The 72,089-nt window shown below is 38.3% G+C and overlaps 5 protein-coding genes across 5 annotated transcripts; all 5 read right to left on the bottom strand.

Annotated features, from left to right (window-relative positions):
* Window positions 1–3,384: 3,384 nt before the first annotated feature.
* LOC148113841 (vomeronasal type-2 receptor 1-like) lies at window positions 3,385–4,329 on the bottom strand. The gene has a single exon (XM_087893449.1). The coding sequence runs from the start codon at window positions 4,258–4,260 to the stop codon at window positions 3,385–3,387; it is 876 nt and encodes a 291-aa protein (XP_087749575.1). The 5' UTR covers window positions 4,261–4,329.
* A 5,942-nt stretch (window positions 4,330–10,271) lies between these two features.
* On the bottom strand, window positions 10,272–25,797 carry LOC117673026 (vomeronasal type-2 receptor 26-like). Its single transcript, XM_034430161.2, has 6 exons — window positions 25,715–25,797; window positions 23,672–23,963; window positions 21,479–22,336; window positions 20,360–20,587; window positions 12,383–12,509; window positions 10,272–11,177 (listed from the first exon to the last, which is right to left on the bottom strand). The coding sequence occupies exons 1-6, from the start codon at window positions 25,795–25,797 to the stop codon at window positions 10,282–10,284; spliced, it is 2,484 nt and encodes an 827-aa protein (XP_034286052.2). The 3' UTR covers window positions 10,272–10,281.
* Window positions 25,798–29,500: 3,703 nt separating this feature from the next.
* Window positions 29,501–47,847, bottom strand: LOC117673027 (vomeronasal type-2 receptor 26-like). The gene is made up of 4 exons (XM_087893447.1): window positions 47,767–47,847; window positions 46,557–47,417; window positions 36,919–37,045; window positions 29,501–30,719 (listed from the first exon to the last, which is right to left on the bottom strand). Exons 1-4 carry the CDS (start codon window positions 47,845–47,847, stop codon window positions 29,824–29,826), a joined length of 1,965 nt encoding a protein of 654 aa, XP_087749573.1. The 3' UTR covers window positions 29,501–29,823.
* A 12,223-nt stretch (window positions 47,848–60,070) lies between these two features.
* LOC148113840 (vomeronasal type-2 receptor 26-like) lies at window positions 60,071–61,896 on the bottom strand. The gene is made up of 2 exons (XM_087894460.1): window positions 61,849–61,896; window positions 60,071–60,985 (listed from the first exon to the last, which is right to left on the bottom strand). The coding sequence occupies exons 1-2, from the start codon at window positions 61,850–61,852 to the stop codon at window positions 60,090–60,092; spliced, it is 900 nt and encodes a 299-aa protein (XP_087750586.1). The 5' UTR covers window positions 61,853–61,896; the 3' UTR covers window positions 60,071–60,089.
* Window positions 61,897–63,051: 1,155 nt separating this feature from the next.
* On the bottom strand, window positions 63,052–69,435 carry LOC117673028 (extracellular calcium-sensing receptor-like). Its single transcript, XM_087893446.1, has 4 exons — window positions 69,355–69,435; window positions 68,145–69,005; window positions 67,506–67,733; window positions 63,052–63,084 (listed from the first exon to the last, which is right to left on the bottom strand). The coding sequence occupies exons 1-4, from the start codon at window positions 69,433–69,435 to the stop codon at window positions 63,052–63,054; spliced, it is 1,203 nt and encodes a 400-aa protein (XP_087749572.1).
* Window positions 69,436–72,089: the final 2,654 nt, after the last annotated feature.

The raw sequence follows: 72,089 nt of genomic DNA, 5'->3' as shown, positions 1-72,089 counted from the left end.
CCTTTTGGCAATGTTGTTACAGTGGGCTCTGGCACTTTGATCTTTAGAAATGAGTACTCCAAGGTTCTTGACAGAGTGAGGGTCATCTACAAGGTCATATCCATCTAATTTGTATTTTATTTTATTTTTTTGCCAATGTGCAAGACAGAGCATTTATTGGTTGAGATTTGAAGTTGCGATTTGTTAGACCAATCTGACACATAGTCAAGGTCTTTTTGAAGGGTAGTTGCATTCTCAGTGGTGTTGAACAGTTTCACATCATCAGCAAAGAGAACACAGTTTTAACAAAGAGTTTCTGCTCCCCATTTCATCCCTTTCAGGGGAGACAAATATAAATTTAAATCTAAGGAGATGAAATAAAAAAACTTGACTATGCCATTTTAAAAATATTTTTACTCTGTTGGAATAAATTGTTTCTTTCCATTAAGCTCTAGACCATTGATGGCTAACCTTTTTGCCATCGCATGCCAAAAGTGGGGGGAGCATGGGGGTCACATGCGTGCATGCCCACACCCATAATTCAATGCGTCCTGCCCCCTGGACATGCGTGCATGAGCCCCCCCAGCTTTTGGCATGCGATGGCATGGTGGGCCCAGTAGGTCCATTTTTCGCCCTCCCCAGGCTCCAGAGGCTTTCTTAGAGCCTGGGGAAGGCAAAAACGGCCTTCCCCACTCCCCCAGAGGCCCTCCAGAGGCTGGAAACAGCCAATTTCCTGACTTCTGGTGGGCCCGGATGGCCCGAAAATCAGCTGGCTGGTGCATGCATGCACGCTGGAACTGAATTAGGGCAACGCTCATGTGCCCACATATATGGCTCCATGTACCACCTGTTGCACACATGCCATAAGTTTGCCATCACGGTTCTAGGTTCATAATGGCAAACCTATAGCACATGTGCCAGAAGTGGCACACAGAGCCATCTCTCATGACATGCTAACCATCGTCTGCTGGGGAACTGCTCTTTTGGTTTCTGGCGCTCCCCACCCCATACACCCTCCCATTTCGGCACTTGGTGCCAAAAAGTTTTGCCAACACTGCTCTAGACTGTCATTGTTTAATTTATGTGGTTAAACACATCCTGACTATTTCAGATATCCTATTCAATTGTCCTTTATAAAGCTCAGCAATTGCTCAGAAGTAGAGTTACCACCTCACAAAACCATCTACTGGGATTCAAATAGAAAAAAAAATCTATTTTCTTCAGGGTACAAATATGTATATAATCAACTGATGTTTAGTTTCAGGCTTCTTCAAGAAAGGACATTTTTATACAATACACTGGAGTTGCATGCATAATTATTTCACTTAAGCATGTACTGTTTTTGATCTGTATTCATTTTGTAATATATATTTGCTTTCTACTTTATCATATACCGATTTATCTTACTGTTTTATCTTAGCTTAATCCAATTTCATTGCATTGAACCTGATGCTTATGCATTGATATGGTCAACTGACTAATCAGTAAAATCTAGTACAATTACTGGGATAATTTTGCCTTGGAGCTAAATAAAGGTTGTCAGCATTTAAATTTTAAATCACCAATTTATATTTTAGCAGTTTATGTTCACATCGCATATAAAAAAAATTGAGGTTGCTAAATCCAAAGATTGTTGTTGTGACAATTATTTAATCATTTACTTCTGTGGATCAATGAATACATTATTTCCTAAAAATTGAAAAATGAGACACACCTGGTTAAATACATGGGGCCAAACAGCATTCTTTGCAGAAATGGTGAGTAGCTTGTCTGGGGGAGCCATGGGGTCGATCTTTCCAATTTGGACTTTCAGAAAGGACTTGTTTGGAAATGTGACCCAATTGAAAATATCAAATCCAGTTTCCAATTCTCCATTGGGACCAAAAGAAACCTGTTCTCCAGCACTGTTGTTAAAAGAGACCTGTTGCAAAAAATGGTGGAGCTGAGTGAAAAATAAAAAAAATATAAATATTAACTGGATTCCTTGAATCATATGGAGAAATTTTTGGTCCTTCAATTTTGCTTATGGTCAGTGGAATGTCATTTTTTTTTTCACCAATCGGCACTGTTTATAATTGAAAAAGAAATGCTTTCTCTATCACATAGATTTTCTACTCTGTTGACTGTTTTCACCTGAAAAAAAGTGTCCTATGAAAATTCCAGCACAACATTGACAAAAGAAGAACAAATGACACATTAACTTGCTTTGATCAACCTGGCATATTTGGAATTATAAATGTACTTTTCTGACATAAAATTTAGAAAATATAAAATATTCCAACATAGAAATTTCTAGGCCAAAACAGCTTTTAGCTCCATTACTTTTAGAAAATAAATAAATAAAATATAATTGAGAATGATTTAAATTTGAAATTTACTTCATGCTATTCATTGAGAAAGATTTTACATTTGAAACTGTTCAATATACAAGTTGCAGATTGAATGAGATCCTTTACATATTATTTCATACATAAAATAAAGTACATAAGTTATATATCTTGAACTTTTTCAATATCTTCATTTTACTTTCAAACTGCATCCAATTTTGCATACAAGACCTTCATTATTCAGATCATTCAGATAATATTTGAAAAAAATGATAGGTTTTTAAATTTTTCTTTTCCTGCATATAACAATACCAATAACTATCTGCTAAGAGAGGGAGGATGAGGGATTTCATTAAAAGTATGAAATATAGAAAAATAAAGATTCTTTAATTTTTAACTGCCCAAATAAAAAGGAAATGAGAAAAAACATCCAGATACAAACTGAGCAATGTGGTATATACAGTACCATGCAATGAAAGATGTGGAGCTCTGTTCATTGGGGAAACAAAACAATCCCTTCATAAACACATGGCACAACATAAGAGAACAAATCCATCAGGATAAGATTCAGCAGTCCATCTGCATTTAAAAGACAAATGCCACTCTTTTGAAGATAACAAAGTTTTGGACAGAGAGGACTGCTGGTTTGATAGAGAGGTCAAAGAGGCCATCTATGTCAAAACTGAACAGAGAGGGGAGGATATCACTTCATTTATCTCCAGTCTATAACATAGTCCTTTCAATAATTCCAAGAAGGATTCACACTCATTTTGCACTACTCAGGTGACCCTGAGGACACAGATAAACCTCCAGTGCCCTCAACAACTCTCTAAAAGAATGCAAATGACCATTCCTTGCATTTATATGCAAGGAATATAAATCCTTTCATTCCCCACCATCCAGTCAGAGCTGAAGAAGCTTCTTGGATAAGAAGTGAGACATCTTCAAAGAAAAACAAGGAAGTCCAGTTGCATCTTGAAAAAGCATCTTTGGGATAACCAGAACCTGGATGACTGAGAATTCCATAGACTCCATAAACAGAAAGGAGGAAAAAATATATATATAAGCCAGCACTTTTCTACCTGATCATCCAGAATTTTGCGTTGGTAAACATTACCTGCCATGGTGATTGAAAGAAATGCTTCCTCCTCCTCTCATCAAACTTTTGACCATCTTTGCATTTGGAGGATTGCATGGCCCTCAGAGCATGTGCCACAGCATAGACTGCATTGTAGATGGTGTAACTATGCCCACCCATGGTGGTCTCAAAGACAGAATTAGGAAGAGTCTCCAGTTTCTCTTCTCCAGTGCAGATCCTTTCAGCATTCCCATCGGTAATATCACTGGAAAATGAACATTCAAATGCATCTTTCCAGAAATCCCTAATGAACCCATCTTCGTTTTCTGTGTTTGGGTATCTCTTCTGCATAAATTGTTGGAATCCTGTTAGCTCCTTTGAGTGAATTGCAAAGGAGAGCGCACCATTTAGAAAATCAATGGAAAACTGTCTTTGCATAAGGATCGAGGTGAATTCCATCTGGGCTGTCATGATCCAAACCTTGGCCTTCTTCTCCTCCGGAATATCATCAGAATCTAAAACAGAGAGTATCACTCTCAAAGCCACTATGCTTGTAATTTCAGCATTCAAGATCACTGCAATGACTGTACTCCCCATGATCACTCTGTATAATTTATCTGCTTCCTCCATCATTTCAGCAGCTTCACTACCATACATTATTTTGGGAAGACATTCTATAAAGTCAAAGCAGATTCCTCTTTCTGAAAACATGGAAAGACTCTTTTGAACAAATCTCTCCATATCTTCTTCATACAGAGAAATCATCCCAACCCAGGTCCATCCAAAATACAACAGTAAATGTAGTATTCCTTTAAGCTGGTGGATCTCATCAGGGAACATCCATTTTACAAAAAGTGCTGAGTTGTCATTATACATCAAGGGTGGTGATCCATAAGTGATCTAAATGGGGAAAAGACAGGACCTAATTAAAAAGGAGTTTTCTAGAAAAAAAAATAAAAAATAAAGGACTAATGCACATATCCATATGTAATACAATAACTGTGTTTGAGTGGGTATGCAACGCAAGTTCCTAAAAACTTTTTTTTAACCAATTAATATATTCAAATTTAGTACTGCTCATTAAGCAACAAGGAGATTCCTTTGTTGTTATCTAATAACTTCCTCATCATTAAATGACAAATATTTTTTTGTTTCTGGAGTGATTATGAGAACTCAATTTCTGAAAATAATATACTCATAAACTTTCCATCTTGCTCCATATTTTTCTCACCTGTGGAAATTTGTAGTTGCACAGAGTGGTTGCCATGTTGAGACAGGTTTTAGTACGGGGTCCTCCAATGATGGCTATCATATTCGTCTGGTCATTACATTTGTAGTTTGGGATAAATTTATCCTTTGTGGATAGAAATTCCATTGCTAAAAGAAAAGTTGTATATTCCTCAAGATAGTTGGTAGCAATGTGGAAACCGAGGCTAACATTGGACAAAATCCCAGAATTTTCATTGATCTCCTTTACAGCAAATGCCAGAGCCAAAGTGTGCTGGTAATTATGAGTGAGAAACCTTCAGTGAGAATTATAAACCTCATGAATATACTTCTGCTTTAGATTCAGACAGTAGATATTTTTTAAAATTTAAAATATCTACTGTCTGAAGATATCTACTGTCTGTCACACACTCTCTCTCTCTCACACACAATACATACACACTTACTGTGTGCATATATGAGATGTGTATACATACACACATACACACATGCATACATATATACATACACACAAAACAGATGTCTGGGAAACCATAAGATAGGGAATCATTGATAAAGTGGAGCAATAAGCTAAAATTGAACCAAGATATCATTTACAGACTGCTTTCTTCTATATTTAAGACTCTTCTTCTGTACTTAAGATTCTAAATTCATGATAAAATATATCTTCCAGGATTAATTTGGATGCTAAGGTAGTACTTGATTTCACTTTTGTCTATATTTTGCCTATATTTTTCTAAGAGCAGGAAGTCAGTTCCACTTTTCCACTGTAGAATTGTAAAAACTGGAAATGTTTCTCAAACACATTGGAGGGCTTATTGTTTTAATTTCTGGTTTAGATGAAATGTGAAGAAGCTGAGGATTATACTGAGGACATCTCCAAGTTTTAAATTTGTCAATCTTCTTAGTGTCATAGAAAGTGTGATTTGTCCCAATTTAATCTCCAGTGATTGGACAAGCTGATTTTCTCTCAGTTCTGGAATTAAAAATGGCTAATCATGGACATTGGAATTAGCATACTGACCAACTAGCAACTGAAACGTTTCAGCAGAAAAATGGAAGATAGATAATACAGCACAGGTAGAAATAAGGAAAATAATAGGAGGAGATGGAGGTGCAGTAGCAGGGGGATACTTACAGGTACTGATCAAGTACTTCACGAGAAGGAAGGCTTTCAAAAGTGATCTCATTTGAAAGAAAGAAGACTTGATAAATAATGGCAGCAATGATTAAGTCCCCAGACTGATAATACTTGTGGACCACTGGAAGAGGACTACTGAACTTGCAATTATAAATAGGAGAAATTAACATGGTAGGAAAAAAAAATAAAACTAGGGTCCTGAATATAACCAACTCACTGTAATATATGGTCATTATGGAGATTAAAGAGCAACTTCTATGTTACCATTCAGCCAAGGACCTGGCTTGGACATTCATTTACACTATCTAAACTTAATACAATGAAGATTATCTGGAATTAAGACAAGGATTTATCACAGATCAAACACAAATCCTTCTTTTTCTCCCTGCATGCAGTTCTGTATTTCTGAGCAGTTGTTAATGCTATGCAATGTCTTAATCTAGGGTCATAGTTTTGTCAGTGTCTGTTAAAATTCCCTTGAGAGATGGAGTAGAAGGGACAATGAGTATACTTAATTAGTAATCAGTACTATTATTGTTCCAAAAGTACTGTCTTTGAAGAATATCAGGAGGAAACATGTTTACCATATCTCAGTACTCACGGCAACACTGCTATGAACCTTTGGAACTAATACACAAAGTAGAAAATGGTGGAGTGGGAGGTTATATGCACAGAAGAAGAAAACAAAATGGAATTAGGAAAAAGAAAAAAAGAAACATGTCTGTTGAGGTCATAGTGTTCTCCCCTTTGTTAAATACAGGATCTACCTTATAAAGTGGTACTGTAACAATTTCTTAAGCTCCGGAAGGACATCATCCTGGAAGTAAAATAGTTTTAATAGGAAATGGAGCTCAGAAATTGGGGTTGAACCTATTATGGTGGATTTATGCTCCTCCAAAAAGCAGATAGAAAAGATTTTGAGTGCTCCTTCTAATCTCTCTTGTTCTCCGCACACTGCAGCAAATAGAGTACATTTGTGGTACCCCACCTGGCACATCAACTGTGACAATTCCTGTGGTAGACTGATGAGGGCATACTTATAAATTCTGCAGCTTTCTCTCATTCGTTAGCTTAGCAAACTTCTTGATACTCTAAAAACAGTGATGCTTAATTGTTTGTGAACTTAGAATTTAGGCGTGGCTAAGGTCCACTGCATTCAGCAATAATGCAATCATATTACATTGGTGGCTAAATGAGAAAGAAAGAAAAAAAAGGAAGGAAGGAAGGAAGGAAGGAGAAAGAAAGAAAGAAAAAGAAAGGAGGGAAGGAAGGAGGGAGGGAGGGAGGGAGGGAGGGAGGGAGAATTCTGTCTTCAGAACAGAATTTTAACCAAATTCAAGAGAGGATGATTTCTTAGTATGCTTCATGGGTGGAGTAAAAACAAGGGTTATCTCTTGGTTTTTCTTCCTATTTACTTACTGTTGCTTATATAATGTATTAGAGAGAGGTCAGGCAGAAGAGGTATGTTACTGGTCCCGTATCCCATAAGCTTGGGCATTTTGTTAGGTGGGACCTAGCATGAAAGCATTTTCTGCCCTGGCTTATCTTGGGGATCATTCTTGTGCTCAAGGTGTGGCTGGCCCCAACCATGTCATCCTTCTGGAAGGCCCTTAAAATGTCAGAATGTCAAATGTCCTGGATCACATGATAGAGCAGAGCCTGCGACATCATATTACATGATATAACAAGATCTGCCATGACATGACACAATATGATATTTAATTGAAATGCACTGTCTATTATCCTATTTTGTCATTTTCTTTCTATCCTTATAATTTAATTTGGTTTCATTTTAATGTATTTTTTAAAAAATGTATTTGGCCTGTTTTATTATGTACATTGCCCAGGGTGCTATACGAGGTGTTTGGTTATAAAAATTTAATAAATAAATCAACAAATTGAAGTTAAAATCAAATACTGATCTATTTTTACAAGCAACTGCTTTTATTTACTTTTTCTTTTCCTTTCTTTTTTATTCTTTTTTATTTATTTTTCTTCTGCCATTCATAAACAGCAATAAATAACAACCTAATGGAGATTTCGGTATTGTATTAAGCTCAAGAAAGAAACATTTATTACACCACAAAACAATTACTGCATTTTTCAGAGTATAAGACCCACCTTTTTCTCCCTAAAAGGGGGTGAAAATTTAGATGTGTGTTATACACCAAATGTAGCCCCACCCAACTACTGGCCCCCACCCTTTGGCCTGTGCCTCAGAGCAGTTACCTTCTTGCAAGCAAACAGCAAGAAAACACAGCTCCTTTCAGCTTCAGGTCAGCCTAATTAGCACAAGTTGATTAGATCGGTCTCCCGACTCTCAACTGATTTGCTCTCAGCTGTTTTGGCAGGGCTCTGCTGCTTGCTGCGAAGAGGTAAATTGCTGGAGCAGATTTTTTTTTCCTTGTGCTAATCAAGCTATGCTGAAAACGAATCTGAAAGTAAAGTAGGCTGTTTGCTGTTTGCTGCAACATCGCAAAATTAGGCAGAGGCAGAGGGAGATTTCTTTTTCTTCTTTTTCCTCACCAAAAAAGGTAGGGAAACAATGGGAAATTTAGAGCAAAGGAGGAGAGTTCAAGATTTTAAAACACAAAAGAAAAAAAGGAGAAAGAAAAAGGCAAAAATAAAAATGGGAAGGGAGAAAAAGAAATGAAAGAGAAAGATGTTATACATATTTAGGATTGAAATATAAATAGTAGTAAGAAATAAATGGGAAATCATGATTGTAAAAATGAAATGAATAATAATTGGAATATTTGTCTTTGTATTTTTGAACTCTAGACAATGATAAGTTTTTCTTTTTTATTTTTTTTAGAAATATGAATAAGTATAAACTGTAACAATTGAAATACCTTTAATGGTATATGGTTGTGAAAGTAAAAAGGATTAAATTGTAGCTTGGATAACAGCTGGAACATTTTAAAATTTAATTAGGAAAATTGTAATAACTGAAATATTTTTAATTATATATTGTGATGAAAGTACAAATGATTAAGTCGTGATTTGGACCATTATATGGACAAAACTATTTGGGTTATTGGGAGAGTTCAAGATGTAAAAATGAGTAACATAAGGGGAAAGCTCTATTTAACTAGGGAATTGTAGTAATTGAGATACTATTAATTGTATATTGTGTTGAAAGCAGAAATAGTTAAGTTGTGGTTTGGAGGAATATATGGGGAAAATTATTTGGTTTATTATTATTGGTAAATATAATTAATTTATTTGTAAGAAATTGGATTGCATGGAAATAATTGGAATATTCATGTTCATATTGATTAATATACAAAAAAAGATAGTTATATAACTAATTGATTTATATTAAAATGTTGAATTTGTATTAAACAATTGTAATATTACATAATTAACCAATGTGAGGATGGATATAAAAATAGATGACAATGGGAAGGGGTATAATATAGAATAGAAGGGAAAAATTGAATTTGATTAAGATTAGAGATGAGGATGAAGGGTAATATTGGTTTTTTTTAAAAAATAGATGAGGAATAAATTTGGCAAAAAGGAAATATAGAAATTGTAAATTTAACTGAAATGACTAAAATGACTAAATTTGTGAACTGGCCAAATACTCTGTTCAAAAAAATACATTGTATTTTTGTATGTGTGTTTGTCTAAAAAATAAAAAAAAACTTTTTATGAGAAAAAAACAAAGCAAAAAAGGTAGGTGTGTCTTATACTCCGGTGCGTTTTATACTCTGAAAAATACAGTACATCCATTTTGCAGTTGTCAATCAAGGATTTTAAATGTACAATTTAAACAACCCTTTGGACATTAACTTTTCAGGAACCATTGTTAATATTGAATATTGAATATTTTTCCTCATCTTAAAAAGCTTGTTTTGCAAATCAATATAGAGCTCAAAATAATAATCTAATATTTCAAATAAAAGATGCGGAGAAACTATATTCTGAAGACAATTTTGAAGAGATCATCACAACTATTGATTTTTATGCCATCTTCATGTGTGGCTTTCAACATCTCTACCTGCGTATGTGACCTGATAATAAAGGAGAATGTTTCTTTACAAGAACATATCTGGTGCATTGAATAAGAGAATGCAGTCATATGAATTATGTTTGTTTACTTTCCCAGTACTCTCTAACTTCCTTGGTCCTCTCCCTTTCATAAGAATTTTCATGTAGAACAAGACCAACATTTATTTATTTATTTCTGTTTCATATTTCTTATCCTCCCATCTCCCTCAGAGATAACCTCTGAGTGGTGTATAATATAATCAATAAAATTAACATTAAAATCAGAATAACTTAACAATAAAACTTAAAAAAACCCAGGCTGCATTATCTTTTATGCTGTCATAGACTGACTGCAACTTAAATATCTGTTTCCCTATATATACCAAGCTACTACCTTGTATGTCACTTTGATGTGATGATATGAGGGAAGAATGCATACACCCCAAACTGCAAAAACAGAACAGAAAAAGCCCTAAATGATGAAAGTAACCAATTAGACTTCAGTCAAGAGATCTTATATAGATATATCAGTTTTATTTTTTTATTAATTGCTCCTTTTTATTCAAATCAGGTCTCAGAATAATGATATAGAACTTGGGGGAAAAGATGCAGCCCAGTAATCCAGCTGCTGAAGCCAAAATGGAGAAGATCTCCACAGCAACCACATATTTCCCTTTGGTGCTCAAGTACGTGGGAACAAATGACACCCAGACACAACAAAAGACCAACATGCTGAAGGTGATAAATTTGGCTTCATTGAAGCTGTCAGGTAAATTCCTAGCCAAGAAGGCCACCATGAAAGTGACAGCAGTCAAGAGCCCCATAAAGCCAAGTACTGTATAAAACATTGTGGTTGAACCTTCATTACATTCCAGGACTATTTCTTCAACCATGGAGTGCATGTCTGAATCTGGAAATGGGGGAGAAATTGCCAACCACACTACACAGATGGTGAACTGAGCCATGAAGACAGATAGGACAATCGTGTTGGCCATTCTTCTCCCCACCCATTTCCTCATTTTGGAGCCTGGCTTGGTGGCCATGAAAGCAAGAACCACTATGGTTGTTTTACCCAAAATACAAGAAAGGGCAATAGAGAAAGTGATGCCAAAAGTACTTTGTCGCAAGAGACATTTCACTTGATCAGGTTGCCCAATGAAGAGCAGAGTGCAAAGGAAGGAGAGCAGGAGAGCAATGAGAAGAATGTAGGTGAGGTTCCTGTTGTTGGCTTTGACAATGGGAGTGTCCTGGTGTTTAATGAAGATTCCCAACACCATAGCTGAGATGACAGAAAAGGAAACTGAAATTGTTACCAAAGAAATACCCAGTGGCTCTTGGAAACTCAAATAAGTTACAGTTTTTGGAAGACAATTATCTCGACCTTTGTTTGGATGTTGATCCTCTGGACATGGGAAACAATCATCTAAGTCTGGGGGAAAAGAACAAATGAAACTGTTTCACAGAACCATTATAGGTTTTAAATATGAAAAAGTAATAACGTACTAGATTTAATAAGATCCTATGAGTTCATATTATTTTTCTCAAAACAATTTAAAATGGAATTCATTATATAATGCAGTGTTCAGTTTCAATATTCTTTAAGTTACACAGTTATCTCAAAACATTTATATAACACTTACTCTCCAGCTGGAATACGAAGGAAAAATAGTTGAAATGGCAGGAAAAAATGTTGCACAGATTGAATTTGATGGAAAATGATCTTACAGTAAAACATATATAATAAAAAGACTTCTGCATTGTTTACCAACAAGCATTACCTGTCAAATGTCTACAAGCCATAAGAAGAAGAATCTTGGATGAAATGGATAAAATGTGTTTAAGGAAAAAAGGAACTTCACTTGTCTTTTGCAAAAGCAAGCTTGGGACAAAAAGGACCTTGGATGATTGAGATTCTGCATCAGGGATGAAATGCTCCTGGTTCGGATCAGATTGCCTTATCTGGTAGCGATGGCAGTGGGTGGTTTGGAGAACTGGTAGCAAAAATTCTTGCCCCCCCCCCCATGCCCAGCTGATCTGTGCGATCATCAGAGGCTCTTTTTTTTTTTACTTTTTAAAGCGTTTTTTCTATAACCTCTTTGGCTGAAAAAATGCTTTTAAAAGTAAAAAAAAAAAAGCCTCTGATGATCGCACGGCTCAGCTGGGATAGTCAGAGCCTTTTAAAAGCATTTTTTTTCTACAACCTCTTCGGCTGAAGTGGTTGTAGAAAAAAATATTTTTAAAAGAAAAAAAGCCTCTGACGATCAGGCAACTCAGCTGGGATTGTCAGAGGCTTTTAAAAGCATTTTTTTTACAACCTCTTTGGCTGAAGAGGTTGTAAAAAAAAATGCTTTTAAAAGTAAAAAAAAAAATGTTGGGCATACCCACCCAGACACATTATCCCCCACTAAGCCACACCCACACAACCGGTTGTAACAAATTTTACATTTCACCACTGCTCTGCATAGACATTAAATTTCTCTTTGAATTATAAACAAGTAGTTCATGTTTTTCATTACTCATCTATACAATGTACCAAATAGCCCAAGATTTTCAGTCACCATAATACTGATTAAAAATTGAACCCCAATAATATTTATTTAATTGTTGATATATTCAATATATTCCTTTGCTTACCCATTTGGTCAGCTATCTTCCCTTCTGGACATTGTCTACAGTCATAACAGCAGGATAATTTTCCTTCTATTTTTACTTTGCTGTAGCCAAAAGGACATTTCTCATTACAGATGGAAAGAGGCAAGGTCTGTTGATAAATAAAATCAGAATTCTTTCACATGAAGAACATATAGGTTGCGAGTGTTCATTTCAACAGTAATATATACCCAAACTTTTCACTTCCTTATCAACCCAAATTCACCAAAACAATCCTTTAATTCATTAATATCTTTCTCAAACCTCAACAACTAAAAGAGGTATGAATGTCCATTCCCTGAATGCTGCAGCAGCCAAAAAAGCCAACGCAGTCCTAGGCTGCATTAACATAGCAATGTTAATGCCACGTTATAATGTCTCAGTAGGACCACACTTGGAATATTGCATCCATTTTTAGTTGCCACAATATAAAAAGCAGGGGTGAAATGCTCCCGGTTCGGACCGGATCGGGCAAGTAGGTAGCGATGGCGGCGGGCAGTTCGAAGAACCGGTAGCAAAAATCCCTTCCCCCCCAGCCTCCAGCTTGCTTATCTTAGCTGCTGGTTGCAACGCCTACTTTGCTTCGCTTGCTGTAATCCCTGCAATCCATTGCATCAGCAAGAAACTGAATCTCCCTGCCTGCAATCAAGCTCATCGGTGAGCAGCTCTATCTGCCTGCCTGCCTGCTTGCCTTGTCCCGGTAAGTTTTTTTCCCCTTGGGAGCTTTAAAAAAAATAGTTAATTGAGTAATTTTTTAGTTGTTCTTTTTTTAGACCTAGCCATTTAAAGTTTAGGAAGTTTTAAATTTAGCTGCTTTTATATAAAAATAAAAATAAAATAATATTTGTGCAGCTTTCTGAGATTTAGTGTGTTTCTGTAGTGTTTCACTCTAACTACACAAACACAGAAAATCTCACAAAGCTGTATGTGGAATTTTGTTTGTGTAAAGTATGGTTTTTTGGGCTTTTTGTAGCTGTGTGAGGTTCCTGCTTGTTGCAGGGGCCATTTTGGGTCTAGCACAGCTGCTTTTACATTGTGGGTGAGCCAGTTGTGTTGTGTTGTGTTGTATGTGTGTAAAGTGCGAAAGTTGGTTTTTTGGGCTTTTTATGGCTGTGTGAGGTTCCTGCTTGTTGCAGGGACCATTTTGGGTCTAGCACAGCTGCTTTTACATTGTAAGTGAGTCAGTTGTGTTGTGTTGTGTTGTGTGTGTAAAGTGTAAAAGTTGGTTTTTTGGGCTTTTTGTGGCTGTGAGAGGTTCCTGCTTGTTCCAGGGGCCATTTTGGGTCTAGCACAGCTGTTTTTACATTGTGGGTGAGCCAGTTGTGTTGTGTTGTGTTTTGTAGGTTAAAAAAGGGCAAATAAGTGACATCGACCTGGCCACGCCCACCTTACGACCAAACCATGGCCACCCAGTCACCTTACCACCAAGCCACGCCCACTAATTAAGCCACACCCACAGAACCAGTAGCGAAAATTTTTAGATTTCACCCCTGATAAAAAGATGTGGAGAATATAGAAAGAGTGCAGCGAAGGGCAGCAAAGATGTTTAGGGGATTGGAGGCTAAAACATATGAAGAACAGCAAAAAATTTTAGATTTCACCCCTGGGTTGTATGTAAAAGTAATTAATTAACTTGATTGCCTACTGTTGTCCATCTCTAGGATTCATTTCATTATATATAATTGCATTCTGTTTTGCCGTTTATCTTACTGTTTTATCTTATCTAATTTAATTATATTTTACTGTGTCTGATGCTCATTTTAATAATGTAACCCACCGAGTAATTATTAGAGATTAGTACTATGGTATGATGTTGCACTGGAACTAAGTAAATGCTGTAGGCATTTAGATTTTAAGCCACTTATATATACTTTAATAGTTTATGTTCATATACATCAAACAAAAAAAAACGAGGTTGTTAAATCCAAATTTGATAGTGATTGTGATTTAATCATTTATTCCTGTGGATCAATGAATACATAATTTCCTAAAAACTGAAAAATGAGACACACCTGGTTAAATACATGGGGCCAAACAGCACTCTTTGCAGAAATGGTGAGGAGCTTTTCTGGGGGAGCCATGGGGTCAAACTTTCCAATTTGGACTTTCAAAAAGGACTTGTTTGGAAATGTGACCCAATTGAAAACATCAAACCCAGTTTCTAATTCTCAATTGGGACCAAAAGAAACCTGTTCTCCAGCACTGTTGTTAAAAGAGACTTGCTGCAAAAAATGATGGAGCTGAATGGGAGTGAAAAACCACCAGATGGAGTAGGATGGGAAAAGAGTTGAAATAGCAGCAAAATATGTTGCATGGATTGAATTTAATGGAAAATGACCTTACAGTCTGATATATATATTAGCCAAACGTCTACAAGCAAGAAGAAGAAGAATCCAAATCTGAGAAATCTATTGATCTTTAAGAGAGATTATGCTATTTAAAGTGAACTGGTTGATTGTACCATTAAATATTTCCTAAAAGTGATCTTTCAAAAAGCAATCTGATTTTCCTTGTTTTTCCTTGAAGATATTTTGCTTCTCATCCAAGAAGCTTCTTCAGTTTTCTCTGAAGCCTAAAATGAGAAGTAAAATGTCTTCAAGGAAAAAAGTTGTCTTTTGAAAAAGCAACCTTGGGACAAAAAGCACTTTGGGTGACTGAAAATTTCTGTAGTCATTAAATATCTTGTTGAATTATAAACAAGAAGTTCACATTTGTATTTCTCATCTATGCAACCTATCAGATAGCTCAATATTTTCAGTCAGCGTAATACTTTCCTTCTGGACATTGTCTACATTCATAGCAGCAGGATAATTTCCCTTCTATTTTTACCTTGCTGTAGCCTAAATGACATTTCTCATTACAGATGGAAAGAGGCAAAGTCTGTTCATAAATAAAATCAAAATTCTTTCATTTGAAGGACTTATAGGTTGGGAGTGCTCATTTCATCAGGTATATATACCAAAATTTTTCACATCCTCATCAAATCTTAGTGTCCCATTTCTCCATTTTTTTTAAATTCACCAAAATAATTGTTTAATTAATTTTTTTCTCAAACCTCAGTAACTAAAAGAGGTATGATTGTCAACTCCCTCAGTGCTGCAGCTGCCAAAAAAAAAGCCAACACAGTCCTAGGCTGCATTAACAAAGGGATAGATTCAAGATCAGTTGAAGTCTTAGTGCCACTTTATAATATCTCAGTAAGGCCACGCTAGGAATATTGTATTCAATTTTGGTTGCCGCAATATAAAAAGATGTGGAGAGAAGAGCAACAAAGATGATTAGGAGATTGGAGGCTAAAACATATGAAGAACAGTTGCTGAAATTGGATGTGTCTACTTCTATGAAAATAAGAATTAGGGGTGACATACAAGCAGTCTTCCAATATCTTAAGGCCTGCCACAAAGAAGAGGGGGTCAACCTATTCCCCAAAGCACCTGAAGGCAAGATAAGATGCAATGGATGGAAACTAATCAAGGACAGGATCAACCTAGAACTAAGGAGAAATTTCCTGACAGTTAGAACAATTAATTGGTGGAACAGCTTGCCTCCAGAAATTCTGGGTCCTCCAACAAGGGATATTTTTAAAAAGAGATTGGACAACCATTTGTCTGAAATAGTGTAGGGTTTCCTGAGTAGGATTGGGCTGGATTAGAAACCTCTAAAGTTATTCTATTATTTCCCCACTCAGCTGATGTTTGGAGTTGAAATCCATACCTCATAAACTCACTCTCCTTTCTAGAGTGAGAGAATGACTAGCCCAAAATCTTTCAGCTGGCTTTGTCCCTGAAGCAGGACTAGAACCTCAGGTTGTTTTTAAGGATTTGCAGAGAATGCTGATAATTCCCTCACTCAACTGTTGCCACAAAAATGCTGATTAACTTAATGTTAGCCCTAACACTAACCTTTTTGTCCATCAGTCAACATTTTTTTGGGGGGGAGGAAATCTATGAAATTATTAAGTTGAACTATGTATGATGCCACTTATAAATCAAATTCCCTCTTAGAAACCTGCAGTCCAATTACAAAGCAGTTTTCTGTGCCATATTGTTTTTCTCATTGGTTCATATAGGTCAGTGATGGCTAACCTTTTTGCCATTGCGTGCCAAAACCAGGGGAAGTGCGGGGGGTGGTGGTCACGCGTGCGTGCCCACACCCATAATTCTATGTGTCCCACCCTCTTGCACATGTGTGCATGAACCCCCCCGCGCGCTTTTGGCATGCGATGGCACGGTGGGGCCATTTTTCACCCTCCCCAGGCTCCAGAGCCTTTCTAGGAGCCTGGGGAGGACGAAAATGGCCTTCCCTACCCTCCCCCCCCAGGTCCTCCAGAGGCTGGAAACAGCTTGTTTTCCTAATTCTGGTGGGCCCAGAAGGCCCAAAAATGGAGCTGAGCTTGCGTGCCCACCTATATGGCTCTGCGTCCCACCTGTGACACTCATGCCATAGGTTCGCCACCATGGATATAGGTTATATAAATTTTATTTCAAAAATATTTGCTTCCCCCCACTTTTATTTCATTTATTAAATTCATACACTGCCCAACAGCATGTGTTAGGCAGATAGGTAGTATATCCAGCAGAAAGTCTAAGGTAAAACAAAGACTTTCTGCACCCTGTTTAATTTTTTTCGGGGAGGCAAATATAAATTTAAATCTAAATTAAATTTATTAAGATTTAATTAAAATCTTAATTAAACCAAAAACCACGCTTATGCCATTTTTACAATATCTTCACTCTGTTGAGCCCTTGCTGAGCTATATAATGGACAATTGAGTAGGACATGTATTTAAAGATACCTGACTACTTCAGATGTCCTATTCAATTGTCCATTATATAGCTCAGCAAGGGCTCAACACATAAAGATATTGAGAGGACTTCCGGTTTGGCGTTGCGGCGATGCAGACGGGGAAATGGCGGGGCTCTTATGAGCCTTGCCAAAACCCCGTCTGGCTAACTAACGCTGACAGGTCTGTGGACCTACCCTGTCCTGAAGGGACAGGGGAAAAAAGAGGGACCCCTTGGGCAGCTGAGAGGAACAGGCAAGTTCCTCAGAGGCCGGAAGCAACCCTCTAAGTCAGTGGTGGGGACAGCAGTTATGGCGGCTGCCTCGAGAGTGCAACAAATCAGGAGAAGCAAAGTGCAGGAGGAAGGAAGAAAGGATGAAGCGCTTTGGAGCCAGGTGAGTGATACCAGCCCAGGCGAGAAACAACGCGCTAATGAGGATATTTATAAATAAGACCCCCAGCTTTACTTAGCGGTTGAAGATCTGAGGGGCTTGAAGATTTTTTGGGGGGGAAAAGGGAAAGAAGTTTTAAACCTTTTAAGAACTGTATTTCACCACTGATTGATTGGAGGGAATTGCTTACTAACTAAATAAAGCTGGATATTTGAACTTTTTTCTTAAAACTGAGAACTCGAAAAGAAGAAAGTGAACTAAGGATTTGCCACCTTTAAAAGCCAGACAAAGAGATCAAATGGATTGCTACATAAATGTTTCAAAATGGCGATTGAAACTGTGACTGTTTCACAGTTGAACAGAAAATGAAAGTGCTCATTGTGGAAATTTGCCTTCCCTGAAAAGAACCTATTTGACTTGCTACATATTGTGGATTACTTTGAAAAGAACTATGGTTTTTTTGAACTTTGGAGATTCCTATTCTGTTGTTTGATTGTTTTACAAAGAAAGAAGAGATACAATGTTTAATAAATTTTTAACTAACTAGCGCAGCAACAGAAGTTTTGGCGCAGCAACAGAAGTTGTGAAGCTGATGTTTTACTGGAAGCAGACTTTATAATGGAATTAAAAGGATATGCAGAGTTTTAAGCATGGAAGTATTGACTGAATTGAAATACACATGGACAAATAAGGAAAAGAAGAAGCAAAATAGATAAATTGGATAGCAATGTTTGGATGTTTAATTGTTTAAATGGTTCAAAACTTAAATGAGCTTTAAATAAAAATAAGAAGTGTTCACGGTAAATAAAGATAGAAATATTATAAAAATAGAAATGGGAAGTCAAGGTGATTAAAACTGATATGTTCATGAAAGCACAATTTGTGGTAACATGCTCTAGTTTTAATTTGATATCAAAGTGGTGGATGATAATTATGATTAATTGTTAATGATTTTAGAAGATGTATTAAGGTACACAGATGGAAATTAAATTGTGATTATATTTAATATATATTGGAAATGATTAATATTAAGAAATAAATGGGGATACACCCTGGAAGAGTATAGTTGAGATAGTGGATTAAAAGATAATATGTGGAAAAATAAATTTTTAATAGGCTAGTAGAATAGCAGTTGGAGTTAATGGAGGAGAATATGCTGAGAAATCAGCCAAACAATAAAATGCTGGAAATCAGCCAAATAATAGGTGGAGTAGAGGAGGAGAATGCTGTTAATCAGCCAAATAATAGGTGGAGTCAAGGAGGAAAATGCTGTTAATCAGCCAAACAAAAAATGCTGTTAATCAGCCAAATAAAAGGGGGAGTTAAGGAGGATAATATGCTGAAAACTCAGCCAAAATATGCTATGCTGGAAATCAGCCAAATAATAGGTGGAGTAATGGAGGAAAATGAGGAGAACATATTGAAGAATAATTATTAATAAGGGGTGAAAAAGAAAATGTTGGGGGATAATTAAAATGAAATGGTAAATTTTGAGATTTTGGTGTAAAAGTTTAAGAATATAACAGGATAGATTGAGTTTAGAAAACGAGAAAAATAGAAAGAAATCTTGATTAATAAATTGAAATAAAAATTGAGTTGTATATATTTTGAAATTAAGATTTGTGGTGATAAAATTGTAAGGTAAATATATAGATTAATAGAATAGATTGTTTTTGTGTTTAATGTTGACGCTAAAAGGAGCAAGGGATAAAAAATTTAGATAAAGCGGTTTTGAATTTCGATTTATAATTGAACTTATAATTGAATATAAAAAGGAGATTTGTTTTAGTAGAAGATTAGGATGTATGATGAGATAATAGAAAGATTAATTAAGATGTTGAAATTTATGTTAAAATTGTTTGTTTTACATTTGTTAAATTAATGTACCCATTTGTGACTGGACCAAGTTCTGGAAAAAAAATTCTGTTTTATGTTTATGTTGGAAAAAATAAAAAAAATTACAAAAAAAACCCAACATAAAGATATTGCTTCACAAAAAGTTCTCAAACAAACAAAATAATTCTATTTTCTTCAGGGCTCAAATATATATGCAGTCACTTGAACTGTTAAGTTTATAGTTAGGCTTCTCCAACAAAGACCATCTTATATACCACACATTGAGGTTGCATGTAACAGTAATTAATTCACTTAAGTGCCTACTGTTTTTTATCTCCAGGATTTCATTGTATATCTTTTTTTAAAAAAGTTTGATTTATATGCCGCCCTTCTCCGGAGACTCAGGGCAGCTTACAATGCACTAAGCAATAGCCTTCATACTTTTGTATATTTATACAAAGTCAGCTTATTGCCCCCACAACTGGGTCCTCAATTTACCTACCTTAGAAAGGATGGAAGGCTGAGTCAACCTTGAGCCTTGGTGAGATTCGAACCTGCAGTAATTGCAGGCAGCTGGATGTTAATAACAGGGTGCTTTAGACCACTGTACTATCAAGGCTCTTTGCATTTTGTTTTACCATATCCCATTTTATCTTCTCTAATTTTATTGTATTTTAGTGTGTTTGATCCTCATTTTAATAATATGATCCACTGAGAAATTAGTAGAGGTTACTACTATGGTATGTACTGGGATGATTTTACACTGGAACTAAATAAATCCTGTAGGCATTTAGACTTTAAGCCACCTATATATACTGCATTAGTTAATGTGCATCAAACAAACAAAAAATGAGGTTGTTAAATCAAGTTTGATTGTGATTATTATTTAATTATTTACTTCTGTGGATCAATGAATGCATGATTTTCTAAAAACTGAAAAATGAGACACACCTGGTTAAATATGAGGGGCCAAACAGCTTCCTTGGCAGAAATGGTGAGTAGCTTTTCTGGGGGAGCCATGGGGTCAATCTTTCCAATTTGGACTTTCAGAAAGGACTTGTTTGGAAATGTGATCCAATTGAAAACATCAAACCCAGTTTCCAATTCTCCATTGGGGCCAAAAGAAACCTGTTCTCCAGCACTGTTGTTAAAAGAGACGTGCTGCAAAAAATGATGGAGCTGAATGAAAACAAAAAACAAAAAACAAAGAAATATAAATATTAACTGGATTCCATATAATTTCTTGAATCATATGGAGAACTCTCAGTTCCTTCAGTATGGTTTATGCCCAATGGAAACTCATTTTTTTCACCAATCTACACTGTTTATAATTGAAAAAGAAACATTTTCTCTATCACATAGATTTTCTACTCTTTTGTCTGTTTTCACCTGAAAAAGTATTATATGAAAATTCCAGAACAACATTAAAAAAGGAAGAACAATGACATATTAACTTAATTACAATGACAAATTGTAATTGACAATGACAATACATTAATTACATTAAATTATATTTTATTTTCCCCCCCAAAGATAACTGTTGACGTGGAAGAGAAAGCTGTTTTGACTTTAAATTTCTATATTGCAGTATTCATATGCCAGAAAAGTAAATACATAAATCCTAATATGCTGGGTTGATCAAAGCAAAATATCATTGAAAACAAATTACACTTGAAATTTTCTTTATGCTATTCATTGACAAAAAATTTTACATGTGAAATTGTTAAATATAGTAGATTGAATATGATACTTTACATAGCATTTCACACATAAAATAAAGTTCATATGTTAGGGGGTTTTTTTCAAACTTTTTCAATAGCTTGTTTATTTTCAAATTGCATCCAATTTTGCATAATTGACCTTCATTCTATAGATTATTCAGATAATATTTGAAAAAGACGATAGGTTCTTAATTTTTTTTAAAAAAACCCAGGCAACCCTGGGTTATCAGCTAATATAAATATATAAAGACACTTTTAGAAGGAAACAAGGGAAAAAAACTATAAGCCAACATTTTTTACATGATTACATGATTTTGCATGATTCCTGATTTGGATTAATAAACATTACCTGCCATGATGATTGAAAGAACTTCCACCTCCTCTTATCAATTTTTCGACTCTCTTTGAGTTTGGAGGCATGCAAGGCCTTCAGAGCATGTGCCACAGCATAGACTGCATTGTAGACACTGTAACTATGTCCATTCATGGTGGTCTCAAAGACAGAATTAGGAAGAGTCTCCAGCTTCTCTTCTCCAGTGCAGATCCTTTCCACATTCTCATTTGTAATATCACTGGAGAAGGAGCATTCAAATGCATCTCTCCAGAAATCCCTAATAAACCCATCACCTTTTTCTAAGTTTGGGTTTTTCTTCTGCATAAATTGTTGGAATCCTGTTAGCTCCTTGGAGTGAAGTGCAAAGGAAATTGCACCATGAAGAAAATCAATGGAAAACTGTCTTTGAATAAGGATCGAGTTGAATTCTATCTGGGCTGTTATGATCCAAACTTTGGCTTTTCTCTCCTCTGGAATATCATCAGAATTCAAAACAGAGATTATCACCCTCAAAGTCACTATACTTGTACTTTCATCATTGAAGATCACTGCAATGACTGTACTCCCCATGATCACTCTATATAATTTATCTGCTTCCTCCATCATTTCAGCAGCTTTACTACCATGCATCATTTTGGGGAGACATTCTATAAAATCAAAGCAGATTCCTCTATCTGAAAAAATGGAAAGATTCTTTTGAACAAACTTCGCCCTATCTTCCTCATATCGAGAAATCATCCCAACCCAGGTCCATCCAAAATGCAACAGTAAGTACAGAATTCCTTTAAACTGGTGGATATTGTCAGGGAACATCGATTTTACAAACAGTGCTGAGTTGTCATTATGCATCAACGGTGGTGATCCAAATGTGATCTAAGTGGGGGAAAGACCAAAGAACCTAGTTAAATGGGAGTTTTCTAGGGAAAAAAATAAACGACTATTGCATATATCCATATGTAATACAATAACTGTGTTTGAGTGGGTATGCAAGGCAAGTTCCTAAAAACTATTTTTTTACCAATTAACATATGCAAATTTAGTACTGCTCATCAAGTAACAAGGAGAGCTCTTTGTTGATAACCTTCATATCTAATAATTTAGTTTAGTTTAGTTTATTGTCATTGCACATGGTACAACAAAATTAAATGGCGTCTTCAGTGTACATTATAACTATAAAAATAAAAACAAGAAACGTACATCCTTTACATTCTATATAATTGAAATTGAAAACCCAATATTGCACTATACCGTATAATTCAATATGGTTATTGCCCTGGTATAAAAGCTGTTGTTCAGCTTATTTGTCCTTGTTTTTATTATCCTGTGCCATCTGCCAGATGGTAATAGTTCAAAAACAGAGTGCCCAGGATGAGACGGATCTTTAAGAACGTTTTGAACTTTCTTAAGGCAGCAGGACCTATAAAGTTCTTCCAAAGAGGAGAGAGGGCAACCAATTATCCTCTGGGCAATGATGTTGACCCTCTGGAGTGCCACTGTACAATTGGCAAACCATTCACAGGTGCAGTAAGTTAAAAAAAACTCTTTATGGTGCAGCGGTAGAAGGCCACCAGCAGTTTTTCATTCGGTTGTTGTTTCCTGAGAAGTTTCAGGTAGTATAATCTTGGCTGGGCTCTTTTGACCAGTGCTGCAATGTGAGTGCCCCAGGTCAGGTGCCTCAGGTCAGGTCCTTTATGATAACACCCAGAAACTTAAAACTGGCCACTTGCTCCACTCGGTCTCTATTGATAAGCAAGGGCTGGATGTCTGATCTATTCCTTCTATTGTCCACTAGAATCTCCTTGGCCTTATTTCTGTTAAGGACCAAGTTATTGTCTCCACATGACGAAAGTGACCGCGCCACCTCATCTCAATAGGCAGACTCATCCTCCCCACTCCCCCCCGGAGATCAGTCACACCACTGTTGTATCATCTGCATATTTAGTAATAGTATTACTAGCGTGAGTGGAAATGAAATATGCAGATAAAGAGTATAGAATAAGGGACTCAACACGCAACCCGTGGTGTACCAGTGTTAAGAATAAGGGCTGAAGAGATATGATTACCTAATCTGACCGTTCTAATAACTTTCTCATTAAATAACAAATATTTTTTGCTGCTGGAATCCTTTTTGTAAGAGTGATTATGAGGACTCAACATTTGAAAATAATAAACTCATGAACTTTCCATCTTGCTCCACATTTAACTCACCTGGGGAAATTTATATTTGCACAGAGTGGTTGCCATGTTGAGACAGGTATTAGCTTGGGGTCCTCCAATGATGGCTACCATATTTGTCTGGTTATTACATTTGTAGTTTGGGATAAATTTATCCTTTGTAGATAGAAATTCCATTGCTAAAAGGTAAGTTGTATATTCCTCAAGATAGTTGGTAGCGATGTGGAAACCGAGGCTAACGTTGGACAAAATCCCAGGATTTTCATTGATCTCCTTTACAGCAAATGCCAGAGCCAAAGTGTGTTGGTAATTATGAGTGTGGAACCTTCGGTGAGAATTATAAACTGCATGAATATACTTCTGCTTTAGATTCAGAAAGTAGATATTGTAATTTTGTGTATATACACACACAAATTGAAAATATCTACTGTCTGAAGATGAAAAAATGTCTATTGTCTGAAGAAATATTTACTGTCTGAAGATATCTACTGTCCGTCACACATACACATATACATACATACATACATACATACATACATACATACATACATACTGTGTGCCGATATGTGGTGTGTGTACCTACACACAAAAACAGATGTTTGGGATACCATAACTTGAGTATATGGATACTGAATCATTGATAAGGTGGAGCAATAAGCTAAAATCGAACCAATAAATCATTTGCAGACTGTTTCTGCAAATTCATGGTAAAATATCTCTTCCGGGATTAATTTGGATATTAAGGTAGTATTTGATTTCAGTTTTGTCTATATTTAGCCCATATTTTTTTAAGAGCAGGAAGTCAGTTCCATTTTTCCACTGTACAATTGTAAAAACTGGAGAAGTTTATCAAATACATTGAAGGGCTTACTGTTTTAATTATTGGTTGATATAAAATGTGAAGAAGCTCAAGATTATACTGAGGACATCTGCAAGTTTAAAATTTGTCAAGCTTTTTAGTGTCCTAGAAAGTGTGATTTGTCCCAATTTAATCTCCAGTGATTGGACAAATTTATTCTCAGTTCTGGAATTAAAAATGGCTAACCATGGACATTGAAATTAGCATACTGACCAACTAGCAAATGAAACGTTTCAGCAGAAAAATGGAAGATAGATAAAACAGTATAGGTAGAAATAAGGAAAATAAGAGGAGGACCAGGAGGAGCAGGGGGATACTTACAAGTACTGATCAAGTATTTCATGAGTAGGAAGGCTTTCAAAAGTGATCTCATTTGAAACAAAGAAGACTTGAAAAATAATTGCAGCAATGATTAAGTCCCCAGACTGATAATACTTGTGAACCACTGGAAGAGGACTACTGAGCTTGCAATTGTAAATAGGAGAAATTAACATGGTAGGAAAAAAAGATAAAACTAGGGTCCTGAATATAACCAAATCACTGTAATATACAGTCATTATGGAAAGTAAAGAGCAACTGCTATGTTACCATTCAGCCAAGGACCTGGGTTGGGCACTCATTTACATTTACAGATCAAATGCAAATCCTTCTTTGTCTCCCTGCCTGCAGTCCTGTATTTCTGAGATGATGTTAATGCTATGCAGTGTCTTAATCTAGTTTTGTCAGTGTCTACTGAAATTCCCTTGAGAGGCGGAGTAGAAGGGACACTGACTATGGTTAATTAGTAATCAGTACTATTATTGTTCCAAAAGTTCTGAAGAATATCAGAAGGAAATGTGTTTACCATATCTCAATACTCAATGCAGCACTTTCATGAACCTTTGGAAGTAATACACAAAGTAGGAAATGTTGGAGTGGGAGGTATTATGCACAGAAGAAAACAAAGTGCAATTAGAAAAAAAAAAGAAACTGTTGAGGTCATCATGTTCTCCCCGTTGCTAAATACAGGATCTACCTCAGAAAGTGGTACTGCAACAATTACTTAAGCTCTAGATGGACTAGTCCTGTGATGGCGAACCTCTGGCACGCGTGCCAGAGGTGGCACGCAGAGCCCTCTCTGCTGGCATGTACACCATCACCCCAGGTCAGATCTCCATGGCGTTGCTTTTGTGAGCTTCTGTTTCCCTGCAAACGATGAAACAGAAACAGAAGCTCACAAAAGAAAAAGATCTTTTCCTCTTGCTGTGCTGCCGGTGTTGGGATGCCCTGCCAGCTGGTCTTTGTCCATATGTCCATGCATGTCCGTGTTCACGCATATCCATGCATGCACATGCGCGCATGTCCATGCATGCACATGTTCAGTCATAGCTTTCCATTTGGGCATGCTTGCGTGCACAATTTGGGCACTCGGTGTTTAAAAGGTTCGCCATCACTGGACTAGTCTGTGCATTTTGTTAGGTAGGACCTAGCAGGAAAGCACTTTCTGCCCTGGCCTTATCTTGGGGATCATTCTTGCTCTCATGGATGTGGCTGGCCCCAACCATGTCATCCTTCTGGAAGGCCCTTACAAGATCGGAAAGTCAAATGTTTATTTATTTATTTTTTATTTATTTGTCGAGTACATATTAGATAATATATATAAGCATGAATTGAATACATAAAATGAATACAATTAAAGGGAACATTTGGACAGGGACGGTAAGCACACTGGTGCTCTTATGCATGCCCCTTACAGACCTCTTAGGAATGGGGTGAGGTCAACAGTAGCCAGTCTATGGTCAAAATTTTGAGGGTTTGGGGATGAAACCACAGAGTCAGGTAGTGAATTCCAGGCATTGACCACTCTTTTGCTAAAGTCATATCTTCTGCAATTGAGTTTGGAGCAGTTCACTTTAAGTTTGTATCTATTGTGTGTTCATGTATTATTGTGGTTGAAGCTGAAATAGTCATTGACAGGTAGGACATTGTAGCAGATGATTTTATGAGCTATGCTTAGGTCATACTGAAGGCGGCGTAGTTCTAAATTTTCTAAGCCAAAATTTCAAGTCTGGTGGCATAAGATATTTTGTTGCGAGCGGAGGAATGGAGGACTCTTCTTGTGAAATATTTCTGGACACGTTCAATTGTATTTATGTCTGATACGCAGTGAGGGTTCCAGACAGATGAGCTGTATTCAAGAATTGGTCTAGCAAATGTTTTGTATGCTTTGGTTAGTAGTGTAATATTATGGAGAAGAAACTATGCAAGATTAGATTTACAACCCTAATGTCTTTTTGGCGATGTTGTTACAGTGGGCTTTGGCACTTAGATCATTTGATATGAATACTCCAAGGTCTTTGACAGAGTGAGGGCCATTTACAAGGTCATGTCCACTCAGCTTGTATTTTGTGTTCTGATTCCTTTTGCCAATGTGTAAGACAGAGCATTTGTTGGTTGAGATTTGGAGTTGCCAACTTTTTGACCATTCTGACACAAAAACAAGGTCTTTTTGAAGGGAGAAGCATTGTTGGTGGTGTTAAATAGTTTTACATCATTGGTGAAGAGAACACAGTTACTTACAATATGATCATATAGGTCATTTACAGTATGTATAGTATGAAGAGTGTTGGTCCTAGAACATTGCCTTGGGGGACACTGCTATTAGCAGGTGCAAGATTTGATAGGGCACTCCCTATTTTGACCACTTGTTGTCTGTTTGACAGGAACACATTTATCCAATTATTTAGGGGTCCGGAGATGGCATAGGATTTTAGAAGTAGTTTGTCATGTACCAGTGAATCAAAGGCTTTATGAAAGTCTATGTAAATTGCATCTATTGCTTTGCCCTGGTCAAGATTTATAGTCCATATGTTTTTGCAGCGTAGAAGTTGTAGATTACAGGATAATATTTTTCTGAAACCAAATTGTTTATTAGAGAGTAGGTTTCTAGATGGAGGGTAATGGATTGGTTGATGATTGATTCCATGACTTTGCAGGTGATGCAGCATAAAGAGATTGGTCTGTAATTTTCGACTAGGCTGGGGTCTCTCTTTTTGAAGACAGGGATGACCGTGGCTAGTGACCATAGGTTGGGTAGGGAGCTGGTCCTGAAAGACTTTTCAAAGATTATGCTTAGGGGTTCTGCTATAGCAGTGAAAAGCTTTTTTAAGAAGTATGCACATAGTCCATCAGGTCCAATAGATAGAGATGATTTTATAGATAGATAGAGATGTAGTGCCTTTTCAATGTTATCTTCTGTGAAATCTATTTGTGTTAGATTGTTGTAGTTATTAGTGGTACGACTAGGGAATGTTGGTCATTGCTGTTTACAAAGACTGGGTCAAAGAATGTGTTAAAGAGGTTTGCTTTAACTGTTTCATCATTGCATTTGTTACCATTAGGTCCTTTGAGGGGTGCTGTGGATCATATCTTAGAGGTAAGCCTGCTACATCATATGACATGACATTACATGACCTGTCATGACATGACTGATCTACTTTTAAAAGCAACTGCTTTTATTTTTTTTTCTTTTACCTTCTTATAGTATAATTCCTATACTAGGAATTCGAACCGCCAAAAGGCTGACCTTTCTGATCGACAAGCTCAGTGTCTTAGCCACTGAGCCACCTAGCCAGACTTTTAAATTGAATTGTCATTCAATGCTTATGAATAAAAGTGACAATGCCTCAATGAGGACTAGAATTGATGGTTCCCTAGTTCCTAGCATACTACGCTACCCAAAGTGGGTCTCAAACATTCAGATTTGGGGCAGTGGGGATTAGTGGGGATTCCTCTGTTTTTTTTTAAAAAAAAACAATGGTTGTGAAGAATATTGGGAGGCTTGGTTGTTTTCTCTTTTGGCAGAGATCTTGTGAAGACTAAGGGCTACAGGACACAAAGTCAATTATTTTCAAAAGAGTGCAATTGTCTATCAATGACTTCAAATATGCCATTAAAATGAACCTTTGGACATTGTAGTATTAAAAAAAAAAGACAGAATTGTCTTCTTGATTGGCTATTCCAGTTTATACTGATTAGGGCTCAAAATAATTATCTAATGTTTCAAAGAAAAGATGCGGAGAAACTATATTCTGAAATCAATTTTGAAGAGATCGTCACAACTATTGATTTTTAGGCCACCTTCATGTGTGGCTTTTCAATGTCTCTACCTGCATAAGTGACCTGATAATAAAGAAAAATGTTTCTTTAGAAGAACATGTCAGGTGCATTGAATGACAGATTGCAGTCACATGAATTTTCTGTATGTTTACTTTTCCGGTACTCTCTAACTCTCTTGGTCCTCTCCTTTACATGGGAATCTTCACGTAGAGGAAGATCAACATTTCTTTACTAATTTCTATTTCATATTTCTTAACTTCCCATCTCCCTCAGAGAGAAACTCTGAGAGGTGTAGAATTAAACTTAGAATAATTTTATTTTCACTTTGAATGTACACTAATTGGCATATATAAAAATATAATTTCATTGCATACAACTCTCAAAAGGTCACCACCTCCAAAATGCACTACATAAACATGACAAAATTAATAAAGAAATATGCATATACACACATTTATTACAGGACACAGAGAAACAGCACAGTCTAGTTTGGATGTATACATGTAAATGGAGAGAAAAATTGTGAGTTTACCAGATGGATGACCTAGGGAACAAAGATGTTACAGAATCTGGTAGTCCTGCTAGAAATACTTCGAAACCTCCTCCCAGAAGGGAGCAAGAGACCATGAAGTGGGTGTGTGGGGTCTCTAACAATGCTTTGAGCTCTAAGCACATAGCTCTCATAAGCAATATCCTGAATAACAGAAAGTGAGCTTCCTATAATCTTCTCAGCTGTCCTCACCACTCTCAATATATATGGAAAGTCCAATATGGACTTTTTATCTGACACACTGCTTCCACCAAACCAAACAGTGATGCACTTTGTTAAAACTCTCTCAATGATCCCTCTGTAAAGAGGGGCCAGGACAAAAGGCGGAAAATGTGTTCTCCTCATCCAATGCAGGAAATGCAGACACTTTATTAAGGATGACATGTGGCAAGATCAGTATACTTTATAATCAACAAAATTAACATTAAAATCAGAATAATTTAACAATAAAACTTTTAAAAACATGCTGCATTATCTCTTGTGCTGTCACAGACTGACTGCAACTTTAATATCTGTGTCTCTCTATATATCATGCTACGCCCTTGTATGTCACTTTGATGTGGTGATATGAGGGAAGAATGTTGACTCCCCAAACTGCAAAAACAGAACAAAGAAAGCCCTGTTTCATGAAAATAAACAATTAGGCTTCATCCAAGGGGTCTGGATTAAATATCAGTTTTATTTTTTTGTTAGTTGCACCTTCTTATTCAAATCAGGTCTCAGAATAATGATATAGCACTTGGGGAAAAAGATGCAGCCCAGTAATCCAGCTGCTGAAGCCAAAATGGAGAAGATCTCCACAGCAACCACATATTTCCCCTTGGTGCTCAAGTAGGTGGGAACAAATGACACCCAGACACTGCAAAAGACCAACATGCTGAAGGTGATGAATTTCGCTTCGTTGAAGCTGTCAGGTAAATTCCTAGCCAAGAAGGCCACCGTGAAAGTGACAGCAGTCAAGAGCCCCATAAAGCCAAGGACAGTATAAAACATTGTGGTGGAACCTTCATTACATTCTAAGACAATTTCTTCAACCATGGAGTGCATGTCTGAATCTGGAAATGGGGGAGAAATTGCCAACCACACTACACAGATGGTGAACTGAGCCATGAAGACAGATAGGACAATCGTGTTGGCCATTCGTCTCCCCACCCACTTCCTCATTTTGGAGCCTGGCTTGGTGGCCATGAAAGCAAGAACTACTATGGTTGTTTTACCCAAAATACAAGAAAGGGCTATAGAGAAGGTGATGCCAAAAGTACTTTGTCGCAAGAGACATTTCACTTGATTAGGTTGCCCAATGAAGAGCAGAGTGCAAAGGAAGGAGAGCAGGAGAGCAATGAGAAGAATGTAGGTGAGGTTCCTGTTGTTGGCTTTGACAATGGGAGTGTCCTGGTGTTTAATGAAGATTCCCAACACCATAGCTGAGATGACAGAAAAGGAAACTGAAATTGTTACCAAAGAAATACCCAATGGCTCTTGGAAACTCAAATAAGTTACAGTTTTTGGAAGACAATTATCTCGACCTTTGTTTGGATGTTGATCCTCTGGACATGGGAAACAATCATCTAAGTCTGGGAGAAAAGAACAAATAAAACTGTTTCACAGAACCATTATAGGATTTAAGAATGAAAAAGTAACACTAGATTTAATAAGATCCAATGAGTTTGTACTATTTTTCTCAAAATAATTTAAAATGAAATACATTATATAATGCAGTGTTCAGTTTTAATATTCTTTAAGTTACACAGTTATCTCAAAATATTTATATGACACTTACTGTCCAGCTGGAATATGAAGGAAAAATAGTTGAAATGGCAGGAAAAAATGTTCTACGGATTGAATTTGATGGAAAATGATCTTACAGTCAAAAATAAATAATAAAAAGACTTCTGAATTTTTTTAGAAAGGCATAGGTTACCTGCCAAATGTCTACAAGCAATAAGAAGAAAAATCCAAATCTGAGAAATCTATTGATCCTTAAGAGAGATTATGTTATTTAAAGTGAACTGGTTGATTGTACCATTAAATATTTCCCAAAAATGCTGTTTCAAAAAGGAACCGGACTTTCGTGTTTTTCCTTGAAGACATTTTGCTTCCCATCCAAGAAACTTCTTCAGTTCTGAGTGCAGCAAGTCAGTCAGAACTGAAGAAGCTACTTGGATGAGAAGTAAAATGTCTTCAAGGAAAAAAGGAACTTCACTTCTCTTTTGAAAAAGCAACCTTGAGACAAAACTACTTTGGATGATTAAGAATCTCCATAGACATTCAATATCTCCTTGAATTAGAAAAAAGTCATTCACGTTTTTCATTGCTCATCTATACAACTATCAGACAGCTCAGGATTTTCAGTCACCATAATACTGATTAAAAATTCAATCCCAATTATATTTATTAAATTATTGATATATTCAATAATTTGAATATATCAATAATTATTCTGCTACAGACTGCTACAGGGAGTTGTTTTTTGTGGCCTACCATCATGGAATTCCCTGGATTACTGTGGGACGTTTGCCACATTTAGGAGGGGTGGCTCCCGCAGCGACCCGGAGGTCTATACTGAGTCGGGTAGAGGCTGAGTGTGTGAATCATGTGATTCCTGGAAGAAGATCTGGGGGTAGCTTGGAGGGGCTGGCGGTCGATTGTGGAATGGTTATTCCAGTTGCCTTGCATTGCCCCCCCCCGGCCTGGTCTTAGGACTCATGTCCATCACTCGTCATCTGACTGGTTTTCCCACTGCAAAAACATCTCCCTTGTACTCCATCTTGTATTCCATCTTATCTTCCCATGATATCGCCACTGGCCGGATTCCATGGACCGCCTCTATATTCCATCAGCTTCTTTCAGTCGGTCAGTTAGTTGGCAGTTAGGATGTAGGTACTGTAGGAGCCGGTTCATCGCTCTATTGCACCACCAACAGGGACGGTTCAAAATGGCCATTTTCACTCTGGCCAACCACCGTGAGAGGGTGGCTTTGGATGTTACTCCCCGGTGCTCGTAAATAGCATCAGACTCCTCCAATGTCATGAGAGGACAGTGGAATTTACTCTACCGGCACCCAGACTTGCAGTTTCTTCTTCTCTGGGATTTTCAGACTGATTCTAGATTACCATCTTTGACCCTAGGGCCATATCATCACCCCTGGTCATCAAATGTATTCAGCGGCCGAGCTCCTTGTGCTGCGAGACTCCCCCCTCTCGCACGCCTGGCCCTCCACACTATCGAGGGCCTACCTTGATGACGGGTTTTGGAACCCCGAGAGGTGGCATGCGGCGAAGAGGAGGTTGAGGGGGGTTTTATTTAAATTTTTAGCGCAATTTTTAAAGGGTTCCAGGGGGGAGGGTTGGATTAGAACTAGATTTGTGGGTGTGGGGGACAACCCACTGAGGAGGGGGCCTGGTCAGCTGAGGGGTGCAACATGGGAGGTGCGGGACTCAGGGTCAAGGATGGGGTTAGAGCTTGTGCCAATGATGGGCATTACATCAGTACTGTGGGTGGGAGGGGCAGATATGGTGGGAGCAGGAGGCCATATCATGTTGTGGGAGTGCGCGCTCGCTGTCTTCGAGTGGTGGCACGCTCCGGCCCCCAATGCTCCTCTCGTTCCCCAGGCTGCACAGATCCTTAGGGCCTGAGCCTTCGGCTGATGTTATGAATGCCAGGTCCATGGTAAATAAAGCCCCCTTCATTTGTGATCTTGTTCAGGAGGGAGGAGCGGACCTGGCGGGTATTATAGAGACCTGGTTGGGCCAGGAGGGGGAGTCCCCCTTGTTGAAATGTGCCCATCCGGTTTTCATGCATTTCATCAGCCGAGGTCACAGGGGAGCGGCGGGGGGGTGGCGGTTGTCATTAAAGAAGGTCTTGGTCCGAGGGAGGCCACTGTTCCTCAGACTGCCGGATGTGAGTCCCTCCTTGTGAAGTGGGGTCATGGGGTACAGATGGGCTTGCTGATTACGTACCTGGCTCGCTGCTACGTGGCGGCAGCCCTGCCTGAGCTGCTCAACGTTATAGCCGGGGTGGCGGTTGATCCCCCCAGGCTTATGGTCATGGGGGATTTTAACTTGCCATCTGTCGGTGAGGCTTCTGAGGTGGTCTGGGAGTTCATGGCTACCATGACGGCTATGGACCTGACCCAGTTAGTTCATGGCCCTACTCACATGGGGGGGAAACACGCTGGACTTGGTTTTTGTCTCTGGTCAGTGGCAGAGTGATCTGGAGATAGGGGATATAGTGATTGAGCCCTTGTCATGGTCAGATCACTCCCTCCTTCTCTTTGACCTTCGAACCACCACAGTTCGCCACAGGGAGGCGGAACCGATGAGATGGTTCCGCCCCAGGCACCTGATGGATCCGGATAGGTTCCAGACGGAGCTTGGGCCATTCCCTGAGGCTCTGGCTCATGACTCGACAGAAGACCTAGTGGCCGCCTGGGATAGGGCGGCCGCTGGAGCTTTGGACCAAGTCGTGCCTTTGCGGCCCCTGACCCGGTGCCAGTCTCACCTGGCTCCTTGGTTCACTGAGGAGCTGAGGGAGATGAAGCACCAGAAAAGATGCCTGGAGAGCAGTTGGAGGGCCAGCCTTTCTGAATCTGACCGAACACTGGTAAGATCTCATATTAAGACCTACCTAGTGGCGATAAAAGCGGCAAAATGTAATTATTTTTCCACTCTTATTGCATCATCAGATAATCGCCTGGCCACCCTGTTTAGGGTGACCCACTCCCTGCTCCACCAGGGAGCATGGGAGGGCCCCTTGGAGGGCAGGGTCGAGGACTTTGTGCAGTATCTGTATGACAAAGTCGCTCAGATTCGGGAAGACTTGGACTCTGACTGGGTAGATTCAGGGGGGATGATGGAGGCAGGTCTTGAGAATATTATCCTGGAAAAGTTTGACCCTGTGACTCCCGAAGACGTGAACAGGATTCTGGGTAGACTGAGCGTGGCCACATGTTTATTGGACCTGTGTCCCTCCTGGTTGGTGCTGGCTTCTCGGGAGATTACATGAGGCTGACTCCAGGGGATTATTAAGGCTTCATTGAGTGAGTGTGACTTTCCTGCCACCTTGAAAGAGGTGGTGGTGAGGCCTCTCCTCAAGAAACCTTCCCTGGACCCGGCAGTGTTAGCAAATTATCGTCCAGTCTCCAACCTTCGCTTTGGGGTGAAGGTTGTTGAGAGTGTGGTGGCGCGACAGCTTCCCCAGTACCTGGATGAAACGGTTTATCTAGATCCATTCCAGTCGGGCTTCAGTCCTGAGTACAGCACGGTAACGGCATTGGTCGCGTTGGTTGATGATATCTGGAGGGCTCGGGACAGGGGTTGTTCTTCTGTCCTGGTCCTTTTCTCAATGGCTTTTGATACCATCAACCATGGTATCATGCTGCACCAGTTGGAAGAGTTGGGGGTGGGGGGGCAGAGGTTCTCCTCCTTTCTCTGACCTGTCACAGTCTGTGTTGGCAGGGGGGCAGAGGTCGACCCCGAGGCGCCTTGTATGTGCCTCAGGGGTCAGTCCTCTCACCGCTTCTGTTCAACATTTATGTGAAGCCACTGGGTGAGATCATCCGTGGTTTCGGGGTGAAGTACCATCAGTACGCTGATGATACTCAGCTGTACATCTCCACCCCGGACCACCCCAATGATGCCCTTGAAGTGATGTCCCGGTGCCTGGAGGCTGTGCGGATCTGGATGGGGAGAAACAGACTCAGGCTTAACCCATCCAAGACCGAGTGGCTGTGGTTTCCGGCATCCTGATAATAATAATAATAATAATAATAATAATAATAATAATAATAATAATAATAATAATAATAATTCTATTTCTATACTGCCCTTCTCCCGAAGGACTCAGGGCAGTGTACAGCCAATTTAAAAACACAGGACACAACAATGATTAAAAATTAAAATAATTAAATAAATTTGGCCGATTTAAAACCCCCCAAAATTAAAATACCCCAATTTAAAATTATTATATTGATAGCCCTGCCTGGCGGAACAACAGGGTCTTCAGTGCACAGAGAAACACCCGGAGGTCAGAGATCTTACGTATTTCCAGGGGCAGTTCATTCCAGAGGGCTGGTGCTCCCAGAGAGAAGGCTCTCCCCCTGGGTGTCGCCAGCCGACATAACTTGGCTGATGGCACCCTAAGGAGACCCTCTCTGTGGGAACGGACTGGTCGGTGGGAGGCTATTGGTGGCAGAAGACGGTCTCGAAGGTACCCGGGTCCTATGCCATGGAGCGCTTTAAAGGTGGTAACCAACACCTTGAATCGCACCCGGAAGACCACTGGGAGCCAGTGCAGCTCGCACAGGAGGGGTGTCACGCGGGCACAACGAGTTGCACCCATAACCACCCGCGCGGCCGCGACCCATGCGAGACGCCTCGAGGTCAACCTCTGCCCCCCTGCCAACACAAACTGCGAGCGGTCGGAGAGGAAGGAGGAGAACCACTGCAGAACGGTGCCCCCTATTCCCAACCGCTGCAGCATGATACCATGGTCGATGGTATCAAAAGCCGCTGAGAGATCTAATAGGACTAGGACAGAGGAGCAACCCCTGTCCCGAGCCCTCCAGAGATCATCCACCAATGCGACCAATGCCGTTTCTGTGCTGTGCCCCTGCCTGAAGCCCGACTGGTATGGGTCTAGATAGATAGCTTCATCCAGGTGCCCGGGCAGTTGTCGTGCCACCACACTCTCAACAACCTTCGCCACAAACCGAACGGTAGTTAGCTAATTCAGCCGGGTCCAGGGAAGGCTTCTTGAGGAGGGGCCTCACCACCGCCTCTTTCAAGGCGGAGGGAAAGGCACCCTCACTCAGAGAGGCAGTTATAATCCCCTGGAGCCAGCCTCGTGTAACCTCCCGGGAGGAGGTTGGTGCCATCACTGACTATTGGGGGTGAGTCATTGGCCCCCATAGAGAGGGCTCACAACCTGGATGTCCTCCTGGATTCACGGCTGTCTTTAGAAGAGCATTTGATGGCTGTGGCCAGGAGGACTTTCTATCGGGCCGCCTGATCCTCCAGTTGCGTCTCTTTCTCAATCGGGACTCCTTACGCATGGTCACTCATGCCCTCGTCACCTCCTGCCTGGACTACTGTAATGCTCTCTACATGGGGCTCCCCTTGAGGAGCACCCGGAGGCTCCAACTGGTCCAGAATGCAGCCACGCGGGTGGTTATGGGAGCGACGTGGCGTTCCCATGTAACACCTCTCCTGAGCGAGCTGCACTGGCTCCCGGTGGTCTTCTGGGTGCGCTTCAAGGTCTTGGTCACCACCTTTAGAGTGATCTATGGCTTAGGACCTGGTTACTTACAAGACCACCTTCTGCCATCAGTAGCCTCTCACCAGCCAGTACGCTCCCATAGAGAGGGGCTCCTCAGGGTGCTGCCAGTCAAACAGTGTTGACTGGCAGCCCCCAGGGGGAAAGCCTTCTCTGTGGGGGCACCTGCCATTTGGAACGAGCTCCCCCTGGAGATATGGAGGATTCTGGATTTCTGCACTTTTCGCCGTGCCCTCAAGACCTTTTTATTTCAACAGGCTGGCCTGGCCTAACTTCCTTTTAATTGTTAATTTTAAATTTGTTTTAAAACAATAGGGTGTTTTAATCTGTTTGGGCCAAATTATCTAATGTGTTTTTACGTTGCTTTTTTAAATTTTGTATTATGTGTGTTTTATCTTGGCTGTTCACCACCCTGAGTCCTTCGGGAGTAGGGCAGTATATAAATCCAAAATAAAGTAAAGTACAAGTAAAAGTAAATATTCAATATATTCCTTTGCTTACCCATTTGGTCAGCTATCTTCCCTTCTGGACACTGTCTACAGTCATAGCAGCAGGATAATTTATCTTCTATTTTTACCTTGCTGTAGCCAAAGGGACATTTCTCATTACAGATGGAAAGAGGCAAAGTCTGTTCATAAATAAAATCAGAATTCTTTCACATGAAGGACTTATAGGTTGGGAGAGTTCATTTCATGACATATATATATACCATATATACCAAAACTTTTCACATCCTCATGAAACCTTAATGTCCCATTTCTCCACTTTCTTTTGTTTTAAGTTCACCAAAACAATCCTTTAATTCATCTCTTTCTCAAACCTCAGCAACTAAAAGAGACATGAACCTCAACTCCCTGAATGCTGCAGCTGCCAAAAAAGCCAACACAGTCATAGTCTGCATTAACAAAGGGATAGAATCAAGATCATGTGAAGTGTTAATGCCACTTTATAATGTCACAGTAAGACCATACTTGGAATATTGCATCCAGTTTCGGTTGCCACAATAGAAAAAGATGTAGAGAGTATAGAAAGAGTCCAGAGAAGAGCAACAAAAATGATTAGGGGATTGGTGGCTAAAATATATGAAGAATAGTTGCAGAAATTGGGTGTGTCTAGTTCAATGACAAGAAGAAGCAGGGGTGACATGATAGCAGTCTTCCAATATCTCAGGGGCTGCCACAAAGAAGAGGGAGTCAACCAATTCTTCAAAACACCTGAAGGCAGGATAAGATGCAATGGATGGAAACTAATCAAGGAAAGGACCAACCTAGAAGTAAGGCAAAATTTCCTGACAGTTAGAACAATTAATCGGTGGAACAGCTTGCCTCCAGAAATTCTGGGCTCTCCAACATGGGGAGATTTTAAAAGAAGTGATTGGACAACCATTTCTCTGAAATGGTGTAGGGTTTCCTGAGTAGGGAGTGTTGGACTAGAATACCTCCAAAGTTAATCTCTTATTTCCCCAACCAGCATGCTGAAGTTGGGAGTTGAAATCCACACTTCATAAACTTGCTGGGTTGGAGAAACACTTGCTTAACTGTAACATTTTTCTTATGTAGTTAAAGACACCTGACTACTTCAGATATCCTACTCAATTGTCCATTATATGGCTCAGCAAGGGCTCAATACATAGAAATATTACTTCACAATAATGATATACTAGGACTCAAACAAACAAAATAATTGTATTTCCTTCAGGGCCCAAATATATATGTAGTCACTTGAACTGTTAATTTTATAGTCAGGCATCTCCAACAAAGGACATCTTATATACTACACATTGAGGTTGTATGTAAAAGTAATTAATTAACTTAATTGCCTACTGTTGTCCATCTCTAGGATTCATTTCATCATATATCTTTGCATTCTGTTTTGCCATTTATCTTACTGTTTTATCTTATCTAATGTAATTGTATTTTACTGTTTCTGATGCTCATTTTAATAATATAACCCACTGAATAATTAGTAGAGATTACTGCTGTGCTATGTACTGGGATGATGTTGCACTGGAACTAAACAAATGCTGTAGGCTTTAAGTCACCTATATATAGTTTAGTACTTTATGTTCATATACCATGTTTTCCCAAAAATAAGACCCTGTCTTATATTTTTTGAACCCCGAAATAATGGCTTGGCTTTATTTTGGGGGGGTCTTATTATATTGGGGCACAATTTGGGGGTAGCAGGTGGGGTGGGGAGGGGAAGAAGCGAGGGGCAGGAAGCCCTGCTATGCCCGGCGAGAGAAGAGATGGCAAGAATCACAGCAAGAGAAATGGTGGAGGGGAACCAGGAAGATTGGGTAGATGAGATGTTGGATGGTGAGGGTGGCGGCCGTGGATGTACCCACTGTGCAGGGGCAGCTGAGCCTACATCGCACAGCTGGCTGGGGCGGCCACAGCTTCCCAAGTGCGAGCCTTTCCCAGTCGCTAGACACTGGGCCCTCCCCACCCTCCGCTTCCGAGCAGGGTGGCTGTCCTTGGCGGCAGAGTGGCAGCTTCCTCATCCTCTTCCCCAAAGGCCCACCCTGCTTAAAGGCCCAGTGTGGTGCTTCCCCTAGCCCACCCGCCCCTTCACCTGTCTCTCTCCAAGTGCTCCAATCGCGCAGCCTACCCACCCTTTGAGATAAACCGTCCAAGAGGCGCGCAGCAGCAAGTCAAATCCATCCTGAGCCTCGCCGCTTTTGGTCACTGCCTCCCTGGCCTGAGATTCCCGCAGCACAACTGTTCATGCAGGTGAACCTGAACCTGTTCACACCAGTTCATGCCAGGAGCCCTTTACCCCTGGTTCTGCCTTCAGGGCTCTACTGTGTGTTTCTCTCCCCACATATCCCTGGCCTGCCTGTCAACATTACAGAAGATGCAACACTGCACACTGCCCATAAGCAATGGGCAGCCTCTCACAGTAATGAGAATTGCCTGCAATTCTCCTTACTGTGAGAGGCTGCACATTGCAAAGAAGAACGAAGCAAGGTTGTGGTAGTGGGGGTGGATGACAAAGCAAGGCAGGGGCTGTGAAGCTGCCCCAAGGCCCCGCATCGGCTTACCTGAATTGCCCTTCAGTCAGGCCACGCATGCCAAACCCTCCCCCTCACCTCCAGGGCAGCCACATCCCTTCACTAACCTGCTTTCCAGCTCCGTTCTCCCCTGCGTAGACTCCCCTTACTGTAGTCTGTTGGACTACGGTAAAAAAATAATACCAGTAGTTCAGACCTTCCAACTTCTCATGAAGAAAAAAATATCTCGCGAAGTTGGAAGCTGTTTTTACTGTAGTCCCACAGAGTATTTTTCTTGACCTGCATTGACGGTGGAGAACGGAGCTGGAAAGCAGGTTAGTAAAGGGATGTGGCTACCTTGGAGGTTTGAGGGGAAGAGGGACCTCTGTGTGTGTTGTGTAGAGAGAGGGGAGGAATGTTGCTGCCAGCCCTAGATAACGCTCCGAGGTTGAGTTGGGATCTCTCTCTTTCCCTCTCTTTCTCACACCGTTCTTTCTTTGGATTGCAGCAAAGATGGCCCTTCCAGAATTGCAAGGCTGAAGGCTTCGGATGGAGCATTTTGGGGATGTGTGAATGTGCTGCGATCCCAAGTAAAGAAAGATCAGTAGGAAAAGGGGGAGGAGCCCAGCAGCTGGGGAGGTGCTCTGGAGATCAGGGCCAAGTTGCATAGCCTCATTGGCTCAGCTGATCAGCGGGCAGCAATTAAGGGGCTGAACCTCCAGGAGGTGACCGGGGAGGTGCCTCCTGTGCTGACCACACCCACCCCTCCACTAGGGCTTATTTTTGGAGGAGGGCGTATATTTATGTCCACCCCAAAAATCAGGCTTGGCCTTATTTTTGGGACATGTCTTATTTTCGGGGAAACACGGTACATCAAACAAAAGAAAAATGAGGTTGTTAAATACCAGTTTGATTGTGATTGTGATTTAATTATTTACTTCTGTGCATCAATGAATACATGATTTCCAAAAAAGTGAAAAATAAAACACACCTGGTTAAATACATGGGGCCAAACAGCTTCCTTGGCAGAAATGGTAATGAGTTTTTCTGGGGGAGCCATGGGGTCGAACTTTCCAATTTGGACCTTCAGAAAGGACTTGTTTGGAAATGTGACCCAATTGAAAACATCAAACCCAGTTTCAAATTCTCCATTGGGACCAAAAGAAATCTGTTCTCCAGCACTGTTGTTAAAAGAGATGTGCTGCAAAAAGTGGTGGAGCTGAATGAAAAATCAAAGAAATATAAATTTTAACTGGCTTCCTTGAATTGTATGGAGAACTCTCAGTTCCTTCAGTATGGTTTATGCCCAATGGAAAGTCACCAATCTACACTTGTTTATAATTGAAAAAGAAACATTTTCTCTATCACATAGATCTTCTACTCTGTTGTCTGTTTTCACCTGAAAAAGTGTTATATGAAAATTATAGCACAACATTGAAAAAGGAAGAAAAATGATAGATTAACTTGCTTTGATTAACCCGGCATATTAGGATTTATATATTTACTTTTCTATACTGCAATATAGACATTTATAGGCCAAAACACCCTTCTGTTCCACCTCAGTGGTTACTGTTGGGGAATATATACAAGTGAAACTTGAAAAATTAGAATATCGTGCAAAAGTTCATTTATTTCAGTAATGCAACTTAAAAAGTGAAACTAATATATGAGATAGACTGCAAAGCGAGATAATTCAAGCCTTGATTTGTCATAATTTTGATGATTATGGCTTACAGCTCATGAAAACCCCAAATTCACAATCTCAGAAAATTAGAATATTACATGAAATCAATAAAACAAGGATTGTACATAGAACAATATCGGACCTCTGAAAAGTATAAGCATGCATATGTAGTCAGTACTTGGTTTGGGCCCCTTTTGCATCAATTACTGCCTCAATGCGGCGTGGCATGGATGCTATTAGCCTGTGGCACTGCTGAGGTGTTATGGAAGACCAGGATGCTTCAATAGCGGCCTTCAGCTCTTCTGCATTGTTCGGTCTCATGTCTCTCATCTTTCTCTTGGCAATGCCCCATAGATTCTCTAAGGGGTTCAGGTCAGGCGAGTTTGCTGGCCAATCAAGCACAGTAATCCCATGGTCATTGAACCAGGTTTTGGCATTTTTGGCAGTATGAGCAGGTGCCAAGTCCTGCTGGAAAATGAAGTCAGCATCCCCATTAAGCTCATCTGCAGAAGGAAGCCTGAAGTGCTCCAAAATCTTCTGGTAGACAGCTGTGTTGACCCTGGACTTAATAAAGCACAGTAGATCAACACAACAGCAGGTGACATGGCTCCCCAAATCAACAAAGACTGTGGAAACTTCATACTGGACTTCAAGCATCTTGCATTCTTCCTCCAGACTCTGGGTCCTTGGTTTCCAAATGAGATGCAAAAGTTGCTCTCATCAGAAAAGAGGACTTTGGACCACTGAGCAACAGACCAGTTCTTTTTTTCTTTAGCACAGTAAGACGCTTCTGACATTGTTTATTGTTCAGGAGCGGCTTGACAAGAGGAATACGACATTTGAAGCCCATGTCCAGGATCCATCTGTGTGTGGTGGCTCTTGATGCATTGACTCCAGCCTCAGTCCACTCCTTGTGAAAGTCCCCAACACCTTTGAATGGCCTTTTCCTGACAATCCTCCCCAGGTTGCGGTCATCCCTGCTGCTTGTGCACCTTTTTCTTCCAGACTTTTCCCTTCCACATAACTTTCTATTAATGTGCTTTGATACAGCACTTTGGGAACATCCAATTCTTTTGCAATTACCTTTTGAGGCTTTTCCTCCTTATGGAGGGTGTTAATGATGGTTTTCTGCACAACTGTCAGGTCATCAGTCTTTCCCATGATTTTGATTCCTACTGAACCGGACTGAGAGACCATTTAAAGGTTCAGGAACCCTTTGCAGGTGTTATGGCTTAATTAGCTGATTAGAGTAGGACCTTTTGAGCCTAGAATATTGAACCTTTTCACAATATTCTAATTTTCTGAGATTGTGAATTTGGGGTTTTCATGAGCTGTAAGCCATAATTATCAAAAGTATGACAAATCAAGGCTTGAACTATCTTGCTTTGCATATAATGAGTCTATCTCATATATATTAGTTTCACCTTTTAAATTGCATTACTGAAATAAATGAACTTTTGCACAATATTCTAATTTTTCGAGTTTCACCTGTATAGATTGAAGCAGGGGTGAAATCTAAATATTTTCGCTACCGGTTCTGTGGGCGTAGCTTAATTAGTGGTTGGGCCTTGGTGGTAAGGTGACTGGGAGGGTATGGCTTGTTGGTCAGGTGGACGTGGCCAAGTCAATGTCACTTCTTTGCCCTTTTTTAACCTACAAAACACAATAGAACACAACTGGTTCACCCACAATATAAAAGTAGCTGTGCTAGGCCCAAAATGGCCCCTGTAATAAGCAGGAACCTCACACAGCCACAAAAAGCCCCAAAAAACAACTTTCACACTTTACACACACACAACACAACACAACACAACTGGCTCACCCACAATATAAAAGCAGCTGTGCTAGACCCAAAATGGCCCTGCAACAAGCAGGAACCTCACACAGCGACAAAAAGCCCCCCCCAAAAAAACAACTTTCACACTTTACACACACAAAATTCCACATACAGCTTTGTGAGATTTTGTGTGTTTGTGTAGTTAGAGTGAAACACTACAGAAACACACAAAATCTCAGAAAGCTGCACAAATATTATTTTATTTTATTTTTATTTTTATATAAAAGCAGCTAAATTTAAAACTTCCTAAACTTTAAATGGCTAGGTCTAAAAAAAGAACAACTAAAAATAACCCAATTAACTATTTTTTTAAAGCTCCCAAAGGGGAAAAAAACTTTCCCAATAGAACAGGGGTCTCCAACCTTGGCAACTTTAAGACTTGTAGACTTCAACTCCCAGAATTCCTCAGCCAGCTTTGCTTTGCTGGGTGAGGAATTCTGGGAGTTGAAGTCCACAACTCTCTGCCTGCTTGATTGCAGGCAGAGAGATTCAGTTGCTTGCTGATGCAATGGATTGCAGGGATTACAGCAAGGCGTTGTGACCAGCAGCTAAGGTAAGTAAGCCGTGGGGGGGAGGGGGAGGGATTTTTGCTACCGATTAGCAGGCAACAGCTGAGATCGTCAGAGCCGGGCTCTCAGAGCCATTTAAAAGAAAAAAAAAGGCTCTGATGATTGCGCAGCTCAGCTGGGCATGGGGGGCAGGGGCAGAGATTTTTGCTACCGGTTCTCCGACCTGTCCTCCACCATCACTACCTACTCACCTGAGCTGGTCTGAACCGGGAGCATTTCACCCCTGGATTGAAGTTCATGTAGTAGGGTTTTTTTCAAACTTTTTCAATAAATCAATCATGGTTATTGCTGTAGAATAACAGAATTGGAAGGGACCTTAAAGGTCTTCTAGTCCAACCCCCTGCTTAGGCAGGATACCTTACACCATTTCAGACAAATGGGTATCCAACCTCTTCTTAAAAACTTCCAGTGTTGGAGCATTCACAACTTCTAGAGGCAAGTTGTTACACTAATTAATTGTTTTAACTGTCAGGAAATTTCTCCTTAGTTCTAAGTTGCTTCTCTCCTTGATTAGTTTCCACCCATTGCTTCTTGTCCTACCTTCAGGTGCTTTGGAGAATAGTTTGAGTTCCTCTTCTTTGTGGCAGCCTTGAGATATTGGAACACTATTATCATGTCTCCTCTAGTCCTTCTTTTCATTAAACTAGAAATACCCAATTCCTGCAACCGTTCTTCATATGTTTTAGCCTCCAATCCCCTAATCATCTTTGTTGCTCTTCTCTGCACTCTTTCCAGAGTCTCCACAACTTTTTTACATTGTGGTGAGCAAAACTGAATGCAGTATTCCAAGTGAGGCCTTACCAAGGCATTATAAAGTGGTATTAACACTTTACATGATCTTGATTCTATCCCTCTGTTTAGCCTAGAACTGTGTTGGCTTTTTTGGCAGTTGCTGCACACTGCTGGCTCTTATCTAAATGGTTGTCCACTAGGACTCCAAGATCCCTCTCACAGTTACTACTATTGAGCAAGGTACCACATATACTGTACCTGTGCATTTTGTTTTTCTTGCCTAAACGTAGAATCTTACTTTTGTCACCATTGAATTTCTTTTTGTTAGATAGCGCCCAACGTTCAACTCTGTCAAGGTCCTTCTATATCTCCAGCCTATCTTCTGGAGTGTTGGCTATTCCTGCCAGCTTGGTGTGTCATCTGAAAATTGGATGCGTTCTCCATGTATCCCCTTGTTCAAGTCATTGATGAAGATGTTGAAGAGTACTGGGACTAAAACAGAGCCTTGGTGTACTCCACTGCATACTACCCTCCATGTAAAGGCAGTTCCATTGATGACTACATGTTGAGTGCTGTTGGTCAGCCAGTTATGAATCCATCTGGTGGTGATGCTATCTAACCCACATTTTTCTACTTCATCTAGTAGTAGGTTATGGTCTACTTTATCAAATGTCTTACTGAAGTCCAAGTAAATTATATTGACAGTATTCCTCTGGTCCACTAATTTTGTCACTTGTCAAAGAATGCAATAAGATTTGTCTGGCATGATCTGTTTTTGACAAACCCATGTTGGCTTTTGGTTATTACTTTGTTTGCTTCTAGGTGTTCACTGATTTGTTGCTTGATTATCTTTTCCAGAATCTTCCCTGGTATTGAGGTCAGGCTGATAGTTTGTGGCTTCCTGGATCTATTTTTTTTTCCTTTTTTGAAGATGGGAACTACATCAGCTCTTTTCCAGTCCTCTGGCAGTTCCCCTGTGTTCCAGGATCTTTGAAAGATATAGTTCAGTGGTTGTGAGATCTCGTCTGCCAGGTCCTTCAGAACCTTGGGGTGTAAACCATCTGGTCCTGGTGATTTGAACTCGTCTAGGGTAGACAGGTGTACACTTACCATTTCCTTCCCTATTTTAACTTGTGTTCCTAATCTGCTTTTTGTGGTGCTGTTTTTTAAAGGTTGGACAGTTTTTTCCCTTTTTGTAAAGACAGCTGCAAAAAATGAGTTAAGTAGTTCTGCTTTCTCCCTGTTGGTTGTCACCTTCTTGCCACTTTCTCCCAGCAATGGACCAATAGTTTCCTTGACTTTTTTTTTTTTTTTTTGAAAAAAAAATTATTTATTTTTCACATAAAACAACATCTTTTTAGAGCAAAGGTTTGGTAAAATAAGTATAAATTCCAAATTTCATCAATTAACATCTTAGAAAAAAAAAAGAAAGAAAAAAAAAAGAATTCTAAACCCAATTTTTGTCATTCAATCTAACATCTTATTCTAACATTTAACATTCTATTATGTAGTCACCCTAAATCTTAAACTTCAAATCTAAACAGCTCTTTATAATATTCATTTATCATTTTAACAATCAATATTTCATAAATTCTCCTTACTTCAAAGACCCAAATCAAGTCAAGTTTCTTTTAAATCACATCTAATAATCAACATATAATGTTTTATTCCTCTCTTAAAAAACATTTCAAAATCAGTAACTATTCTTCAAAGATATCTCCTTCACTCCTCCTAATTTTATTTTGGCTAGATTGCAGCTTAATTAACTGGTTTCCAGGGATGTTCCTCCACTCCTAACCTTATTTGTTGGCTGGATCACAGTTTGATTTTAACTGCTTTCCAACTTTTTCTTGTTTTTAACATGTTGGAAGAAGATTTTTTTTGGTTTTTTTTTTTTACTTTTGTTGCAAGACTTAGTTCATTGTGAGTCTTAGCTTTCCACATTCATCTTTACAGGCTCAGGCTATTTGCTGATATTCTGCCTTAGTTATTTGCCCCTCTTTCCACTTTTTATACTTGTCCTTAGCTTAAGTTTATTTTCAAATTGCATCCAATTTTGCATAAATGATCTTCATTTTTAAGATTATTAATATAATATTTGAAAACAATAATAGGTTTTTAATTTTCTTTAGTTTTTGCATAAGAAAATACCATGAACATTCAAAACTATCTGTAAAGGAAGGGAGGTGAACAGTTAAGAATTATGAAATATAAAGAAAGAAAGACACTTTCAAAAAGAAAGGAGGGGAAAAAAACTATAAGCCAACATTTTTTACATGATTACATGATTTTACATGATTCCTGATTTGGATTAATAAACATTACCTGCCATGGTGATTGAAGGAAGTACTTCCAGCTACTCTTATCAATTTTTCGACTCTCTTTAAGTTTGGAGGCATGCAAGGCCCTCAGAGCATGTGCCACAGCATAGACTGCATTGTAGATGCTGTAACTATGTCTACCCATGGTAGTCTCAAAGACAGAATTAGGAAGAGTCTCCAGCTTCTCTTCTCCAGTGCAGATCCTTTCAGCATTCCCATCTGTAATATCACTGGAGAATGAGCATTCAAATGCATCTCTCCAGAAATCCCTAATAAACCCATCATCTTTTTCAAAATTTGGGTTTTTCTTCTGCGTAAATTGTTGGAATCCTGTTAGCTCCTTTGAGTGAAGTGCAAAGGAAATTGCACCATGGAGAAAATCAATGGACAATGGTCTTTGCATTAGAATAGAGGTGAATTCCATTTGAGGTGGCATGATCCAAACTTTGGCTTTTCTCTCCTTTGGAATATCATCAGAATCTAAAACAGAGAGCATCATCCTCAATGTCACTATGCTTGTAGTTTCAGCATTGAAGATCACTGCAGTGACAGTGCTCCCCATGATCACTCTATATAATTTATCTCCTTCCTCCATCATTTCAGCAGCTTCACTACCATACATCATTTTGGGAAGACATTCTATAAAGTCAAAGCAGATTCCTCTCTCTGAAAACATGAAAAGACTCTTTTGAACAAATCTCTCCATATCTTCTTCATACAAACAAATCATCCCAACCCAGGTCCATCCAAAATGCAAAAGTAAGTACAGTATTCCTTTAAGCTGGTGGATATCGTCAGGAAACATCCATGTTACAAAAAGTGCTGAGTTGTCATTATATGTCATTGGTGGTGATCCAAATGTGATCTAAGTGGGAGAAATACAGAAGAACCTAGTGAAATGGGAGTTTACTAGAAAAAAAAATAAAGGACTAATGTGTATATACATATGTAATAGAATTACTGTGTTTGAGTGGGCATGCAAGGCAACTTCCTGAAAACTATTTTTTTTTACCAATTGATATCTGCAAATTTACTATTGCTAATCAAGCAACAAGGAGAACTCTTTGTTGATAATCTTCATATCTAATAACTTTCTCATTAAATGACAAATTTTGTTTGCTTCTGGAATCCTTTTTATAAGAGTGATTATGAGGACTCAACATTTGAAAATAATAAACTGGTGAACTTTCCATCTTGCTCCACATTTAACTAACCTGGGGAAATTTATAGTTGCACAGAGTGGTTGCCATGTTGAGACAGGTTCTAGTATGGGGTCCTCCAATGATGGCTACCATATTCGTCTGGTCATTACATTTGTAGTTTGGGATAAATTTATCCTTTGTAGATAGAAATTCCATTGCTAAAAGAGAAGTTGTATATTCCTCAAGATAGTTGGTAGCAATGTGGAAACCGAGGCTAACATTGGACAAAATCCCAGAATGTTCATTGATCTCCTTTACAGCAAATGCCAGAGCCAAAGTGTGTTGGTAATTTTGAGTGAGGAACCTTCAGTGAGAATTATAAACTGCATGAATATACTTCTGCTTTAGATTCAAACAGTAGATATTGAAATTTTGAGTGTGTATACATATATACAAACACAAATTGAAATTGATTTTCTCCCAGGTCTGGAATTAAAAATGGCTAACCATGGGGAGAAAAAAGGACGCGGTGGCTAAAGGGACATGGTGGCTCAATGGCTAAGATGCTGAGTTTGTCAATCGAAAGGTGTCGCTTAATGGCATGAGCTCCCATTACTTGTCCCAGCTTCTGCCAACCTAGCAGTTTGAAAGCACATAAAAAATGCAAGTATAAAAATAGGGACCACCTTTGGTGGGAAGATAATAGTGTTCCGTGTGCCTTTGGCATTTAGTCATGCCGGCCAGATGATCATGGAGACGTCTTCGGACAGCGCTGCCTCCTCAGCTTTGAAACGGAGATGAGCACTGCCCCCTATAGTCAGGAACAACTAGCACGTATGTGCGAGGGGAACCTTTACCTTTACCTTTTAACCATAGACATTGGAATTAGCATACTGACCAACTAGCAACTGAAACGTTTCAACAGAAAAATGAAAGATAATAGACCACAGGTAGAAATAACAGGAGGATACTTACATGTATTGATCAAGTACTTCATGAGCAGGAAGGCTTTCAAAAGTGATCTCATTTGAAACAAAGAAGACTTGATAAATAATTGCACCAATGATTAAATCCCCAGACTGATAATACTTGTGAACCACTGGAAGAGGACTACTGAACTTGCAATTGTAAATAGGAGAAATTAACATGGTAGAAAAAAAAGGTAAAACTAGGGTCCTGAATATAACCAATTCACTGTAATATACAGTCATTATGGACATTAAAGAGCAACTTCTATGTTACCATTCAGCCAAGGATCTGGGTTGGACACTCTTTTGCATTATCTAAAGATAATACAATGAAGATTATCTAGAATTAAGACAAAGATTTATCACAGATCAAATGCAAATCCTGTTTTGTCTCCCTGCATGCAGTCCTGTATTTCTGAGAAGATGTTAATGCTATGCAATCTCTACATCTAGTTTTGTCAGTGTCTACTGAAATTCCCTTGAGAGATGGAGTAGAAGGGACACTGACTATACTTAGTAATCAGTACTATTATTGTTCCAAAAGTACTGTCTTTGAAGAATATCAGAAGGAAACATGTTTACCATATCTCAATACTCAACGCAACACTGCTATGAACCTTTGGAACTAATACACAAAGTAGGAAATGTTGGAGTGAGAGATGATATGCACAGAAGAAGAAAACACAATGCAATTAGAAAAAAAAGAAACACAGCTGTTGAGGTCATAGTATTCTCCCCTTTGTTAGATACAGGATCTACCTCATAAAGTGGTACTGTAACAATTACTTAAGCTCTAGAAGGAAGCAGGATAGATTTAATAGGAAATGGAGTTCAGAAATTGGGGTTGTTATGGTGAACTTTTTTTTGTATAAGATTTGATTTGATTTTATTATTTTATTTTATTTTATTTTATTTATTTTAGTATATAAAAATTACAACTTCAATTGTCTGGGTACAAATCATTTTAGGAAGTAATATTCAAAATGTTTACAACAATATATATCACATTTTTATCAATATACATGAATACCAATATTATTCATACTATTTGTTACTATTTAACACATTTTCCTTGTAACACTGATCCTTTCATATATTTCCCTGTTTCTAGCTCCTGTTTGTGTCCGCTAGGCATTGATCAAATAAGTCCCAAGCCAAAAAATATTCCTTTTCTTTCTTTTCCTTAATTTTAAGTGTTAGCTTGTCCATTTCTGCATTTTCTAATATTTTTCTAATCACATCTTCATCTGTTCCACTCTTCTCTTCACTTTTCCACTGTTCTACAAATACTATTCTCGCTGCCATTAATCCATGTAAAATGAGATCTACATTCCCTTTATTATACTTATCTGGTAAAATGCCCAGCAAAAATGTCTTTGGTTTCAAGTCTATATGTTGTTTTATCATTTTTTTCCAACTATGTATGTGTTTTTGTCCAATATTTTTTCACTTTTTGACATGCCCACCATATATGATAGTATGAGTGTTCCATATATGAATTTTGAGTGAGGAACCTTCAGTGAGAATTATAAACTGCATGAATATATTTCTGCTTTAGATTCAGACAGCAGACATTTTAAATGTGGGTACACATTTACATCTACATCCACAAATATATGTATTTGTGGATGTATATGTGCGCACACAAATTTAAAATATCTATTGTCTGAAGATGAAGAAGTCTATTGTCTGAAGAAATATCTACTGTGTGAAGATATCTACTGTCTGTCATACACAAACATACACACAATACATACATACTTAGGGTGTGCATATATTTGTGTGTGTGTATATTCATACATGCATACATATACAGTATACATAAACACAAACACAGATGTCTGGCAAACCATAACTTGATTATATGGATAGGAAATCATTGATAAAGTAGAGCAATATGCTAAAATCAAACCAAGAAAGCATTTGCAGCCTGCTTTCTTCTGTATTTAAGATTCTTCTTCTGTTCTTAAGATTTTAAATTCATGGTAAAATATCTCTTCCAGGATTAATTTGGATGCTAAGGTAGTATATGATTTCAGTTTTGTCTATATTTTGCCTGTATTTTTCTAAGGGCAGGAAGTTAGTTCTACTTTTCCACTGTAGTATTGTAAAAACTGGAGAAAAGTTTCTCAAACACATTGGAGGGCTTACTGTTTTAATTTTTGGTTGAGATGAAATGTGAAGGAGCTCGGGCAGTGGTGGGATTCAGCCAGTTCGCACCACTTCAGGAAAACCAGTTGTTAACTTTCTGAGCAGTTTAACCAACTGGTTGTTGGAAGAAATCATTAAGGCAGAGAACCGGTTGTTAAATTACTTGAATCCCACCACTGAGCTCGGGATTATACTGAGGACATCTCCAAATTTCAAATTTGTCAAGCTTTTTAGTGTCATAGAAAGTGTGATTTGTCCCAATTTAATCTCCAGTGATTGGACAAGTTGATTTTCTCCTAGTTCTTATATTAAAAATGGCTAACCATGGCCATTGGAAATAGCATACTGACCAATTAGCAACTGAAACATTTCAGCAGAAAAATGGAAGCTAGATAATACAGTACAGATAGAAATAAGGAAAATAAGAGGAGGAGCTGGAGGAGCAGTAGCAGGGGGATACCCACATGTATTGATCAAGTACTTCATGAGAAGGAAGGCTTTCAAAAGTGATCTCATTGGAAAGAAAGAAGACTTGAAAAATAATTGCAGCAATGATTAAATCCCCAGACTGATAATACTTGTGAACCACTGGAAGAGGACTACTAAGCTTGCAATTGTAAATAGGAGAAATTATCATGGTAGGAAAAAAGGATAAAACTAGGGTATCTAAAGATAAAACAATAATGATTATCTAGAATTAAGACAAAGATTTATCACAGATCAAATGCAAAGCCTGCTTTGTCTCCCTGCATGCAGTCCTGTATTTCTGAGAAGATGTTAATGCTATGCAATATCTTAATCTAGTTTTGTCAGTGTCTATTGAAATTCCCTTGAGAGATGGAGTGGAAGAGACACTGAGTTTCCTTAATTAGTAATCAGTACTATTATTTTTCCAAAAGTACTTTCTTTGAAGAATATCAGAAGGAAACATGTTTACCATATCTCAATACTCAATGCAACACTGCTATTAACCTTTGGAATTAACACACAAAGTACAAAATGATGGAGTAGGAAGTATTATTCACAGAAGAAAAAAAGAAAATGCAATTAGAAAAAAAAGAAACACAACTGTTGAGGTCATACTGTAACAATTACTTAAGCTCTAGATGGACTAACTGATCCTATATCCCATAAGCCTGTGCATTTTCTTAGGTGGGACCTAGCAGGAAGCACTTTCTGCCCTGGCCTTACTTTAGGGATCATTCTTGCTCTCAAGGTGTGGCTGGTCCCAACCATATCATCCTTCTGGAAGGCCCTTAAAAGATCAGAAAGTCAAATGTCCTGGGGAATCATATCTTAGAGGGGAGCCTGCTACATCATATGACATGACATAACATGACCTGTCATGTCATGACATGACACAATACAATATTTAATTGAAATGCACTGCCTGTTATCCTATTTTGTTATTTACTTTTTATCTTTTTAATATGATTTCATTTTAATGTATTTTTAAAAAGATGTATTTGGGCTGTTCTATTATGTACATTGCCCTAGTTGCTATATGAGGTTTAAACATTTCCATCAAGTTTTACCTTACAACAAATTCAATTCATCTTCGATATATAAGTATGTACAGTCTATCACATTTCAAATACATAAATTCTTTCATCTGTGAAGAATACTTCAATTCCAATACCATTCCTACCTCTCCCAGAATACTAGCATAAAAATTTTCAAACTCTCAATTTATCAATATTCCTTTATCCTGACATTCCTCCTCCACTCGAACCATTGATACATTTTATTCCAGATTTCATAATATTCCTTTCACCCTTGTCTTTGAGTTCTAATGTCAGTATTTTATTTATTATCTCTTCTTTGAGGGGGAGGGGATCTCTTTACTTTTCCAATTTTGTGCAAAGACCAATCTTGCTGCCGTTAGTATATGCAACATTAAATATATTGTTCCTTTATTATATTTGTCCTTTGTAATGCTCAATAGAAAAAGTTCTGGCTTTAAGTCTTGAATTAATATCTCTTCCAGCCATTGTTTTATCTAATGCCAAAAATCTCTAGCTTTCAGGCATTCCCACCACATATGATAAAAAGGTCCTAGAGCTGCCTTCCATTTCCAACACATCAGTGAGAGGTTTTTGTTCATTTTAGCTAATCTTTTGGGTGGGAGATGCCACCTGTAAAACATCTTATATAGGTTTTCTTTATATGTGGTGGCTAAAGTTAATTTTCTATTTCTCTCCCACAATTCCTGCCAATTGTCTAAATCGATATTGTATCCAAAGTTTTTACTCCAAGTTAGCATGGTTTCTTTCACCTGTTCTTCCACCATAGCATATTCCAGTCAGTATTGATATATTTTTCTTATCACCATCTCATGTGTTCTTAGATTCCTAGTTCCGTAGATTCTCTCTTTATGCTCCATTCTTTTTTATCTTTCATGTATTGTGATTGGACTTGAAGATATGACCACCATTCCAGTTCTATTCCTTCCTCGCATAGTTCTTTCCCAGATTTTAGTTCTCCTCTTTCATTTAGTATATCCTTATAGGTAATTACTCTTCCTAATTTAATAAAGTTTGGATGTATAAACATCTCCAATGTCGAAAGCCAGTTAGGAATTTCCATATAGTTACGTTGTTTGATTTTAACCCAAACATCCAATAGTGCCCTTCTCATGTAATGCTTCTGGAAGGACTGGTGAGCCTTGTGTCTTCCGTCCAAAGGACGGCATGCCACCCTATTTGCATGTCGTATCCTTCCAGCGTTAATAGCCTCCTATTTTTTAGATTAATCCAATCTCTTACCCATATGAGTGTTGCTGCTTGGTAATATTTTTCCCAGTCCTAAAAGCCGAATCCCCCTCTTTCCTTAGAATCCTGTACTAATTTTAATTTAATTCTCGGTTTCTTCCCTTGCCAAATAAATTTAGATATCATTTTATTTAAATTTCCAAAAAAACTCCTTTTCTAATCTTATTGGTATAGATTAAAATAAAAAAAAAAGTATTTTTGGTAGTACGTTCATCTTTACTGTTGCAATTCTTCCCATAAAGGAGAGTTGAAAATTTTTCCACCTGTCCAAGTCCACCCTGATTTGATCAATTAATTTATCATAATTATCCCCTTTGAGTGTGACGCATCTTGCCATTATTTGAATTCCTAGATATTTCACTTTTTTTGTTATCTGAATGTTAATTCTCCCAGTCAATTCATTTTCTTGCAATTTAGTCATATTCTTAACTAACTGTGAAGTTTCTGAAAGATGCCCTAATTAATTCATGAGACACAAGCCAAACTTCAAAAGAAATACAATCATTTATTAGGAGCACCATTCCGGCAATAATCCGATGCAGTCAGAACTAACCTCACATAGATTTATGGTCCCCCATGACCCTCTATCCCCCCTCCCCCCTCCTCCCTGGCCAGGTTTCACATTCTCCAATTGACTACGTTGGCAGGCTATGAAACCCATACCCCTCCTGCTTCCTCTGGTAACCTAGGACACAATCTATAGGAAGGCATTTGCGGAATGCAATTTCAGTTAGGGCAATCAAGCAGCTCCATCAGTTCTCCCCCCCCCCTCCTGCTTATAGCAACTTGAAAGCTTTGCAAGTTGACAGTTGGCTCCCCTCACTTCCCAAAGGTGACCTGCACAAAGCAAAAACATTTTGAGTGCAGATATAGAGTTTAGGGATGTGACCACCCCCCCCAGGCTTGTTTGGATTTTCCATGTGAAATTTGGCTATATAGCGATCAGTCTGGATGTTTTGATTCTTTACCCAAGATGCCTCTGATAAGGGGTAACCCTTCCACTTAATTAAATATTGGAGTTGTCTCCTGTGCCACCTCAAATTGAGGATTCGCTGCACCTCATAATGGGTGTGTCCCCCTATGACCACGGGGTCTGGGGGCTCATGGGGTAGTGGCCTTAGGGTCGATCCAACCATGGGTTTTAAGAGGCTATTATGGAATACTGGGTGTATCTTTCTAGCAGTCAGGGCAATTTCAATTGCACCATGACTGGGTTGATTATCTTTACTATGGGGAATGGTCCCATAAACTTTAGTCCCAGTTTCCTGCTAGGGAGTTTTAACCTCAAATATTTTGTGGAGAGGAAAACTTTCTTCCCCAATTGAAATGGCCATTGGGGAGCTCGGTGTTTGTCTGCCTATTTCTTATAGGTTTGTGCCACTTTAGCTAGCACTTTCTTGACATTCTCCCAGGTCACTTTCAGTGTGGCCATCCAATCGGTCAAGCTGACTGAGGAGGGGGGCTCCCTTGGGTATTCAGGGATGCCACTCAGTATGATCTCAGCGAAAGACAGGAGGTCTGCCCAATTGGACTGCTGATAGTTCACGTAGTACCTCAGGTAATGCTCTACCATGGCATTCAGCCCCTCTGCCCCCCACCATTGGTGCTCAGATCAAAGGCCAAGCTAAGGTCCTGGGATGACCCAATGGACCACAGAAACTTCCTCCAGAACTTTTTTTTCTAGAGATGACAGCCATCTCCAATTCTTTGTTTGCTCGTATTAGTCTTTCGTTCATTTCATCTACTCCTTTTTCCTCCTTTCCCATTCTCTCTTCCATCTCATGTAATTTTTGTTCACTCTTCATAATTTGTTGTTGGAAACATTCAAATTTCCCGTCCATTGACTTCATCTTTCCTTTGAGTTCTCCAGTGTCACTCCTTACTTTCCCTATCTCTTTTTTCAAGTCTTCATGATTTTTCAACATCACATCCTACATTGATTATAGCATTAATTGCAAATCTTTGAATGAATTAGTTCTTTCTCGTTGAATCATTTCTCCTATGGACCTTTGTCCGGCTGGACACAATTCAACTGCTGTGGTTTGGGCTATCTGCTTTCTTCCTGGACCAATTCTGGTTAGGTTAGGGATACTTGTCATCTTTAACAACATTTTAAACCAGCCCTCCCACTTGTTTTCAGTCCTTGTATTTCCCTCCAGCACACCAAAGCTATCAAGTTATCTATTCCACGCCTAGTTACATCAAAATTTGTGTTTTAAATGTATTAGATCTTGTATATTAAACCTTATAATATATACTACAATAGATATTACTATGCTACAATATTAACAAAAGTAATTAAATGACTGATGAATCTTAAGTACTTATATAACACAATAATCTTAGAATGCCTATGTATTACAACAATCAAAAGCGAAAATAAATTGATAGAGGGGTATATTAATAAATCACTTAATGTTAATAATTACTTCTTGTTGTGATGACCACCGTCTAGTTTTAAATTGATCTCCTTGTTAATATATATATATATATATATATATATATATATATATATATATATACACACTCAACAGAATCAACAGATGTAGAATGTCTCCGACTCTCACAGTACAGTCAATTTCTTGTTTTTGTGTGACTTCTTTTAATCCTTTAGGACAACAAATCCTTATTTTTGTAGTTAGGTAAGTCTTAAACCACAGGCTTTCCTTCTTCCTGAAGCGGAGTTCTTTTTATTTTATTTTTTTATTTTATTTTATTTTATTTTATTTTATTTTATTTTATTTTATTTTATTTTATTTTATTTTATTTTATTTTATTATTTTATTTTATTTTATTTTATTTTATTTTATTTTATTTTATTTTATTTTATTTTATTTTATTATTTTATTTTATTATTTTATTTTATTTTATTTTATTTTTTTACTTTCCCTTTGTGTCTATTTTCTCCTTGGCCAGCAAGTGTCTCTCTTGCCTCTCTCTCCGTTACTCAGCATTCAGTCCGTATCCAAGATGTCAACCTCCTCAGCTTCATCAGCACTTTTTACTTTCCTACTTTTGGTTGTACTAACTTCATATTTTTAAAAGTTCTTTTCAGCAAACACCCCCACCCTTAGTCTCTTTTCTTTCACAGCCAATGTTCTCTACCTTCTGTGCCTGAAATTTTCTTTCACTGCTGCTCTATGGGGGGAGAACATTCTCCCCTCCTTCTTCCTAGGGCCCCTTTCCTCCTAATTCCTTTCGCCCCAGATCACTCACATGGAGTCGCCAGGATCAGATTCCACCAGATCCGTTGCACCGTTGTCCCACTATCTCACCATTATTCTTCATCCAGCTGTTGGCTGTCAATTCTTTGCGGCCACCATCATGAGCCATCTCCTTCCCCTGTCCGCATCTCCAAGGCTTCTACTGCTTCTCCTGATCCCGACTGCTCTGGATCCACTCTGCAGGACACCTCTTCCTTCCTTCCTTCCTTCCTTCCTTCCTTCCTTCCTTCCTTCCTTCCTTCCTTCCTTCCTTCCTTCCCCCCTCTGAGGGACCTGGGGCTCTGAAAAGTCCACCAAGCGATTGGAAGTGGTTGTGAAAGCAGCTCCCTGGTCTGGAGAGCCGACTCTCACAGCTGTTCTCTGCCTTCCATTGAGGACCTGTATTCTGCACGAGTCAAAAATAGGGCTGTGAAAATATTTACAGACCTCTCGCATCATGGATATAAACTATTTCAACTCCTACCCTCAAAATGACGCTATAGAGCACTGCACACCAGAACAACTAGACACAAGAACACTTTTTTCCCAAATGCCATCACTCTGCTAAACAAATAATGCCCTCAACACTGTCAAACTATTTATTAAGTCTGCATTACTATTAATCTTCTTATCGTTCCTATCACCCATCTCTTCCCACTTATGACTGCATGACCGTAACCTTGTTGCTGGTATCCTTAAGATTTATATTGATTGTTTCCTAATATGATTTGATTGCTTATTTGTTCCCTATGACTATCATTAAGTTTTGTACATTATGTTTCTTGACAAATGTATCTTTTCTTTTATGTACACTGAGAGCATATGCACCAAGACAAATTGCTTGTGTGTCCAATCACACTTGGCCAATAAAGAATTCTATTCTATTCTACTCTACTCTACTCTACTCTACTCTACTCTACTCTACTCTACTCTACTCTACTCTGTTCTGTTCTGTTCTGTTCTGTTCTTAAAATATAACAAAACAATACTCACAGATGAATAGAACAATGAATTGGGTTTCTACAAGCATTGCTTTCACCATCAGGATAAAATCACAATCATCAAAATTAAAAAGGCAAAAATTCATTAAATGCAGCAATCTCAGCAGGCAGAATAAAATGTCATTCAAGGCTTATGAATAAGAGTGACAATGCCTCAATGAGGACTAGAATTGATGGCTTCCCAGTTCCTAGCACACCACCCTATCCAAAGTGGGTCTCAAACATTCAGATTTGGGGCAGTGGGTATAAATGGGGATTTTCCTCTATTTTTTTAAAAAAAACAATGGTTGTGAAGAATATTGGGAGGCTTGGTTGTTTTCTCTTTTGGCAGAGATCTTGTGAAGACTAAGGGCTGCATGACACAAAGTCAATTATTATGAAAAGAGTGCAATTGTCTATCAATGACTTCAAATATGCCATTAAAACAAACCTGTGGACATTGTAATATTAAAAACAAATTCAGACAGAATTGTCTTCTTTTTGGCTATTCCAATTTATACTGATTAGGGCTCAAAATAATTATTTAATATTTCAAAGAAAAGATGTGGAGAAACTATATTCGGAAGTTAATTTTGAAGAGATTGTCACAACTATTGGTTTCTATGCCATCTTCATGTGAGGCTTTCAATGGCTCTACCTGCATACATGACCTGATAATAGAGAAGAGTTTCTTTACAAGAACATATCTGGTTCATTGAATGAGAGAATGCAGTTATATGAATTCTGTTTATGTTTACTTTCCCGGTACTCTCTAACTTCCTTGGTCCTCTCCTTTTCATGGGAATCTTCACATAGAGCAAGATGAACATTTATTTACTAATTTCTTTTTCATATTTCTTAACTTCCCATCTCCCACATAGAAAACCTCTGTGCAGTGTACAATATAATCAATAAAATTAACATTAAAATCAGAATAATTTAACAATAAAACTTTAAAAAAACATGCTGCATTATCTCTCATGCTGTTCTAGACTGACTGCAACTTAAATATCTGTGTACTTAGAATAATTCTATTTTCACTTTGAATGTACACTAATTGGCATACATTAAAACATAATTTCATTGCATACAGCTCTCAAGGTGTCACCGCCTCCAAAATACACTATGTAAACATGACAAAATAAATAAATAAATTTGCATATACCCACATAAATTATATGACACAGAGAAACAACACAGTCTAGTTCAGATGGATACATGTAGATGGAGGGAAAAATGAATCTTGTGAGTTTACCAGATGGATGACATAGGGAACAAAGATGTTACAGAATCTGTAACATAATTTCTAGTCCTGCTAGAAATACTTCAAAACCTCCTCGCAGAGGGGAGCAAAAGACCATGAACTGGGTGTGTGGGGCAGTGGTGAAATCTAAATTGTTTTACTACCAGTTCTGTGGGCATGGCTTGATGGGCATGGTGTAGCTTGGTGGGTGTGGCAGAGGAAGGATACTGCAAAATCTCCATTCCCACCCCACTCCAGGGAAAGGATACTGCAAAATCCCCATTCTCTCCCCACTCTTGAGGACCCAGTTTGTGGGGGCAATAAGCTGACTTTGTATAAATATTGCTTATTATAGCAAATTTTGTATTGCTTAACGCATTGTAAGCCGCCCTGAGTCTCCGGAGAAGGGCGGCATATAAATCAAATTAAAAAAAAAAAAAAAACCTCTGGGACCAGCCAGAGGTGATATTTGCTTGTTCTCCAAACTACTCAAAATTTCCACTACTGGTTCTCCAGAACTGTCAGAATCTGCTGGATTTCATCCCTGGTGTGACATCTCCAACAAAGCTTTGAGCTCTAAGCACATAGCTCTCATAAGCAGTATGCTGAATAACAGGAAGCGAGCTTCCAATAATCTTCTCAGCTGTCCTCACCACTCTCTATATGGACTTTCTATCTGAGGCACTGCTTCCACCAAAACCAAACAGTGATGCACTTTGTTAAAATGCCCTCAATTATCCCTCTGAAAAGATGGGCCAGGACAAAAGGAGAAAGATGTGCTCTCCTCATCTGATGCAGAAAATGCAGACACTTCACTAAGGATGACATGTGGCAAGACCAGGATACATTATAATCAACAAAATTAACATTAAAATCAGAATAATTTAACAATAAAACTTTAAAATCATGCTGCATTATCTCTCATGCTGTCACAGGCTGACTGCAACTTAAATATCTGTGTCCTTATATATATCATGCTACTCCCTTGTATGTCACTTTGATGTGGTGATATGAAGGAAGAATGCTGACTCCCCAAACTGCAAAAATAGAACAAAGAAAGTCCTGTTTAAATATCAGTTTTATTTTTTTATTAGTTGCTCCTTCTTATTCAAATCAGGTCTCAGAATAATGATATAGCACTTGGGGGAAAAGATGCAACCCAGTAATCCAGCCGCTGAAGCCAAAATGGAGAAGATCTCCACAGCAACCACATATTTCCCCTTGGTGCTCAAGTACGTGGGAACAAATGACACCCAAACACTACAAAAGACCAACATGCTGAAGGTGATGAATTTGGCTTCATTGAAGCTGTCAGGTAAATTCCTAGCCAAGAAGGCCACCGTGAAAGTGACAGCAGTCAAGAGCCCCATAAAGCCAAGGACAGTATAAAACATTGTGGTTGAACCTTCATTACATTCCAGGACAATTTCTTCAACTATGGAGTGCATGTCTGAATCTGGAAATGGGGGAGAAATTGCCAACCACACTACACAGATGGTGAACTGAGCCATGAAGACAGATAGGACTATCGTGTTGGCCATTCGTCTCCCCACCCACTTCCTCATTTTGGAGCCTGGCTTGGTGGCCATGAAAGCAAGAACTACTATGGTTGTTTTACCCAAAATACAAGAAAGGGCTATAGAGAAGGTGATGCCAAAAGTACTTTGTCGCAAGAGACATTTCACTTGATTAGGTTGCCCAATGAAGAGCAGAGTGCAAAGGAAGGAGAGCAGGAGAGCAATGAGAAGAATGTAGGTGAGGTTCCTGTTGTTGGCTTTGACAATGGGAGTGTCCTGGTGTTTAATGAAGATTCCCAACACCATAGCTGAGATGACAGAAAAGGAAACTGAAATTGTTACCAAAGAAATACCCAATGGCTCTTGGAAACTCAAATAAGTTACAGTTTTTGGAAGACAATTATCTCGACCTTTGTTTGGATGTTGATCCTCTGGACATGGGAAACAATCATCTAAGTCTGGGAGAAAAGAACAAATAAAACTGTTTCACAGAACCATTATAGGATTTAAGAATGAAAAAGTAACACTAGATTTAATAAGATCCAATGAGTTTGTACTATTTTTCTCAAAATAATTTAAAATGAAATACATTATATAATGCAGTGTTCAGTTTTAATATTCTTTAAGTTACACAGTTATCTCAAAATATTTATATGACACTTACTGTCCAGCTGGAATATGAAGGAAAAATAGTTGAAATGGCAGGAAAAAATGTTCTACGGATTGAATTTGATGGAAAATGATCTTACAGTCAAAAATAAATAATAAAAAGACTTCTGAATTTTTTTAGAAAGGCATAGGTTACCTGCCAAATGTCTACAAGCAATAAGAAGAAAAATCCAAATCTGAGAAATCTATTGATCCTTAAGAGAGATTATGTTATTTAAAGTGAACTGGTTGATTATACCATTAAATATTTCCCCAAAATGCTGTTTCAAAATGCCACTGGACTTTCTTTGTTTTTCCTTGAAGACATTTTGCTTCGCATCCAAGAATCTTCTTCACTTCTCCGTGAAGCCTGTCAGTCAAAACTGAAGAAGATTTTAGATGAAAAGTAAAACTATTGAAGGAAAAAAGAAAGAAAGTCCAGTTGTCTTTTGAAAAAGCAATTTTGGGACAAAAAGCACTTTGGATGACTGAAAATCTCCATAGACATTAAATATCCCTTTGAATTATAAACAAGTAGTTCAGGTTCTTCATTGCTCATCTATACAACCTATTAGACGGCTCAAGATTTTCAGTCACCATAATACTGATTAAAAATTCAGCCCCAATTATATTTTTTAAACTATTGATATACTCAGTATATCCCTTTGCTTACCCATTTGGTCAGCTATCTTCCCTTCTGGACATTGTCTACAGTCGTAGCAGCAGGATAATTTCTCTTCTATTTTTACCTTGCTGTAGCCAAAAGGACATTTCTCATTACAGATGGAAAGAGGCAAAGTCTGTTCATAAATAAAATCAGAATTCTTTCAGATGAAGGACTTATAGGTTGGGAGTGTTCATTTCATCAGGTATATATTCCCCAACTTTTCTAATCCTCATCAAACCAAATTCACCAAAACAATCCTTTTATTAATTTCTTTCTCAAACCTGAGCAACTAAAAGGTATGATCATCAACTCCCTGAATGCTGTAACTGCCAAAAAAAAAGTCCTAGTCTGCATTAACAAAGGGATAGAATCAAGATCAGGTAAAGTGTTAGTGCCACTTTATAATATATCAGTAAGGTGACACTTGGAATATTGCATCCAGTTTTGATTGCCACAATATAAAGAAATGTGGGGAGTATAGAAAGAGTGCAGTGAAGAGCAGCAAAGATGTTTAGGGGATTGAAGGCTAAAATATACGAAGAACAGTTGCAGAAATTGGGTGTGTGTAGTTCAATGAAAAGAAGAACTAGTTGTGACATGATAGCAGTCTTCTAATATCTTAGGGCCTGATACAAAGAGGAGGGGGTCAAGCTATTCTCCAAAACATCTGCAGGCAGGATAATGCCTTCATTAATGAAGGCAATGGATGGAAACTAATTAAGGAGAGGACCAATTTCTCCAACTAAGGAGAAATTTCCTGACAATTAGAGCAATTAATCGGTGGAACGGCTTGCCTCCAGAAATTATGGGTCCTCCAACATAGGATATTTTTAATAAGAGATTGGATAACCATTTGTCTGAAATGATTGTAGGAAGAAATTAGGAGCCTTGGTAGTACAGTGGTTTAATGCACCCTGTTATTAACACAGCTGCCTGCAATTTCTGCAGGTTCGAATCTTACCAGGCTCAAGGGTGACTCAGCCTTCCATCCTTTCTAAGGTAGGTTAAATGAGGACCCAGTTTGTGGGGGCAATAAGCTGACTTTGTATAAATATACAAAAGTATGAAGGCTATTGCTTAACGCATTGTAAGCCGCCCTGAGTCTCCGGAGATGGGCGGCATATAAATCAATTTTTTTTAAAAAAATAACCTTCTGGGTTCTGCTCCAAGTGGGGAAAAAGACACTGGAAACATGCTTGGAAAGATGGTTTAATGGTGGAGAGGATCACATAGCTTGAGTTCCTGAACAGAAAAGGGCAGATACAGTAAATCCTCAGGTTTTTATGCTCTCTCTGGCTTTACATTTCCTGGGCCCCCGAAAGAGTATCCTGATTGGTTGTCAGACTCCCAGGGGGTGGGGGTCTTAGCTAGCCTTGCTGGTTGATGGTCACATGTGTTTCCCAGGTCACATGCTTCCCAGGTCACGTGGTGAGTTTCGGTTGCTAGATGGGGCCCATTGTGTTAGTTTCTGTTGCTATTGTGTTGCAAATGTCCTTTGACAAAGGATTGGGTTTCTGCCTCTGGCCCATTGACAAAGGGTGGGGGGCAGGAAGGTGGGAGCTGCTTTGTCTGTAAACTATGCTTCTCCATTTCTCATCCAGGGAAATATAATATTCTGCCTTTTTAATATTTCCCAAAATATTTCATTCTTCTAGGAAAGGAGTGGGTGCTAACCTCCTACATGATGTAGGGTTTCCTGAGTAAGGTGGGGTTGGATTAGAGTACCTCCAAAATTATTCTGTTATTTCCCCAACCAACATGCTGAAATTGGGAGTTGAAATCCACACCTCCTAAACTTGCTGGGTTGGAGAAACACTTGCTTAACTGTTCCTTTTTTTCTTGTTTCCATTGAATCATGCCCAATTCTGAGAGACTGCCTGGAGAAGTTTTTCAGAAGTGATTTGTTATTTGTTGGCCTCCACGGAACCTGCAGAGCAACTGTCTCTAAGCAGTGATCTAGTAAATTCAAAAACTCACCCCCCACCTCCCACCCCACTTGGCCACCAGTCTCGGAAAAGGAGATACAATCCATCATTAAGAGCCTAAAGAGCAATAAAGCCCCAGGTAAGGATTTTTTACCAGCAGAACTATTCAAGAAATTTCCCAATTTGTGGGGCCCAGTACTAGCAGGTCTTTTTACACACATAAATAATACCTGCCATATACCCAGTGGTGGGATTCAGCCAGTTTGCACCACTTCGGGAGAACTGGCTGTTAACTTTCTGAGCAGTTTGGCAAACTGGTTGTTGTAAGAAATCATTAGGGCAGAGAACGGGTTGTTAAATTACTTGAATCCCACCACTGCATATACTGGATGGGTGGAAGATGGCAATAATTGTCCCCATATTTAAAAAAGGAAATAAAAGGGACCCTAGTAATTCTAGGCCTATTAGCCTGATTGACATTGCAGCAAAAATATATGCTAGGTTTCTTTTGATTAGAATTGGAAGCTGGGTAGAGGAAAACAATATCCTCAAAGAAGAACAAGCAGGTTTTAGACAAAGCCGATCCACTATTGATAACTGCTTTGTCTTGAACCATCTAATTGCCAAATATGCCTATAAGAGGAGACCCTGTATGCTGCTTTTATAGACCTTACAGCAGCATTTGATATGGTAAACAGAGAAGTAGGTGAAGGGCCTGGTGGCTCAGCAGACTGATAGCATTGTCAGACTGATAGACCAGCTGTCTGCAATTACAGTAAGTTCGAATCTCTCCAAGGCTCAAGGTTGACTCAGCCTTCCATCCTTTCTAAGGTAGGTAAATTGAGGACCCAGTTTGTGGGGGCAATAAGCTGACTTTGTATAAATATACAGAAGTATGAAGGCTATTGCTTAATGCATTGTAAGCCGCCCTGAGTCTCCAGAGAAGGGCGGCATATAAATCAAATTTTAAAAAAAAAAAGTACTATGAATAAACTGGCATCTCTTAAAATAGAAGTTAGACTGCTTGCGTTGATTAAAGCCCTTTACACAAGTACCTGTTTGAAGGTGCGGTAAGGGGTTAATGGGATCTGACTAACAGGATTCACACAAATAAAGGGGTAAGGCAAGGGTGTATCCTGGCCCCATTATTATTGAGTTTATATATCAATGACTTGCCATGTTCATTTGCCAGGATCTCATGGTATGCATGCCGATGATCCTACATACTTACTGTATTTAGCTTGCTTTATGCTGATGACATGATTTTATTATCATATTCACTAGTAGGATTAAGTAGGCTATTAAGAAGATTCAGCTGTTATTGCCAGGATAACTCCCTAATCATTAGTAAATCTAAATCAAAAATAATGGTGCTTGGAAAACATCATCAGAGACATAAATGGCAATTAGACGGTGAACCAATTGAACAGGTTAACACCTTTGTATATTTAGGCATAACCTTTTCCAGGACTGGCTCCTGGACTTACCATCATCAATGGAGTACACTTAGAGCAAACGCTGTTTGAATTTACTGCTTAAACTAAAGAACCATAGTTACCCAGGGTCCCATAAATTAAAGTATACAAAGCTAAGGTTACCCCTATGCTCTTGTATGGAGCAGAGGTTTGGGGTCTATATTCAACCACAGTCCCAGAACAAACACAGTCCCAGCATTTGAGACATATTTTGGGTGCAGATCCAAGAACATCTGCTGCAGCAGTTAGAGCTGAATTGGGAATTCATACAATTCATGCACTATCCAAAATTAGAGCATATAACTACTGGTGCAAAGTCAATGAAATGGAGACTGATAGACTCCCCAAGTTATGTCTACCAGAGCATATAAAATTACAATGCCAAATCTCCTGGATCACCAAACTAACAAATTTTGTAAGAAGCTGCAGCCTTCCTGTCTCCTGCGTAACAGGAGAACAATTTTAAAAAAGAGCTGCCCAAAGAATTAAGGATATAGATGCACAAAATGACATAGCTATCCTTAGTAAAGTGGGTAACTTGAAATGGCTGACCAAATACAAACATTCTTTTCAAGTAGACAGCTATTTGAAGTTCCAACTGCCAAAACATCTGAGGGAGATATTTACGCTAGGGAGATTCGAACAGCTTGACACAATGGTCAGATATAGGAGATTCCATTCTATACCCTACAATGAATGTCTCTGCATTTGTGGAGTGGCAGAGGTAGAAGACCTGGCTCACATCCTCTTTGACTGTTGCTTGTATAAGGGGGTGAGAGACAGGTACCTTAGTCCATATACCAAACAAATGACCCATTGGGATCCCCATATCATAACAACTTACTTTATGTGCAGCCAGAACCTGAAAATAACATTTAACACAGCACAGTACTTAAACAAAATGGTTCGGTTGAGATCTGCATACGTGGGACTGATTGGGGTAGATTGCAAGGGTGACACTGAAATATAATTTTATGTCATTTTACTCTATTTTATATATCTATGTATCAGATTACTGTATATTGTATCTAATCCTATAACTATTGTATTTACCCTACTTTTATTTTAAACTGTTTGTACAAGATTTTAATGGTGATATGTGTTTGCACCTTGTGCTTTGATATGGCCTATAGGCTAATCAATAAAGCTAACTAACTAACTAAAAGTTGAACTATGTACAATGCCACTTATAAATCAAATTCCCTCTTAGAAACCTCCAGTTCAATCACAAAGCAGTTTTCTCTGTGTTATTGTTTTCCTCATTTATTCATATAGATTATATAATTTTTTATGTAAAATATCTGCTCTCCCCCCCCCTTTTAATGATTCGTGAAAGGGTGATTTTTATGCTTAGCATACAATCATATTACTTCACTTAAATTAGCATAACTAGTGAGCTGGTTAGGCAGATAGGTAGTATATCCAGCGGAAAGTCTAAGCTAAAACAAAGACTTTCTGCACCGTGTTTAATTTCTTTTGGGGAGACAAATATAAATTTAAATCTAAGGAGATTAAACCAAAAATCATCACTCTGTTGCAACAAATGGTTTATTTCTGTTAAGCTATGGACATTTCTAGGGTGTCATTATTTTACTAATGTAGTTAAAGATAACCTGACTACTTCAGATGTCCTACTCAATTGTCCATTATATGGCTCAGCAAGGGCTCAACACATAGAGATATTGCTTCACAAAAAGTTCTGAAGCAAACAAACAAAACTAATTATATTTTCTTCAGAACCCAAATATATATGTAGTCACTTGAACTGTTAAGTTTATAGTCAGGCATCTCCAACAAAGGACATCTTATATACCACACATTGAGGTTGTATGTAAAAGTAATTAATTAACTTAATTGCCCACTGTTTTCCATCTCTATGATTCATTTCATTATATATCTTTGCATTCTGTTTTACTATATCCCATCTTATCTTCTCTAATTTTCCTGTATTTTAGTGTGTCTGATCCTCATTTTCATAATATGACCCACTGACTAACTAGTAGAGATTACTACTATGGCATATACTGAGATATGTCAAAATCATACCAGAGATTACTGGTATGATTTTGCACTGGAGTCTGGAACTAAATAAATGCTGTAGGTATTTAGACTTAAGCCACCTATATATACTTCAATAGTTTATGTATCTCGAACAAAAAAAATGAGGTTGTTAAATAAAGTTTGGTTGTGATTATTATTTAATTATTTACTTCTGTGTATCAATGAATATATGATTTCCAAAAAAGTGAAAGATAAGACACACCTGGTTAAATATGAGAGGCCAAACAGCATCATTGGCAGAAATGGTAAGGAGCTTTTTTGGAGGAGCCATGGGGTCGATCTTTCCAATTTGGACCTTCAGAAAGGACTTGTTTGGAAATGTGACCCAATTAAAAACATCAAACCCAGTTTCCAATTCTCCATTGGGACCAAAAGAAACCTGTTCTCCAGCACTGTTGTTAAAAGAGACTTGCTGCAAAAAGTGGTGGAGCTGAATGAATAATCAAAGAAATATAAGTATTAACTGGATTTCTTGAATCATAGGGAGAACTCTCAGTTCCTTCAGTATAGTTTATGCCCAATGGAAAGTCATTATTATAGTTATTTTCAAATTGCATCTAATTTTGCATAAGTGACCTTCATTGTTTAGATTATGCCGATAATATTTGAAAAAAATAATAGGTTTTTCATTTTTTAAAAGTTTTTGCTGAAGATAATACCATGAACATTCAAAACTATCTCTAAAGGGAGGGAGGAGGAAGGTGAACAGTTAAGAATTATGAATTATAAATAAATAAAGACACTTTCAAAAGTAAAGGAGGAGAAAAAAACCTATAAACCAACATTTTTTACATGATTACATGATTTTATATGATTCCTGATTTGGATTAGTAAACATTACCTGCCATGGTGATTGAAAGAAGTACTTCCACCTCCTTCCATCCATTATTTGAACTTCTTTGAGTTTGGAGGAGCACATGGCCCTCAGAGCATGTGCCACAGTATAGACTGCATTGTAGATGGTGTAACTATGTCCGCCCATAGTGGTCTCAAAGACAGAATTAGGAAGAGTCTCTAGCTTTTCTTCTCCAGTGCAGATCCTTTCAGCACCTTCATCTGTAATATCACTGGAGAATGAGCATTCAAACGCATCTTTCCAGAAATCCCTAATAAACCCATCATCTTTTTCAAAGTTTGGGTTTTTCTTCTGCGTAAATTGTTGGAATCCTTTTAGCTCCTTTGAGTGAAGTGCAAATGAAATTGCACCATGGAGAAAATCAATGGACAATGGTCTTTGCATTAGAATAGAGGTGAATTCCATTTGAGGTGGCATGATCCAAACTTTGGCTTTTCTCTCCTTTGGAATATCATCAGAATCTAAAACAGAGAGCATCATCCTCAATGTCACTATGCTTGTAGTTTCAGCATTGAAGATCACTGCAGTGACAGTGCTCCCCATGATCACTCTATATAATTTATCTGCTTCCTCCATCATTTCAGCAGCTTCACTACCATACATCATTTTGGGAAGACATTCTATAAAGTCAAAGCAGATTCCTCTCTCTGAAAACATGGGAAGACTCTTTTGAACAAACCTCTCCATATCTTCTTCATACAAACAAATCATCCCAACCCAGGTCCATCCAAAATGCAAAAGTAAGTACAGTATTCCTTTAAGCTGGTGGATATCGTCAGGAAACATCCATGTTACAAAAAGTGCTGAGTTGTCATTATATGTCATTGGTGGTGATCCAAATGTGATCTAAGTGGGAGAAATACAGAAGAACCTAGTGAAATGGGAGTTTACTAGAAAAAAAAATAAAGGACTAATGCGTATATCCATATGTAATAGAATTACTGTGTTTGAGTGGGCATGCAAGGCAACTTCCTGAAAACTATTTTTTTTTACCAATTAATATCTGCAAATTTAGTACTGCTAATCAAGCAACAAGGAGAACTCTTTGTTGATAATCTTCATATCTAATAACTTTCTCATTAAATGACAAATTTTGTTTGCTTCTGGAACCCTTTTTATAAGAGTGATTATGAGGACTCAACATCTGAAAATAATAAACTGGTGAACTTTCCATCTTGCTCCACATTTAACTAACCTGGGGAAATTTATAGTTGCACAGAGTGGTTGCCATGTTGAGACAGGTTCTAGTATGGGGTCCTCCAATGATGGCTACCATATTCGTCTGGTCATTACATTTGTAGTTTGGGATAAATTTATCCTTTGTAGATAGAAATTCCATTGCTAAAAGAGAAGTTGTATATTCCTCAAGATAGTTGGTAGCAATGTGGAAACCGAGGCTAACATTGGACAAAATCCCAGAATGTTCATTGATCTCCTTTACAGCAAATGCCAGAGCCAAAGTGTGTTGGTAATTTTGAGTGAGGAACCTTCAGTGAGAATTATAAACTGCATGAATATACTTCTGCTTTAGATTCAAACAGTAGATATTGAAATTTTGAGTGTGTATACATATATACAAACACAAATTGAAATTGATTTTCTCCCAGGTCTGGAATTAAAAACGGCTAACCATGGGGAGAAAAAAGGACGCGGTGGCTAAAGGGACATGGTGGCTCAATGGCTAAGATGCTGAGCTTGTCAATCGAAAGGTGTCGCTTAATGGCATGAGCTCCCATTACTTGTCCCAGCTTCTGCCAACCTAGCAGTTTGAAAGCACATAAAAAATGCAAGTATAAAAATAGGGACCACCTTTGGTGGGAAGATAATAGTGTTCCGTGTGCCTTTGGCATTTAGTCATGCCGGCCAGATGATCATGGAGACGTCTTCGGACAGCGCTGGCTCCTCAGCTTTGAAACGGAGATGAGCACTGCCCCCTATAGTCAGGAACAACTAGCACGTATGTGCGAGGGGAACCTTTACCTTTACCTTTTAACCATAGACATTGGAATTAGCATACTGACCAACTAGCAACTGAAACGTTTCAACAGAAAAATGAAAGATAATAGACCACAGGTAGAAATAACAGGAGGATACTTACATGTATTGATCAAGTACTTCATGAGCAGGAAGGCTTTCAAAAGTGATCTCATTTGAAACAAAGAAGACTTGATAAATAATTGCACCAATGATTAAATCCCCAGACTGATAATACTTGTGAACCACTGGAAGAGGACTACTGAACTTGCAATTGTAAATAGGAGAAATTAACATGGTAGAAAAAAAAGGTAAAACTAGGGTCCTGAATATAACCAATTCACTGTAATATACAGTCATTATGGACATTAAAGAGCAACTTCTATGTTACCATTCAGCCAAGGATCTGGGTTGGACACTCTTTTGCATTATCTAAAGATAATACAATGAAGATTATCTAGAATTAAGACAAAGATTTATCACAGATCAAATGCAAATCCTGTTTTGTCTCCCTGCATGCAGTCCTGTATTTCTGAGAAGATGTTAATGCTATGCAATCTCTACATCTAGTTTTGTCAGTGTCTACTGAAATTCCCTTGAGAGATGGAGTAGAAGGGACACTGACTATACTTAGTAATCAGTACTATTATTGTTCCAAAAGTACTGTCTTTGAAGAATATCAGAAGGAAACATGTTTACCATATCTCAATACTCAACGCAACACTGCTATGAACCTTTGGAACTAATACACAAAGTAGGAAATGTTGGAGTGAGAGATGATATGCACAGAAGAAGAAAACACAATGCAATTAGAAAAAAAAAGAAACACAGCTGTTGAGGTCATAGTATTCTCCCCTTTGTTAGATACAGGATCTACCTCATAAAGTGGTACTGTAACAATTACTTAAACTCTAGAAGGAAGCAGGATAGATTTAATAGGAAATGGAGTTCAGAAATTGGAGTTGTTATGGTGAACTTTTTTTTGTATAAGATTTGATTTGATTTATTATTTTATTTTATTTTATTTTATTTATTTTAGTATATAAAAATTACAACTTCAATTGTCTGGGTACAAATCATTTTAGGAAGTAATATTTAAAATGTTTACAACAATATATATCACATTTTTATCAATATACATGAATACCAATATTATTCATACTATTTGTTTAACCAATTTAACACATTTTCCTTGTAACACTGATCCTTTCATATATTTCCCTGTTTCTAGCTCCTGTTTGTGTCCGCTAGGCATTGATCAAATAAGTCCCAAGCCAAAAAATATTCTTTTTCTTTCTTTTCCTTAATTTTAAGTGTTAGCTTGTCCATTTCTGCATTTTCTAATATTTTTCTAATCACATCTTCATCTGTTCCACTCTTCTTTTCACTTTTCCACTGTTCTACAAATACTATTCTCGCTGCCATTAATCCATGTAAAATGAGATCTACATTCCCTTTATTATACTTATCTGGTAAAATGCCCAGCAAAAATGTCTTTGGTTTCAAGTCTATATGTTGTTTTATCATTTTTTTCCAACCATGTATGTGTTTTTGTCCAATATTTTTTCACTTTTTGACATGCCCACCATATATGATAGTATGAACCAGGTGTCTTATGACATTTCCAACATTTTGCAGATTTACTCTTAAACATCTTTGCTAATCTTGAGGGTGAAAAATGCCATCTATAAAACATTTTATCAAGATTTTCTTTGTATGCAGTAGACATTGTTAATTTATAATTTCTATCCCATATTTTCTGCCATTGGCCTAACTTGATCAAGTGACCAAAATTCTTAGTCCATACTATCATTGTCTCTCTTACTTGTTCATCTTCCATCTTAATACTTAACAGTTATATATTTTTTAAATTAATTTTTCCTCCGTCCCTGTTAATATCTGATCTAATTCTGTTAATTCTTTACTTAAACCATACATTTTAAAATCCTTCTCATA

Source organism: Pantherophis guttatus, chromosome 4 (assembly GCF_059756535.1).
Source record: "Pantherophis guttatus breed Tessera chromosome 4, ASM5975653v1, whole genome shotgun sequence".
Taxonomy (NCBI): domain Eukaryota; kingdom Metazoa; phylum Chordata; class Lepidosauria; order Squamata; family Colubridae; genus Pantherophis; species Pantherophis guttatus.
This window is presented reverse-complemented; position numbering and strand designations above follow the sequence as displayed.

Coding starts and splice junctions, on each gene's coding strand:
- LOC148113841 (XM_087893449.1), bottom strand. CDS start 4,260: ATGTATAATGACAACTCAGCACTTTTTGTAAAATGGATGTTCCCTGAT.
- LOC117673026 (XM_034430161.2), bottom strand. CDS start 25,797: ATGCATGGACATATGGACAAAGACCAGCTGGCAGGGCATCCCAACACC. Junction 20,588..21,478: donor TCTTTCAATCATCATGGCAG/GTAATGTTTATT, acceptor GTTTTCATTCAG/CTCCATCATTTTTTGCAGCA. Junction 12,510..20,359: donor GGCCCCTCATATTTAACCAG/GTGTGTCTCATT, acceptor ATTTATCAACAG/ACCTTGCCTCTTTCCATCTG.
- LOC117673027 (XM_087893447.1), bottom strand. CDS start 47,847: ATGGTAGCCATCATTGGAGGACCCCATACTAGAACCTGTCTCAACATG. Junction 47,418..47,766: donor GCAACTATAAATTTCCCCAG/GTTAGTTAAATG, acceptor TCTCCCACTTAG/ATCACATTTGGATCACCACC. Junction 37,046..46,556: donor TCCTTCAATCACCATGGCAG/GTAATGTTTATT, acceptor ATTTATGAACAG/ACTTTGCCTCTTTCCATCTG.
- LOC117673028 (XM_087893446.1), bottom strand. CDS start 69,435: ATGGTAGCCATCATTGGAGGACCCCATACTAGAACCTGTCTCAACATG. Junction 67,734..68,144: donor TCTTTCAATCACCATGGCAG/GTAATGTTTACT, acceptor TTATTCATTCAG/CTCCACCACTTTTTGCAGCA. Junction 63,085..67,505: donor GGCCTCTCATATTTAACCAG/GTGTGTCTTATC, acceptor TTTTCTGTTCAG/GAACTCAAGCTATGTGATCC.